Source organism: Polyodon spathula, chromosome 2 (genome assembly GCF_017654505.1).
Source record: "Polyodon spathula isolate WHYD16114869_AA chromosome 2, ASM1765450v1, whole genome shotgun sequence".
Taxonomy (NCBI): domain Eukaryota; kingdom Metazoa; phylum Chordata; class Actinopteri; order Acipenseriformes; family Polyodontidae; genus Polyodon; species Polyodon spathula.
The window spans coordinates 94,946,849-95,002,907 of NC_054535.1; the positions used below are offsets into that span (position 1 = coordinate 94,946,849).

At 38.1% G+C, this 56,059-nt stretch overlaps 4 protein-coding genes and 1 long non-coding RNA gene across 8 annotated transcripts; 3 read left to right on the forward strand and 2 right to left on the reverse strand.

Annotated features, from left to right (window-relative positions):
* The first annotated feature begins 234 nt into the window (after window positions 1-234).
* Window positions 235-17,384, forward strand: LOC121328584 (rod cGMP-specific 3',5'-cyclic phosphodiesterase subunit beta-like). 3 transcript variants are annotated; one of them, XM_041273388.1, is made up of 22 exons: window positions 235-718; window positions 5,438-5,590; window positions 6,087-6,176; window positions 6,571-6,711; window positions 7,315-7,389; window positions 8,247-8,311; window positions 8,446-8,512; window positions 8,965-9,012; window positions 9,196-9,345; window positions 9,542-9,685; window positions 10,699-10,764; window positions 10,856-11,002; window positions 11,783-11,890; window positions 12,351-12,460; window positions 12,862-12,949; window positions 13,051-13,151; window positions 13,540-13,647; window positions 13,840-13,903; window positions 14,505-14,579; window positions 14,772-14,855; window positions 15,351-15,521; window positions 16,721-17,384. In XM_041273388.1, the coding sequence occupies exons 1-22, from the start codon at window positions 248-250 to the stop codon at window positions 16,742-16,744; spliced, it is 2,550 nt and encodes an 849-aa protein (XP_041129322.1). In that variant the 5' UTR covers window positions 235-247; the 3' UTR covers window positions 16,745-17,384. The 3 variants fall into 3 exon arrangements, with proteins under 3 accessions (XP_041129322.1, XP_041129304.1, XP_041129312.1); XM_041273370.1 differs by having other exon boundaries at window positions 15,351-15,510; window positions 16,689-17,384; XM_041273378.1 differs by having other exon boundaries at window positions 15,351-15,510; window positions 16,701-17,384.
* Window positions 17,385-20,784: 3,400 nt separating this feature from the next.
* On the reverse strand, window positions 20,785-23,192 carry LOC121304232. The gene is made up of 3 exons (XR_005947928.1): window positions 22,994-23,192; window positions 22,196-22,250; window positions 20,785-20,883 (listed from the first exon to the last, which is right to left on the reverse strand). It is a non-coding gene; the product is annotated as an uncharacterized LOC121304232 (long non-coding RNA).
* An 857-nt stretch (window positions 23,193-24,049) lies between these two features.
* On the reverse strand, window positions 24,050-24,865 carry LOC121328595 (heat shock protein beta-11-like). Its single transcript, XM_041273403.1, has one exon. It carries the CDS (start codon window positions 24,764-24,766, stop codon window positions 24,116-24,118), a length of 651 nt encoding a protein of 216 aa, XP_041129337.1. The 5' UTR covers window positions 24,767-24,865; the 3' UTR covers window positions 24,050-24,115.
* Window positions 24,866-27,412: 2,547 nt separating this feature from the next.
* Window positions 27,413-28,151, forward strand: LOC121328600 (heat shock protein beta-11-like). The gene has a single exon (XM_041273416.1). It carries the CDS (start codon window positions 27,475-27,477, stop codon window positions 28,126-28,128), a length of 654 nt encoding a protein of 217 aa, XP_041129350.1. The 5' UTR covers window positions 27,413-27,474; the 3' UTR covers window positions 28,129-28,151.
* Window positions 28,152-35,837: 7,686 nt separating this feature from the next.
* On the forward strand, window positions 35,838-44,331 carry LOC121304235 (endothelial lipase-like). Of its 2 annotated transcripts, XM_041235257.1 has the most exons (10): window positions 35,838-36,085; window positions 37,919-38,115; window positions 38,474-38,653; window positions 38,980-39,091; window positions 39,271-39,495; window positions 40,047-40,289; window positions 41,362-41,482; window positions 41,736-41,957; window positions 42,094-42,198; window positions 42,733-44,331. In XM_041235257.1, the coding sequence occupies exons 1-10, from the start codon at window positions 35,992-35,994 to the stop codon at window positions 42,743-42,745; spliced, it is 1,512 nt and encodes a 503-aa protein (XP_041091191.1). In that variant the 5' UTR covers window positions 35,838-35,991; the 3' UTR covers window positions 42,746-44,331. The 2 variants fall into 2 exon arrangements, with proteins under 2 accessions (XP_041091191.1, XP_041091199.1); XM_041235265.1 differs by lacking the exons at window positions 42,094-42,198; window positions 42,733-44,331 and having other exon boundaries at window positions 41,649-41,740.
* Window positions 44,332-56,059: the final 11,728 nt, after the last annotated feature.

The window sequence follows — 56,059 nt, forward strand, 5'->3', positions numbered from 1 at the left end:
AATATCTTGCTGATGACAGTAAGATCGGTCTGTGCTTGCCCCAGCACATTTACCTGCAGGTATCAGGATTTAGAGCTGTGTCTTGTTTGGGATCTTTTTTCAAATTGTTTGGCTTCCATGGAATATACCCTTTAATTTTTTTTTCAGGGTCTTATTTGAATAAAAAAATAAAAAAATAAAAAAAAATAATCTGGAATCAACTTTGATAAAATAGTGGAGGACTGGGCTAAAAAAGCCAAAGTCAACAATGAGCATCAGCAAGGAAGATGTGGAGAAGTTCCTTGATGAAAACCTGTCTTTTGCCCAGCAGTACTTTGACAAAAAGCTCAGACCTGAGGCTATTTCCAATGTCCTAGGCAGGGCTGAGCCCCTGGTGGATTTTGCATCTTTCAGGGAACTCAGTCAGGTGGAGGAGAGCGAGATTCTGTTTGAACTCATTCGAGACATGCAGGAAAGCATCAATATGGAGAAAGTTGTCTTCAAGACGCTGAAGAGAATCAGCTTCCTCATCCATGCAGACAGATGCAGTCTCTTTATGTACCGCCAAAGGAATGGCATAGCTGAGCTGGCCACCAGGCTCTTTAATGTCAATAATGATGCAAATTTGGACGATTGTCTGGTCCAGCCAGATTCAGAAATTGTCTTCCCTCTGGATATGGGCGTAGTAGGAAACGTTGCCCAAACCAAGAAAACCGTAAACATCAAAGATGTCAAAGAGGTAGGTTTTGGTTTAAAACAAAAAAGATAGTCCAACAAGCTGCCCCTTTGTTTCTCCTGCATATTCCCCATGTTAACTGTAATCCCTTCTCTTCAGTAGGACTATCGAAATAGCTAAGTATTTTGCCACTGGAATATAGTGGTATGTTTCAGAGAGTGAAAGAACAGGTCCAAAACAAACAGTGCTGGTTGTAATCTCAGCACAAAAAAAAAAAAAGTTTCAAAGCAGACATGTAAAATATAACATGGAAATATCTATTTGTATAAATACTTTATCTTGCTTCTTGTTACTTTAAACAACAGTGGCAACTAGGTGGTTAGAGTTAAAATTATAATTTTGAAGCAATATTATAGATTACCGAATGTAAGACATTTGTGATTGTTTAGGTTTTGGTTACACAGGGGTCCTTGCTACAGGTCATCTTTTGGTAAATGTTAACTGTCATAATGTTCCACAAATCATCTTGATGACCATTTTTCAATACCTATTGTATAACCTAAACATTTTTTAAAACAGAACAAACGTTGTAATGAAAATTGTAACATGAATAACATTTGACAAGATTTCCCAGATAACTCAGCAACAATCCATGAGCTTTCTCTTGGAACTAATCTCATAAGAAGTTTATTCAAACATCCATATTCTTTATTAATACAGTAAACAAAAGTATTGAAGACAATTAAATAACAGAAAGCATGAAAAGTGGTACACTGAAGGATATATACAGAACAGCTTAAACATTCTGTTCAATACTTTTAATTAGGGAAAATATAGCAAATAAATTTGTTATAATGTCCCCCAAAACACTAACTTCTAGCCAGCATTATTGAAAATATGATCATTAAACCTTTTTGCTATATTAGCAGGACGATACTGATAACTATTAGTTTTGTTTTGTTTTAAATAATGTAGAAGCAGTGGTAACTTTTTGTTCCATAAATTCTTCATATGAGATATGCTGATATTTCTGGCAGAATTATATTGTGTAAACATCATTGACTACTGCAGCAGAATATAGAGTATTTAAATATATATTGAGATCATTACAATCCTATTGGTGTAATCTCATGTATTTCTGATATCCCCTGCCGCCGAGTTATAATATCTGGGATTATTTTTATTCAAGCTACACCTGAGCAACTGGGTCAACAAAGGCTGACTAAATACACAAGACAGGCTGCCAATAGACAAAGGAAATACAGTGTATAGCATCTGATTTAATAGCTGCTGTTGTTTCTGCTTAGATGATGCTGTGACCATTTTCCATTTACAAACTCATAGTTGCAGAGGGGCATACAGTTGAAGACCCCTACTGGTCATTTCTAGAATCTTGCTTCTATTTTCAGAAGCAGCCCCTGCAGTATAAAAAGAATAGTAGTCTGTAAGCCTGGAAATCTAACCAGAAACTGCAATAGAGAATTAAACAGAACTGAAATAGTAGGACTGATAAGAAATTAAATACTCCAAAATTGTATATGGTATACAGTGTCCTTTTAACATCACTCTTTTCCATCTGCTGTGTATAATAATGTGAATTTTGTTACCAATATAAAGTTAGTGTACTAACAGTGTAGTACTGTTTTAAGGGCAACTTGGTATTGATATGGAATTAGTTAACTAATGTATTCTTCCTGTGGTTTATACTGATTATTGAGTGAAGCTCATTTTCCGCTCATCCAGGGCGCTAATGTTTTTACTGCTGTACAGCTGTGCCAAGCCCATAAACTCACAATGAATGTTTTTGGTACGGCAGTAACAATGTTAGCATGCCAGTCTAAGCAACATATCATTGTTGTATATTAGCACACTATACTGGGCTTCTTAAAGTAATTGCGCAAGTTTCATTTTGGGGTGCATTGCCCTTCTAAAATTCCATAAGGAATAATTATCTGTAAGTTTTGTTGCTTTATAAAAAAAGAAAACAGACAAAATATTGAACTGAATTATAAGCCTGTATATTTTTCAGTGGACTTTTGTGTTTATGTTGTGTTGGAGTAGGATATGAGAAATATAAACTAATTCCCACGGTATAATGTAACTATCACAAGTCAAACTCATGCATAAGTGGTGACCACGGCCTAGATTCTGATCCTGTGAGGATGAATTTCTAGTATATTGTGCATCTGAAGGCTGTGGAAGTAGACTGGTGTTGACCTGTTGGTCAGGAAATGACACCAGTCAGGCTGAACTCTTGCCCCTGCTTAGATCTGGCAGGTGAAACAAGATGATTTACTAGACAGGCCCTACTTTCCACTGTTTTGTAATGACAAGGCGGCTTATCCCCAGCTATCGATGAAATCCCTCACTACGGGGATAATAGGTGCTTGAACGCACTATATGTACCTGTATATGTTTGTCACACTTTATCTGGAGAGCCGTTTATCCAGTTGTCTTGGTATTAACATTATTTACAGTAGTTTGTTATTGCGAATATCAGATTCTGGAGATTTAGGTGTCTGTCTATCTGTACATCTGTCCATCTATATTTTGCACCTACATTTTTGCTCATCCTATTGAAATTTTGAATTTTTGTATTTCCAGTCATGGCAAGGGTTGTATGTTACTGACTTACTTGTTTAATAAGTAAGGTCAAAATATGTTTTTATATAATTACACTTCCTGTATTATACCTGTATCACTGTAATCAGGTATTCAAATAATAAATACATATTTTAAATCATGTGCTGTTACTTTATCAGTAAACACAATTTATCATCCAGATTTAGAAATATACATACAAAAAGCCTTGTCATCAAACCATGATTCAGGAAACTTTTACAAAAATGGTTCTGTTATTTCAGAATTCAGTCAATTTGTTGATAGGAAAAACATTGGAAAGACAAGAGTGAGTAATGTTATTTTTACATGACTATTAAAGTCACTGTAGCAGTATTTGAAATCCACTGCGTAGAAGATTTTGGTAAGCCCTGCCAAAATAGAATCACAACGTGGATCAAGTGAAAGTGACACAGAAATGGCCCCAGACTGCAGTCCATTCCACCAAAGATATCAAGGATTTATCTAGCATTCACTTTGTATTGCTCATAACTCTTACTGAATACCCATAGCCTTTGATTTTTAGATACTAGCAATCTCAGATTGTATTTGTAAAGTGAATGCCCCTTTTACAGTAGGCATCATATTAACATTATTAAATGTATTACTGAACACGTTTTGTGACGTATGTATTTATCATGAAACTTTTGTTGACCATTTAGTTTAATGTGGAAGACAGTCACAGACAAAAGCATTGGCACCCTACACTTGATACAAGATCATTCAAGAAAACATGCTATATACAAACATTTAGTGAACACTAGCCACTAATTAATACGACAAAGGCCAAAATACACAAATTTGGGTAGTTTAACAAACAATATTTATAATAAAATAAAATAAAATAAAAGCACTTAAGTAATTACAAATATTTATTCTTGACTAAAGTATTGGCACATTTACATCACAAGCCTGTAAACATTTAATAAAACAAATTAAAAAAAATATATTCATTGATTGAAAACCATTACACAGTAACTAAGCTGCTTTAGAAAATCATGTTGCAGAATAATGCTTCGGCAAAACAGCAGATGAAGGTCAAGACAAAAGAGTTGGATTTACATTTGAGAAAAGCACTCGTTGCAGTAACAGAGAAATGCGCAATACCAAAATCCACAATCAGAGCAATAATCAAGAGGTCCCATAGAACAAATTCAACTGAAACGCTTGAAAGATGTGGACATCCAAAGAAGATTATGCATACAGCAGATAGCAGAATCGTCCAAGTAGCTAAATAAAATCCAAGATAAAAAGCCAAGGACTTAAAGAAAGATTTAGGAGCATCAGGCACAATAGTGTACAATAACTCAGAACAAAGAGAAGTTGTATAACTCACTCCACTTTTAAAAACAATTCATAAAACAAACTGTCTTAAATATGCCAAAACATGTACAGGAATTGGAAGCATTCTACAACAAAATTCTCTGGTCCAATGAGAAAAAAAAATAGAACTTTTTCCCCAAAATGGACCATAGTATGCAAACCTTGTTGATTCCATTAAATGTTAGATCATGATATGGTGGTGTATTAGCAGCTCAGGGACTGGAGACGTTCACGTGATTGAAGACTGAATGAATGCAGCATGTATCAAAACATGACAATGGTGCTATCGTAGGCTGATTGGCAGACATTTTATCTTTCAACCCGACAACGACCTAAAGCATATGACTAAGTCAACTCTGGAATTCTTGAAGAAAATGAAAATAAAGGTTCTGGAATGGTCTTCGCAATCACCAGATCTCAATCCAATAGAAATGCTTTGGACTGGTCTGAAAAAAAGCTGCAGCCAAGCATTGTGTATCCAAACTGTCTGAGCTGAAGGAAAATGCAAGGCAGAACGGACCCAGATTTCACCAAGATGTAACATACTGGTTATGTCTGAAAGCCATAATATAAGCAAAAGGAGGACACACAAAATACTAAAGCATAGTGTCATGAACACATATTTGAAATTGATTAAGTGCTTTCATTTTTTTTTATAAAGATTGTTTAGATTTGGACAAGTCTTGAGACCAACAAGCAACACTCAGGCCCAGACACCCCTTCCCTACCTGCATACCTCCAACCCAATGGCAGCAGGACAATAACTCATTTGAATGAAATCCATCCTGTACATAGTAGATTCATACAGAACTTAACTGATTTGCTTTTTTTTTAAACCAGTCCAGCCACTTCAGCTCTTTTGTGGATACCCTCACAAACTATGAAACAAAAAGCATACTGGCTACTCCCATCATGAACGGCAAAGACATTGTAGCAGTAATCATGGCTGTGAACAAGATAGAGGGTTCTGGCTTCTCTCAGGAGGATGAAGATGTAAGTACCGAGTCCATATCAGACTATGGGTTAGGTCAGTGCTTCCCAACCCTGGACCCTATAGACCACCAAGGTCACGTTCCCATCTGCCATTGCATCCAATGTCAAGGTGATTTGAAATTAGTTTTGTTAGTTTCCATCAGCAGCAGATAAAACCACTTTGAATTGAGGTTTCATCATCCCCAGTTAAGATTGTGGGCAGGCAGAAAGTAGTCTCCCCATCCTTTTCTGATGGAGGAAGTTACCTAGCAAGTATTCAATGTGAAGGAACCTAAATGTGACCGTTGAAAGGGCTGTCAGATGGTTTTACAACAGGGAAATATTGGAGGAAGGTGAAGAAATTATTGAATGACATCAGATGGAAACAGTGGATCCCAAGACAGTCTCTTGTTTTACAGACCCATGGTGCAGATCCATGTGTTTGATAGCTTTGTGGCACCCAATTCCATCATGGAGTTAAAATAAACTAGCCAATGTTTTCCTTTTTTTCTTGCAGCTTTTTCTGAAGTATTTAAATTTTGCCTCATTAAACCTCAAAATCTACCACCTGAGTTACCTGCACAACTGTGAGACACGTAAAGGACAGGTGAATATTGCTGGTACAAGGGAAGTGGAAGTCTCTCTACAGCCAGACGTTCACCTATGTTTTATGTAATGTATAAATATTTATACAGTAGGACTTTTTTGTGGAATCTAGGCTATATGGTCTGACAACTCCAATTACTAGTTTCAATCAGTTAATGGTTATGTACAGACGTAAAATGTTAGTGCCTCAACCCTTCCATAAGTACAAATTGCAAATGTGTTAGTTGACCCTTAAATAGCTGGGTGGGTCGTGGAAGCCAACATAGTTAAAAGTGCAATAATTTACTGGCCCAGGTACACAAATAAATTATTGACTTCCAGCAATGTCATCAATGCAAACATTGTACCAGTGTCAATCCATTTTTTTTTAAATTCTTGTTTTTATTTGTTCAAAGGTCCTGTTGTGGTCTGCTAACAAGGTATTTGAAGAGTTGACAGATATTGAGAGACAGTTTCACAAAGCCTTGTACACAGTGAGGGCATACCTAAACTGTGACAGATACTCAGTAGGGCTGCTGGACATGACAAAGGAAAAGGTATGTCAGCTTCTATTGATTTACTATAAAACATTTACACCTTGATAACTGCTGCAGAGGATCGCTTCATTTATTACAGCTGTGTGAATTCCCATGGTAGAGTGTAAATGTTACAATCTGTCAATATGGAACAATTTGGTTTTGTGCCAAAGCATCCAAAAGTCAATATACCAGGTGAGGTCAAAAAGTAATTAGAATAGGGACAGAGTTTTGCATGGAAAGGCAAAAGCCAAATTATCTTTAAGGAGTAAAACAATTTAAAGTAAAAAGTATAAAACTTGTAATAAACAACATAGAAAGGGCAGTACAATTATTACTTGAGTTGGTTTTTTTTCTAGTTTTATGCAATTAACTATTTTTCTCTATGGAATTTGCTTACGACTCTGCCCTTTCTTCAAAATGAGGGATCTATTCAGTTGTAGATATTATTTTTAAAGTTAAATTTACATAAATATGTTTCTAAGCTATTTAAATAATATGAACTTTGTATGGTGCAGGTGATTTTTGACAGTACAGCTGTGATTCTGTCGTGTCTATGTTGTAATAACATGAATATGAATGAATTTAGCATCACAATGTGGGTACCTGTTTTGTCTTGTATAGGAATTCTTTGACCTGTGGCCTATCCTAATGGGTGAAGTTCCACCATACTCCGGACCTCAGACACCAGATGGGAGGGTAAGTGTACAATTCATTTATTTAGCACTGTACAGTGTACAAGTCTGTAAAAACCACTCACGGATCTTAAAGGTTTTGCTGTCATGAAACAACTACTATGTTATACCATGATAAATGCAAGAACATTATTAGGTAAATAAAAAAGAAATACATTATTTCATTTAAAAAAAAACACAATAGCAACTTATTTAGCTTAATTTAGAAATTTTAAAGTTTGGTAGTGTCAACTTTGCACCCAGTGGACGTTACCCCACATCAAAAGGAAAGAAGCCCTGGACTGAATGAGATGTTTAGGTGGGCATCTAATTACCATTGACCTTCACCTTCATGAGCATTACACTTAAAAATAAACTTTTCAAAGTGTTAGTGATCTTTCTAAGAAGTTTCGGTAGAACTGTAGAATACAGGTCATGAATAGTAATTGCTATTGGTTCTGACTCTTACATGGTAAACAGTATTGCTGTGTAATGACATCATCTTGAAAACAACATTTTGTTATATGATGCAATTACATATTAATGCCAAGGCTCAGGAAATGTCCATTCTACTAAAATATATGTCATATAAACACATAGTAAACAATGGGAAAGGAAGGAACTACCAAATTATGATGAGGGCTGATAAGGCAGAGAAAAATTCTGAGTTATTTTGAGTCATCAGAACTTGTCAGATTTCTGAAAACTAGAAAATGTCTTCTCACTCTGTTTACTGATAAGGAAAGGTGGGACAATAAAACATTATATTATATCATACCATTTCATATTATTCTGTGTAATATATTGCAGTCCTCACACTGTATCTGTTATCAATCTTTTTAAGAATAAATCAGTACATAAGACCTGTTTCTTCTTTTTCAGGAAATCATCTTCTACAAAGTAATTGACTATATTCTCCATGGAAAAGAGGACATTAAAGTTATTCCGTAGGTGCCTTTTTAAAAATCTGAATAAACATGTATTTACAGTATTAACAAAGCTAACCTTCAGCTATTGTTTGTCAGTATCATTTTGAATCTTGGACAGCAGAACACGTTCCTCATTGTTATGTTGTTTTCAGGAATCCTACACCAGATCACTGGGCACTTGCTAGCGGACTACCTACATATGTTGCAGAAAGTGGTTTTGTAAGTTGATGTACATTCTGTAATAAACATGTGTATGTATTGGACCAATGTAACTTTTTGAATGTGTTGGGAATCAGTTCGGTTTGCATGTGGAACCTTTGTATTTGCCCAAAATACATCCAAAAGTACTCTATGGTCTTCAGAAGGACTTCTGTTGAGCTCAATTGAAAATACAAATGTGCTGCATTATTATACAAAGGATAGAAATCTATGAAAGAGACTATAGCTGTACTTAAAAATATATGTAATGTCACAAACATATGTGGCCAACATGGTTATTCATATTTCTTAAATTCATATTACAGAGATTTTTTTTTTTTTTTATTCGATGAAGATGCAGCTACTAAAATGAAATTATAAATTATCATAATTCTTTGAAATATTGGAGGGAAACACAATTTTTAACGTTTGTTTTATTGGTGAATGTCAATAATATAGGTTTTGTCTTTCAGATCTGTAACCTTATGAACGCACCTTCAGAAGATATGTTTAAATTTCAGGTACAAAGATCTCCTTGAACCTATGACAGAAATGTGAATGCATTCTATGAGAAAAGAAGCATGAGTATGTTTTTGTTGGAGCTTCGTAGTAAATAGGTCAATAGTTTGTTTAACTCAGAGTCTGCTTTCTTACCCATAGTAACCATGTAAACCCATAGTAACCATGTGCACCTCTCCCTTCAGAGTGAACCGCTAGATGACAGTGGTTGGACAATCAAGAATGTCCTGTCTTTGCCCATCGTGAACAAGAAAGAAGAAATTGTTGGTGTGGCCACTTTCTACAACAGGAAAGATGGCAAGCCATTTGATGAACAGGATGAAACACTCATGGAGGTAGAGTAGACTGATGTTGCTATCCTTCATTACATCCAAGTAGATGTTGAGGAGGATCATTGAAGAGATCACTAACACTTCCCTCTATTAGCCTTTTAAAGCAACTGAAAAAAATGAAGTTTCAGAAATGTTACCATAGACTCAAGTGAACACTTTCATTGACATTGCGGTGACTCATTTTTTTCCTTTGGTTCAGTCTCTTACTCAGTTCCTCGGCTGGTCAGTACTCAACACAGACACTTACGACAAGATGAACAGGCTGGAGAATCGTAAAGACATTGCTCAAGACATGGTGCTCTACCATGTGAAATGCCGCAATGATGAAATCCAAAATATTTTGGTAGGTAATGGCAGAGAAAATACGACTATAATTAATAAATGAAACATAGAGGCTGTGTGGTCCAGTGATAAAAGAAAAGGGCTTGTAACCAAGAGATTACCTGTTCAAATCCTGGCTCAGCCACTGACTCATTGTGCGACCCTGAGCAAATCACTTAACCTCCCTTGTGCTCCATCTTTTGGGTGAGGTGTTGTTGTACGTGACTCTGCAGCTGATGCATAGTTCACACACCCTAGTCTTTGTAAGTCGTCTTGGATAAAGGCATCTGCTCAATAAACAAATAATAATAACACCGTGTAACAATTTTTTTTTTTTTTTGTTCCTGGGTAGTAAGTGTTATTTCCTAATTGCTTATGCCTCAAAAGTATAGAAAATGGCTATATTCCCCACAAACTTTGCTTTTGTGACCAGGACAGTGATATTTCAAAATATCACTATTTCCAATGGGAAAACGGGCAAATGTGTGTCTTTTCGTTCACATAAAGTCAGAAAAAAACAACATATGAATCCAAATTAACATGTATTTATACTAAAGTAATACAAAAATGACTACGAAAGAATTAGAAGTGAGTAGTTTTTCGAGATTTATGATTATACTGTATTTATTGTATTTTTTTCTGACTTTATGTGAATGAAAAGACACAAATTTGCCCGTTTTCCCATTGGAAATAGTGATATTTTGAAATATCACTGTCCTGGTCACAAAAGCAAAGTTTGTGGGGAATAATAGCCATTTTCTATACTTTTGAGGCATAAGCAATTAGGAAATAACGCTTACAACCCAGGAACAAAAATTGTGTTACATAGTGTAATTAGTGTTCTCAATTTTGTACAATGGACGTGCATCCAATAACAAGTTTATTTTTTAACAAAGCTCCCAGACTAGCATACTGTTAATCTCTGCAGTTATGGGAGGTACACTTGGTATACTATTGTCTTGGAGAAAAAAAGCTTTTCTATTTTTTTTCTGTTCTTGGAATTCAATGGTAATTTCAATCTTTACACTCATACAGAAAACAAGAGAGGTCTATGGAAAAGAGCCTTCAGAATGTGAGGAGGATGAACTTGCCAGCATCCTGGTAGGGAGAATCTATGAAAATATTGTACCTTCTAGCAGTAATAATCATAATCAGAATCATAATCAACAATTCTGGGGTTGACTGTTTACAGAAAAAGGAACTTCCCGGACCTACCAAATTTGAGATTTACGAGTTTCACTTCTCAGACTTTGACTGCACAGAACTGGACTTGGTCAAGTGTGGTATCCAGATGTACTACGAGGTCGGGGTGGTGAAAAAGTTTCAAATTCCTCAAGAGGTATGCAGTGGATTACAACAATACTATGCATTGTAATTTGTTTTGGAAATGCTAACTGACTCAGTTATTTTGGGAACTGATGGTTTACCTCTAAGTGAATATGCATTTATATATAAATACTATTCTTAACAAATGCTCTATACCAGGGACTGTTTAATCTAAGTATTTAGCCCTCAATACACCTACAGTAGAACCTCAGAGTTACAAACACCAAACTTACAAACTGACCGGTCAACCGAACCCCCCAATTTCAACCGGAAGCATGCAATCATTCAACCATGCATGCAATGCAACCAGATAACGTAACTGCACCAATAAATGTATCCAGACAAAAGTGAAGCAGATTTCAAAGCAAGCAGAGGCAACTTTACTAGTATATTTTAGTTCTAAACAAAGCAGTTTTTTGTTTTGTTTTTTCAAGACAAAGGCGGCTGAATGAGCAAGAAGCATGAATGCGTTTTGTTTAAAATAAAATAAAAACAAGCACTACATTGACCACATGTTTTCATGGACATTTAAATCTGTGTTTTTGCTGCAACGGTAACCTAAATGGAAGCTTTTCCAGTTATAGTACAATTTTAAAGACTTTAGAACCATAACAATATAGGTATTGCTGTATCCTTGTATTATTCACCAGATTGAGGGTGTAGCTAGCAGTGTGCACATTTATTAAAACCATTGAAAACTACGGCCATTTCAGACTTAGGAGCAACCTTCATTCCCAAGAGGTTTGTAACTCTGTGGTTCTTCTGTATTTAATGTCCTTGACTTCTGTTCTAGGTGTTGGTGAGGTTTATGTACTCAGTGAGTAAAGGTTACAGGAAGATCACCTACCACAACTGGCGCCATGGTTTCAATGTTGGACAAACCATGTTCACTTTACTAACAGTAAGCCTGAAATAAACTTGCATTGTTTTCATGTTACTTAGTTTTCTCAAACTAGTCATGTCAAATGCCAATATTTATTTTTTAAAAATGGTAATCCTGTAGTAACAACCATAACTTTGCTGGTAACAACATACCTCTATTTGTTCCTGTTCTTCTGCAGTAACTACAGGTGCATTTTTAATGGTTTCGCTGGTAAGGTGAGGTAACATCCAAGCAAAGACAATAAGAGGGATATGCAGTCAGCACGGCATTTCCATCCTAGTTACAGAATATTAAATATTTAGATTAATGGAAACAGTAGTAAAACCATGATAAATAAACCGCTAGTTTTCATGTAAGAAATGTTATTAAATGGTACTTCAATTTCATTATGTTGTTATTTCTAACCTGTAAACTAAATTATATTGAGATTTTTTGTTTCTGCTGCTGCTGTTGAAAATGTTATGTTTGCTTCTAACAGACTGGGAAGCTGAAGCGGTATTACACAGATTTGGAGGTTATGGCTATGATTACAGCTGGTTTCTTGCATGATATCGATCACAGAGGAACTAACAACCTGTACCAGATGAAGTGAGTATGTTTCACAACTGAAATGGAAAACTAGAGCCGATGTATTCTCAGGCAAGTTCTTTCAGAGTTGTTTGTTCCTGTGCTTTCAGAAACAATTAGACTCCTACCAAAAGTGTCCTTGAGTGTCTGCTTGAATTATGGAATTAATTATAATTAAGACTTTGTGGATTTACTATAAACCTACTCATAACTACAGTACCCATACTTTATAACCAGCGCATGTGATAACTCAAACAATTATTGAAAACCTGTGCTTTAACATTGAGGCAGTTGAGTGAAATCATATGCAAATCAGTGCATTTAATGCAGCTGGAAGGTCTCTAGTGAAATCCAGTGACACAGTGTATTTTGCATTTCCAATAAAGTATTATGAGAATAAATATAATTACATTTTCTTTCAGATCTCAAAACCCACTGGCAAAACTTCACGGGTCATCAATACTAGAGCGGCACCATTTGGAATTTGGCAAATTTTTGCTTTCAGAAGAGGTGTGTACTGTATATTTATAATACATTTCAATTTTTCCTGTTACACATTTAGTGCAGTTATCTGAAATGCAGTGGAATACTATCCTTTCAATTTTCCACAGAGTTTAAACATTTACCAAAACCTGAATAGGAGGCAGATGGACCATGTGATTCATCTCATGGATATTGCCATTATTGCAACTGACTTGGCACTTTACTTCAAGTAAGTGTGAATGGCTTTCTTCAATAAACAAACAAACAAGAGCATGCAGTTGGATATAGTTTGTTAAACTGTTATAAGGATCCTTCATTGATGTCTGCTCTGGTTTTCAAAAGTCTAAACATGTGCCCAGTGTCAATTATTCCAGACTGGGAGGTGGTTTTGTTATGCTGACTACCAAACAAACTTCACTTGTGACATGTACAACTCAAGTGAAAGACTAGTGTAGCTCACTGCACCAATAAGCCCCAAGTCAATATCAAGAGGCTTTTATGTAGTTTATGTAATACAATTCTGTTTTAAGCCTAGCATGTTCATTTATAGGAAGATCAATTTGAGACTGGTTGTATGAAATATAAATGTAATGCCATATGTTACTTTTACATTGCAGAAAACGAACAATGTTCCAGAAGATTGTAGATTTGTCCAAAACATATGAAGATGACAACAAATGGGTCGAGTTCCTGTCATTGGAGACCACCAGGAAAGAGATTGTAATGTAAGTTAATGAAAGGAGCAAGAATGACACTATGGTTGGAATTTACTTCTTTAAACAAGGGGCTCTGTTGGAGTCACGCTAAGAAATGGAGGTCTTGAGATCCAACCAGTACGTTCCTGGTATGATTTGAACATATAACTTCTAATTCATCTTAATATCTACAACATACTCTGTATTTGCATATTTATATAGGGCCATGATGATGACAGCATGCGACTTATCTGCTATTACAAAACCTTGGGAGGTCCAGAGTAAGGTGAGTCAAGCAATATTATTGTATGGGAAGGTCTGGCTATCTTGGAAGGCACTGTGATAACACTGTGTAACAATTTTTTTTTTGTTGTTCCTGGGTAGTAAGTGTTATTTCCTAATTGCTTATGCCTCAAAAGTATAGAAAATGGCTATTATTCCCCACAAACTTTGCTTTTGTGACCAGGACAGTGATATTACAGTGATAAGTAATACAAAAATGACTACAAAAGATTTAGAAGTGAGTAGTTTTTCGAGATTTATGATTATACTGTAAATACAGTATAATCGTAAATCTTGAAAAACTACTCACTTCTAAATCTTTTGTAGTCATTTTTGTATTACTTATCACTGTAATATCACTGTCCTGGTCACAAAAGCAAAGTTTGTGGGGAATAATAGCCATTTTCTATACTTTTGAGGCATAAGCAATTAGGAAATAACACTTACTACCCAGGAACAAAAATTGTGTTACATAGTGTAATCTGGTGTTTTTGGACTTTGACATTCATCTCTGATTAATTGTAACCCTTTATAACTCTCTGCTACATTCTGTTCAGTAGTTAGTGTAAATTGTAAATCAAGCTAATGGTACCTTTATTTTATAGGTCGCGCTTTCAGTAGCAGCAGAATTCTGGGAACAGGGTGACTTGGAAAGAACTGTTTTAGATCAGCAGCCCATTGTGAGTGCCTGTATGGTTTTATACTATGGGAAGTTTAATATATCACTTTATTATATATGTCTACCCGTAATTACCACGATTTATATACTTTCTGTACTAGCCTTTCTATTATTATTATTATTTTCATTGGCTAACCATAAGTGAAAATGTACAGTAAATTGATGGCAAATCTATTTGTTTTGCCTACTCTAGCCTATGATGGATAGAAACAAGGCAGCAGAACTCCCAAAGCTACAGTGTGGTTTCATCGACTTTGTCTGCACGTTTGTGTATAAGGTATAATATGCACATTTTTGGTTCTCTTCAGTTTTTGCTTTCATACGGAAATTCGCCAAATGGGATGAAACACATGGTAACAGGTTGAAACCAGCACTGATCCAACACTTACAGTACTAATACATTGATTGGACTGCCAATTGTTCAGTGCTGTTGTACTGTATAACTATATACATATCCTATACCTACTGTATAACTATATGGGTCTTAATATATCCCCATTTTGTGCTTTGCATCACCATTTTTGAAAAAGAGATTATTTTGGACCTATTGGACTTATATCTATGAAATAGCCCACTATTAAGAAAAACAAATTCAAGCTGTCATTTGATCACTCTGATTCTTACAACAAAAGCTTACCTATACTAATATATACTTGTCATGGCCCCTTACCCAGTTTTGAACAAAATCCACAGTATGGAGCCAGGTGTGTTGATTAGGGTAGATGTATTCATTTACTTTAATGCCCCACTGCTTCATTGCTGTCTGTTCCAGGAGTTCTCCCGTTTCCACGAGGCAATTCTGCCTATGTATGATGGCCTGCTGAACAACAGAAAAGAGTGGAAAGCACTGGCTGAGGTTTACGATGAGAAAATGAAGGCCATTGAAGAAGAGAAGAAAAAGAAAGAAGAGGCCGAGGCAGCAAAAGCACAAGGTCAGAACAATGTATCACTATATGTCCTTTTACAGCACTTGCACAGACTCTACATTGCAGTCGTTTAACACATGCTGTACGTGTGACTTCATTGTCCTCCTGTAAAATAAACGTCTAACATAGCAGGATAGTGTAAAACACGTCTGTTGCAATAATGCTGACCCCTCCAGTTGTGACAAGGTATCAATGATAATAAACTCCCCTACAAACAGTGCTTTTGCTCAGTGGTTGTCATGCTTGCCTGTGACGGTTTACCCTACATGGTCAACTCTTGCTGGAACTACAAAGATAATAATCTCTATGCCATTCTTTGGAGTAAATTTAGAGTAACTGGGATGAAAATGACATATGAATCTGTGGAAGATACAACCTAAGATAGTTAATATGCAACATACCCATGCCATAACCACTCTTTGAGAAATGAATCAATATTAGCACATGCAGTCATAAGTGTTTTTGAACACTTTGTAACAAGTTGTTAACTTACTGGTTATTACCTTTATTAGTTATACTGTAAGAAACATGAAAGCTAAAATGGGTGAATTGCTAGAAAAAGACAAGCAAGATGCTACTTGCATTCACACAGCTGAAAGATAGCACAGCAATGTCTTGAACAGACATTCCATGACATACAATAGATGGTAATCAGGAAAGGTGATTACAGGCTAATAATATGATTTTAATCCCAACTGTTCCACCTGAGCCACATACAACCCATTGAGGCTCATAGGTGCCTTGCCATCATGGATTCAAATTATATTGAACCTGTAACTGTCATGTATGCTTGCGTCTGCTGTTGCCCAATAAAGAAACTTGCCACATTTAAATAGAACCGCCCAGAAATTCAAGTTCTTGGGTTCAGATTTTTTTGCAAGTGATAATTTAGTATTAGACTAAGAATGAATACATCTGTAAGACCTTGTGGGACCTGGATAGCTTTGATATTTTTTACATTGCAAATAATAGTTTGGGAACTGGCAAATAAAATAATTACAGTTTAAAACTCTAATTTTATAGTTCTACTTAATTATTTGTTCTGAAATGCTCAGGTTGTGTTGTTTAGGTAAACAGATTTACTCATCATAAAATGGCCATGCTTTGAAAATACCCCTTTCAGTCTAAACATTATAATAGTAAAAATCAGGTGTAATAATAAGTGGTGATGTTTTTCTCCATAGCTGCGGCAGGAGGTGGTGGGGGAGGAACACAGTCAAAGACCTGCTCAATATGCTAAACCGGGCTGCTCTCTGGGGTATACAGGCCTTCCCCAGCACAATAAAGACCTAAACCCTCAAACTGAATGAATCAGGGAAACTTACTCACTGCAAGCTGCAGGACCTGCTCCAGAACCCTGTGGGGGATCCGTTAGAATTATGGCAGCCAAGATGGCACTTAAAGCATCACACCAGACACCCTCGGTTTACATTTTTATCAGTACTTTTTTCCATTTAAGATGAAGGAGGAAGGTGGGTGCCATGACAAGAGCTTTAGAAACTAAAGGATTTATTTATTTAATGTGTACTTTCCCTAGCTGTTCAATTTACTCAAATGTCACAACCTACCTGTCAAGGACGAGACCTCTCAGAATGAAACTTGTGGTTACTAATGAAGATTTGCCAGCTCACTGGCATTTGCAAGTTTGTAATTACAATAGAGTTAGAAATCCACGCTTTCAAGTAAAACCTGTACACTGAAATTATAACAATTCTCAGCAGCACCAAATTTGAAGTAGTTTACAGTCAAAGTGGTTAGTCTCTTGGCTAAATCAATAAGCAGGAATTACTGTGGTTTTACCTTTTCAGACTTTTTTCTATTTATCCCAAATTGCTCTTCTGCTGATGCAGGCTACACATCATAATCATGCAGAAACTTGATCATCTCAGCATTATTATCTCTTGCATATTTTTTGCAGTGTTTTTTTTCCTTACTTTTGGTCACTACATAAACTATAAATTAATTATATTTTTTTGTCACATTTCATTAAATCATTGGTCAAGGTAAAAAGATTTTAAAACAGTTTTAGAGCAAAACCCAGATTACCTTGTTATAAATAAAAATGTATGTGATGGTTTTTACTTTAGTGCAGTCATTATTTATTTATTTATTTTTCATACTTAGTTGACCCCATACCATAAACTCTACATGTTAACTTATAAAAATCATCCTTAGGTAAAACAATGGACTTATTGTTGGTCACTACCTAGTCTCTCTCTAAAGCTGTACATTGAAGCTATTTTAGGTTTGTTACACATCAAGATCAGAACAGGCTATTGCTAGAAGCTGCATCTGATACTTTGTATTATAATTGTCTTTTTGGCTTGCGATGAAAACTGTATGTGAACATAATCTGTAAACCAATGGCATTTTGGGATGTAAGTTGTGAAGAAATGCTGCAATTTTCTTATCTGAATAGGGGAAGAAAGGTACTTTATTGGGGCATTTGCCCTCCATATACGCCACCTCATGACAACCCTGATAACACCACATTTATTCACAAGGGCGCTAGGATTGTTAACTAGCTTAACTTTGGTATATCTGTGTCATGTAAAATTAACGTTACTGAAAAAATAAACATGTAAAACTTTCAAAGCATTTTTCTTGTCCTTTGCTGTGTTTGCGTCTTATCACTGTCTTTCTATTTTTTTTTCCCATGTAAAACAGCAGCATATTGTATTAATGGGTGAAATCAAAATTAAGTTTACCCCTGTGTGTATCTATACATTTCATACCTGCACAGGCTGTTTACCAAAAAACAAAAAGAATGTTACTTAGTTGACCAGTTTTACCAAAATTTTTTAAAGTATCCATACAAATGTATTGCAGAGGACTCATTTCCTACCATAGACAGTGATCCTTTAAACATGAACATGGCTTAATGTAGAATCTTTCTGAATTAATGTCCTAGGACTAATGTACCCTGCAATTGCAGGAAGGAGGACTGAGTGTCTCAAGCCATGAATCACCAGCTAATAATAAGTCTTCTTATCCATCAGAAACAATCAGCATTTTCCATGCATCTGCTGCTGAATGTGATCATATTTAAGCTGTCAAGGTCAATTTGAAATACATAGGGCTCAGTTTTACTATGTTAACCTGGGGGCTACCTAGATTTAACCATTTTATTACAGCTACTTGATCACAATGTACATTAAGCGCGTCTTTGTGTGATCACTGCTAAGATTGTTTGGAATTTAATTTTTTAATTTGTACGATTATTTAAAATTCAGTTTCTAAACTTTACAATGAAAATGTACCAACAAAAAAATGTGCCTAAATAAGGATTCTGGGAAAGCAATTGAAAACATGGCTTTCATTAATTAAATTTCTGATAGTTAAAGCCTGAAACTGACAAGAAGCCTTGGACTTCTACAACAGATGTATCTCCAAGACACCTTATCTGTACCAAATGGTTTCTTTTCAAGCACTGCCTTAAAAATTTATGCCGTTTTTTTGTGAGTTTGTATCGTCTTCTGGTAATTATTTATCGGTGTCTTCATTAGACCTTGTTGGCTAAGACAGCCTTCTTAAAACAAACAACTCAGCAGGTTCTTATACTGGCCAATGACCTAAATACTGGGATTTATAGCAATTAGTAAGGGATTAGGCCTCCTTCCTGATTAGTCTGTGCACCTTTCATAGTTGAAGAGCAGGGAAGATAATTACATATGTAGCACATAATGTCTAACATAAACCTACCAAATATAAGATAAAGTTGAACTGAAACAATTACTCATCATACTGATAAGTTTGTGCTGGGTTTATACTGCCGTATGCTAGCAATGATAGTATACCTTGCGAACAGGCTGGTGACAATATAACACTTGATATAAAATAAATGTTTTTACAAAACGCAATATATCAAGGAGGGACAGAAGAAATAAGCTATACAAAAATCAAACTGATAGCTACAGGAAAATATAAAAATATGCATCATTTCATCTATCTAAAGAGGTATGATAAACCCCTCATAATATAAACCAACAGATTAGTTGAGCGGTTCCCAAAGTGTGGGATGCAGTCCCCAGTGGGCCACGGGAGCAACAACATTCTATGTATTTTTACAGTTCACGTGTAGATTTAGCAGTTCACAGGTGAATTTATAAAGTAGCCACGGAGTTAATGCATACCGCAGCTATTGTTTGAGCTAATGGGCATAATCAAGACTTATCAGACCATTTAAATGTTGTGTTTGGTCCCCCCATGTGCCTAATTAGTGGGCTGCAATCTCAGCAGCAGTGATTAGGTGTGTGTGTTTTTTTTAGCTACATGCAATAACTAACATCTCCTTGGTTATTTTATACATTGACTTGTGAGCTGGTAAATCTGAACATTTACTGGTTAATTTACAGATTGACGGATTTTATAAATGAACCATTATAAAAAAAAAAAAATCTATCTATCTATACACACACTAATATTTTTTAAATATATATACAAACAATTTAGATTAAGTCTATTCAGAGTTAGTTTAAAATGTCATTTTTCTTAAAGTGCCAACAGTGGGCAGCAGTGCTTAATGAAGCTGAACAAGTGAGCCTCAAATAAATATGTTTGGGAACTACTTAAAAGCTGTTGTGGCATTTATCATACCCTTTTGGGGACACTACTTAATATAATTTGGGAGGGTGAAATAGTAAGGTACTATAATTTTAAAGAGTATGGACAGAATTGGAATGTGATTGTGGCTAAACCATTTTAGAAAGAGACTGTTTCTTGGTGCATATGTAATAGTAGTGAGGTGCCTTCTTCCATGTTCAGGTTAACCCTTTGTGAGCCATGCCTTTACAACAAGAGACAAATTGATCTTAGAATCTACCTGTTCAACAAACATTGAAACAAGAGTTCTAGTTTTGAAGTACATGCAAGTTTGTTTTGGAAAGGTTTATTGTTCCTAGTCTTTTACTTTATACATGCAGCAATGGGCAGTTATGAAATCAAAACATTACATCTTTGTTTTTGTTTTTTTAAATCAAAGTTTCTGGTTGAGAAGAAGGGAGAATATTTTTTTCATTCACAGCTCATTTCAGGATGGTGTCTTCATTTGCTGTAAAAAGAATGGAAATGTATCAAATTTGAATCAACATTTTTTCATATGCACAAATATTATAGTTTATACACACATTTTTAAAATCTGTTTGCAATTTGACCTGTTTATTAACCCCAGCATTATCTGCAGCCTGTCTGTCCATGTACCACGGTTATGTTCTAAATAACTTATGTTTTAAATAACATAACTTGAATCCCTGTACACTTTAAGAGTGCAAGAAAGGGTACCTTCTGCCAGCTGTTTTGCAATGCGCTCTGCTTCTTCACGCTGCTTCTTCTCTGCAGCTTCCACTATCCTCTCCTCCTCTGCAATGGGCTTCAGGTAATCTGCATTACATTGTGAGAAATATAATGCAGCTTTAAATAAGGGTATATGCTTCACACACCAAGGCTGCAGAAACTACATTAACAGAAAGGATTTTGCTTTAATGGGAAGACTTCAATTCTAGTGTTTTATATCTTGTGGTGAATGAAATGTTTGAGTAACAAATAACAACCATTACACTTATGTGGATTTATCAAGATGCCAACTCGGTGAAAGCCTAGTTGTTATTTTTCAATGCACCTGGGAGACAAAAATCCTTCGTTTTGTTCCACAAATGCAACTGTGAATATATCAGAAGGAAATACTTAATCTTGAAAGTAGACACTTTGATTAGAAGCTGCACTCAGATGCATACAGCAAACTGAAATGACAGGTAGGATAACAACTTGTGCCTAATATGAAAGTATGTCATATAGTTTTTATATATTTATTTATATAAACAAACTTTCAGGGAAAAAAAAAAAAAAAATCAGTTTTACAGGTACCAGTTTACACAATAGAGAGCTATGGAACTGCATGTGTGTTTATAACACAGCTCCTGGATGCAGGCACAGTCAGCTGGCAGATGTGTACACTCGTCCATACAGTACAATACAGCTGTCATACCGGAAGCAGTGTTGTATGTTCTTTTTTTGTAGTATTAGAAGCAATGATACCTGTACATGGTTATATGTACATACCCATTTCTTTTGAAATGTGTACTTTGTGTATTTTTTCACTTTGTAGTAATGTGCTATATATGTGCTCATTTTATAAATAAAGCCTTTTTATGTTTTAATCTTCCATTTAAATAGTGCTTCTGCGATGCAAATGCTAGATGTGATGTTCATGAATGCAACGTTTCAGTTGTATCCGACAGTATGTCTTTCATTTTCATAACTAAGCAGTTTAAAAATGTATGGGTCAAAGTAACCCCATGTGGTTGTTCTAGTGTTAAAGGCATTCTGCAGAAAAGCATCTCAAAACAAACATCCCTGCAGTTTCATCAATATCAGGCGAGAGCTATCCAAAGAGAACCAATTCATACATCAGCAATTACAGTTATACTGGAATAACTTCTGTAACAAACGTGATCAAGCTTGGTCAAGTACTTCTGTACAGAAATCTTTGCACTATCAAATCAACCAAACTTGTGCTTATGAACAGCAGTATAAACAGGATAAAGGGTTTGCAAGCCTGTCATTTGTATAAATAAAGTGTTGCATTCTGTGCTTCACACCACTTGTTTGGTTCCATGGTGGCTACTTGCTATTCTCCAATGGTAAATACAATGTAAAATTTGATGCAAGCTCTTTGACATAAACTAAAACTCACCATATCTCTTCTTGCCATAGATCATTCCAACCAGTAAGGCTGACCACCTGGCCGTCTGAAATTAGTTAACAGAAAAGTTTTTTTGGTTTGTTGTTGGAATAGGGGTTAGAAATTGTTTTTGAAAAAATTACACTTGTTTATTTTACAGTAGGGGAATCATTAATTTATTGGTATTAATACATTTCTTAGGTTAGTACTACATCATGTTTTTCAGTTTTCTGCGTTTGGAGTTATAACCGTTTTCCACATTACGTACAACATCCGAAACAGAGCTCAACTGAATGTTGTGGATAGAAATGAAAAAATAAAAAAACACATGAAACACACATTTGAGTATTGGACGCAGTAAAGGCTTCAGAACTACTATCGATGTATGTCATTCACAACATTACAGTAGTTCTCTAGTTTGTTATGTATACTTGGAGCTTTAAATTTAATGAAGAGTGAGATTTGCCATATTTTCAGTATTCACTGCAGAATTTCCTCCGGTATAAACAACGTTTACTACATCTCGACAAAATGCCAGCAAGGGGACCTAACAGAAATGACCAGAAACAATTTGTCCTTCAAATATGCATACAATGGTACATCCAGTAAAGCAAACGATAGGAAAGTATTGTGTTTGACGGTCTTTTTTAACGGTAGAATATTATAGCACTGCTACATTGACACTCGCTTTCCGACTTTCCTTCGCAATCGACTCACGACCATTCTACAGTGAACTCATTTTGATGCAAAAACGGACACATTTATTTATCTCTGGACAGTGTGCAATCGTAAAATACCAGACAAATATACCTGCTCCATGACATTCCCAGAACGTATATACTTTATTTTCAGGCTGACCTTGGTATCACTTTGCTGACTCGTGGCCTAGCCTGATCTCTGAGCCTAACCACAAACAGACTGAGGTTTGAATGGAACGAAACAGCATGTAGCCGATCCAAGCAGAATCACGAATAGGTAACCCTTCTGCAACTAACAAGCCTATATTCAAATGCACACCTTGATAAGCGGCGAGACCTGCAGTGGAGGAACCATCTTGATGTACAATCTGTGACACAGCCCAGGAACGACGGGAAGAAAACCTGCGCGCTGGCGTCATACAGCGCACTGATGCAAAGAGGTGTGGTTTATATTGCAGGATCACGTGAGGAAGGAAGGCAGGCCCAGACACTCAGTTGTTGCTGACTGGTCTTGTTAAAACGTGCATGTCAATCTTTGTCAACACATGAGGTGCATGTTTTTTTTTTTTTTTTTTTTTGTTTGTTTGTTTTTTTTGTTACAGTAATTGCCACAGAAATGGTAAGTCACGCCCAACAGGTTGGGTAAAAAAATAGAAGCATCTAAAGTTAACTGACAAGTATGGTACACTACTATGATTTAGCATCATTTGTATACGTATAAAATTAAGAGGCATTTCTTTTTTGTTTGTAAAAATAATATTTATTTTATTAAAAACAAAAACACGATTTGTTATAATGTAAATTAAAGTATTTGCAGTCCATACACCCCAGTATTTACTGGTAAATTATAATAATTTCGCAAATTCCACATTAATTTTACTGAATTGGAAAAATTGCGCAATATCAATGGCAAAACAATACAGGCCTGCAAGCAAAGTGGCAGTAAGTTAGACAGAAATAGAACAAAATAAGAAGACAAAAAAAAAACTATATTAGAGAAGCATGTAACTGTTCAGAATGATAACAAATATTATACATTTTAATAAAATGTAAAAAAAACAAACAAAACATTTATTTAAAAAATGGTTTTTTTTAAAACATTTTGTCTGATAGTGATTTGATTTAAAATGCTCTATGTATATATATATATATATATATATATATATATATATATATATATATTTTATAAATAAAATACAGAAAAAAGCAGTAGCATTAGTAATCACCAGTCTGTTCAAACTCCTTGTTTTTCCACCTGGTGTTCTTTCTCTGTGCTACTGGTCATTTCCTGTTCCTCTGTGCTCCTCTCTGGATGGGTCTTCACAGCAGGGCTGCTGTTGATGGGAACAGTTCTCTCAGTCACAGCAGGCAGTGCCAGACATGGTGCTTCAATCTGTAGCTGCCCGTTGGACAAGGAGCAGGTCACCTCATCAGGGTTCACATCTTGTGGTAGCTCAAATTCCTGTCTGAACTCCTGGTATTTGAAGGCGTAGCCACCTTTTCCATCTTCTTCTTTCATTTCATGCTTTCCGGTCACTCGCAGTTTCTGCCCCACCTGTTTCACGGTCAGCTCTTCGGGTGAAAAGTCTTTGGTATCCAGCGTCAGATCAAAGCGGTTTCCTTCCTTCTCTGTCTTATAGGGGATCGGCTTGGCATCAAAGAGCTTAGTGCCCTGATCAATAGCCTCAATCTTTTTAAAGATCAGCTGATGAACTTGATCCATGAAGTCCATACTTCTCTGCATTTCCTCCATTTGTCTCAGGATGTCATTCTCCATCAGAATGAAGATGGAGCGGGTCTCTGGCCACAGTGTGCGCACTGGCACTAGCCAATGGAAAGCCATTGGTGTGCAGAAGGAAGGCTGGAACACATGAGAGCACTGCATCTTCAATGAGTATTTTGGAGTCTTGTCGTCTCTTGCTATAAGATCTCAGTCTTTGTAGCTTCAGATGTGCTAGTTTGAGTCTGTCTCAGCAGTCAGAGCTCATAGCTTTTATACCCTCACACTGGGAGTTCCTGAAACTTCCTGAACTTTCTGCATGTTGCTTCCTGGTATACTTACACTATGTGTCATGTAAGAGAGGAATGATTATATCACTGTCATGTTCTAAAACTGAATGCTCACTGCACTGCCAACTCAGTTCTAAATGCTTCAGGCATTCAGAGTTATTCTAATTATAGTGAACACCGGGTCTTTTGGTGTCTTCCCAGAGAAGCTGGATAATTCTACACAGTGTATTTTGTCATGAAAAATATTACTATTCAAAATTGTAATTTTGTTGTGTGATTTGGTACAGGTAATTGGTAATATATTTATAATGTAAAGGCGACATAATGATAAGTTTACGTAGTACCTTTAGTGTGACGTGTATTGGGAGCCCGGCGCTGAGCTGATCAGGAAGTCCGGATTGGCTAGGGAGCATGCCCACATACGTAGCACTTCCTCCTGTTACAATACCAAATAAACCTTGAGATAAATAGAATCTGACCTAATTAGAAATGGCAGATTTACATGTTAAATTTCAGAGAAATGGTGCCTTGGTCAAGTGGAACAAAGTATGAGGAATGGAACTGACCCAGCCAAAGTGAAAGGCTGAAGAATCAGTATGCAGTGTGGACTCGGAGTCAGACCAAAACGTTAAGGGTCAGACACATTGTTACTGCCCAGATATGTGACCTGAAGAGCAAGTCTCTTAGGGTTTAATGTAAGGATATGTGCTGCAAACTGTGTTTAGTGGCCGTGTAACAGTAGAGGAGGCAGTGGTTATTGTAGGGTAAACAAAGTGGATCAGGAACAAAGTCTGCCTGCTGTGAAGCACCTGAGAAAAAACTAGTAAAGGTTGGCAAGTTACAGGTTAAATAGAAATGTGCTCAGGCTAATTGGTAATTGGTTAATTGGCTAACTGGATAATTGTAAATTCTGGAAATTGCATGCTTTCAGTACGAAAGGTGGGGAATTTAATTAATCAATGATCAGGTGGGAGAATATAAAAAAGTGCTCAGACAGATTTGGAAGTCGTTTTGTGGAAAGGAGTGAGTGACTGGTAACGGTGAGAAAATTAAGACTGAACATTTTGTTCATGTTGTAGTTAAAAAAAATGCTATAAAGGTACTTAGGGAAAGCTTAGTGAAGATAAAACAAGTATAGTGAAGGAAATAGCTATACCGTGTTTAAGCCAAGCCACATTCATCTTTGTTTTTATAGTGTTTTTCACAGGTATTGTGTTCTGTTCTTTTAATTTGTTAAAGAGAAAAAGCATTCCTTTGTTGTAAAACAAAAGTGGGGAAAAGAGAAAACAGAGAATCACCCAGTTGAGCTGGAATATTTCTAATAGTGTCCAGTCTATGGTCAATAAAATTGTGACAAACCAACATTTAATGTGGTAGGTCCCTCTATACCTTCATTAGACACGAGGGTCCTTGAGGCTGTGTGCTCGCACCGCTAACTGGTTTTGCGGTTTCGAGATATCTCTTGTCTGCTCTCTCTGCTCATGCTTCCTCTTGATGGCTTTGGTATACTTCCCACAAGTATTGTTGGTGGTCGTCTTTGAATTGAAAGGGAACGTTAGGTTACAGATGTAACCCTGGTTCCCTGAAAGAAGACGACCAACAACCTGCAGGGTCGCATCAGTCGCCTTCATGGGTTTGATACAAAAGAGGAAGTGAGCTCCACGGGGGAGTGTTTGTTCCCTCGGAAGGCGGGACCGAGGATGTCACTCCCCAGCAGGGCCTATCGGCAGCTCTAATATAAAATGCTCAGCGAATACCTACCAGTGGCAGGCATGTCCCAAAAGTATTGTTGGTGGTCGTATTCTCTTTCAGAGAACCAGGGTTACATCCATAAACTAATGTTCTCATTAGTCTTCTGACAAAGGGTTTCCTTGATTAATTTATTTAGGAACTAAACGAAAACAACAAGAATATATAGATCATATTGCCATCATTAACATACAAAGTAACCACCTTAAAACTACAAATTTAGAGACACTCTGACTAGTCGTCTGACAATAGGCTTCTTAATCATGGTACTGTAATTTTTTCAGGGGCTAAACAAAAACAACAACATTATAAGCAGTATAAACCCTAACACCAGATTAAATGAAGATCTCTTGGCAAACTTGATAACGACTCCCTGGCCCCTCAGAGGTCCAGGAAAGGCTAATACCATAGTAAATGGTAGAGGTATTTAGGAAAGTTAAAAGATTTCAAATAAGTAGGTAATAAGGAAAGTCAATAGAAATGAGAAACACTGAAATAAATAATGATATCCCAAATCAAACAAATCAGTAACAAATATGGCAACATTAAGAATAACTAGAATTAACCAAATTAAAGACCTGATCTGTCTGAACTGAACCATAACATGTACAAAAATAACTCATTATGTTCACTATAATTAGAACGCATCTGAATGCCTGCAGCATTTGGAACTGAGTTGGCAGTGCAGTGAGTATTCAGTTTTAGAACATGACACAAGTTTCAGTGTAAGGGTATAAAAGCTGTGAGCTCTGACTGCTGAGACAGACTCAGACTAACACATCTGAAGCTACAAAGACTGAGATCTTATAGACAAGACTCCAGGAATACTCATTGATGATGCAGTGCTCTTGTGTGTTCCAGCCTTCCTTCTGCACACCAATGGCTTTCCATTGGCCAGTGCCAGTGCGCACACTGTGGCCAGAGACCCGCTCCATCTTCATTCTGATGGAGAATGACATCCTGAGACAAATGGAGGAAATGCAGAGAAGTATGGACTTCATGGATCAAGTTCAACAGCTGATCTTTAAAAAGATTGAGGCTATTGATCAGGGCACTAAGCTCTTTGATGCCAAGCCAATCCCCTATAAGACAGAGAAGGAAGGAAACCGCTTTGCTCTGACGTTGGATACCAAAGACTTTTCATCCGAAGAGCTGACCGTGAAACAGGTGGGGCAGAAATTGCGAGTGACTGGAAAGCATGAAAAGAAAGAAGAAGATGGAAAAGGTGGCTACGCCTTCAAATACCAGGAGTTCAGACAGGAATTCGAGCTACCACAAGATGTGAACCCTGATGAGGTGACCTGCTCCTTGTCCAACGGGCAGCTACAGATTGAAGCACCATGTCTGGCACTGCCTGCCTTGACTGAGAGAACTGTTCCCATCAACAGCAGCCCTGCTGTGAAGACCCATCCAGAGAGGAGCACAGAGGAACAGGAAATGACCAGTAGCACAGAGAAAGAACACCAGGTGAAAACACAAGGAGTTTGAACAAACTGCTGATGGCTAATGCTACTGCTTTTTTGCTTTTTTTCTGTATTTATTTATAAATGTATTTATATATTTATATATATATATATATATATATATATATATGTGTGTGTCACATTGGTGTGTTTGATATATTATATATATAATATCTATATATTATATATATATATATATATATATATACACACACACATAGAGCCTTTTTTATAATAAATCATTATCAGAGAAAATGTTTAAAATGTTTTTTTTTTAAATAAATATGTTTTGTTTTGGGTTTTTTTACATTTTATTAAAGCACACAGTGAAGATGGGTGAATAGTGAATTAATATTTCCAGATCTTAGTTGTTAAAAGTATATTCTTTCTTAAAGGGCATGTATCCCTAATAGGCAGATACACCATGTGGTCAAATTGTAGTGTCTGCTTCAAGTATTTTATTCGCAAATGTTGTGAATAAAATGTAACACATTTTGATACCTCTGATGTTGTATACGTATGTAAGGAAATGGCTGGAAAACCTGCCTGAGACCTCATCACTAGAAATGTGATGAAAGACTGGCTTGAAATATTCTGTGAGTTTTAGTTACAATGTGCCAGTAGATGGCAGAATTGCTTTAGAAATTAATTCACTTTGACCGTTAAGGATTTTTTCATTGACTTTTCCATTGTTATGGCCACCCTTTGTTGGTTTAAAGACTTAAGCACACAAAAATACTTTTTGTTACTGTTTATCATTTTGTTATTTTTGCACCTGAACACTTTGCATTCACATAATTCACCCTGCTGGCGTTCACTGGTGTGGGTGGCTGTCAACGACATGACGTAACAGCGGTGACAGAAAGGTTCCAATATGGCAGCTCCCTGCATTTCCAGCTGACCCAGAAAGCTGATAAAAAAAATTGAAATACTGGCCAAATGCTCTACTTTTTGACGCAGCAAGACGCATTTCTTATGTGTACAGAGCATTTAGAGAACCTTGTTATTTTGAGTACAGTTCCTATTTAAGTCTGAAATTGTATGTAGAACACACATTGCCTATACATAGCACAGAGAATAGGATGAGCGTTATAAATTAACAAAATCATTACATTTTCTGAAGCATATAAAAAACAAACTGCGTTTTGGAATAAGGGGTCCTATATTCCAGTGTCCTGTAATAGTAATGCATTAATTATTTTATTTCGTAAAGACAACAACATGTAGCTTATCACACATTCTTAAATTTAACCTATTTTATATTTTCCTTTTACATATAAATAACATTTATTTTCATACTCCATGTCCCTTATACTGGAATATTTGCGAAGTGTCTGTCTGATTAATGCATTCAATCTATGTTTTCTCTCAAAGTAAATGTTTATATAATTTGAAGTTTACTTCATTTATATTGCATAATTTATGTGCTGAATTCCCACATGTGGCAGGCTAGCAAGTGAAGAGAGGCCCAGAGATAGTCTGAAATTTAAAAAAAAAAAAAAAAAAAAAAAAAACTTTTATTATAAAACACAAAAATGAAAGGGCACAAGGGCCAAAACAAAGCAATTTAAACACGAATAAAGCAAAAACAAACTCACAAAAATAAAGGTTTCCAGGCTGGGCAATGCCTTCACTGGATTCAAAACATTCAAAAATCACAAACACCAAAACACCAACCTGCTTCCTCAGCTCCCTTTAAGTGAGAAGCAGAGGTCTCCTTTTATGTCAGGTGGCTGGGCGCTGATTGATCGTTAATTAACCTAATCAACCCCAGCCACCTGAACATAAACCCAAGCAGGTAGGGGAGATTAACCCCATCCCTGCCAATTTAAGAAGGGCAGAGCTTTGCTCTGCCAAACACCTCCCCCCCATGTACACTGGCCAACTTCCCCCTTCCCCCCTCGAGTCCAATTATGTCCCTTGGGTGGGCTGTTATGGTGGGCAGGGTTGATGTCAGAGCCCCCAAGCCTTCTTTAGTTGAGGGGGCCCCGGATCTCCAAGGTAGTACGGCGACCCGGCTCCCTCTGGTGGCGGAGGCAGACCCTCGACAACCCTAGAAAACAAAAAGGAGCCACTAGCAGTCCCAAGCGATGCGGAGCAGCTGGCAACCCCAGGCGATCCAAATGAGTCATCCCTGAGCGGAGTGGGTGTGGCATCCTTGGGTGGTGCAAGGCAGGCATCCTTGGGCCATAGCTCCTCCTTCTCTGGGAGCAGCAGCTCCTCCCTCTCTGGCTCCCGGGAAGGCATCTCCACTCTATTGGAGTGACTGGGGCATCTCCCATGTCTACCACCAGGTAATTAACCACCATGAGGGCAACCTCTGGGAAGGACGCTGGGTGGTGTTGTTCTTCCCACTGTTCCCACCTCTCCCCATCTTGACACCACAGCGTGTTGATAACTATGGGGAGATCGTGGACGATGGCTGCCTCGGTGCATCAACCAGTCCCAGATCTCCTGGGATGGTGGTGAAGGTGGTGGTGCTGGAGGTAGTGGGGTGGCCCCTGATGCCCGGGGTGAATACTGCACCTCTTCCTGGGTCTGGTTGTAGGGGCATCCTTCCTAGTTGTGGCTGTCCTCGATGGTCCTCCGTCCCGCACCAGAAACACCAGGGGAAGAGGCTGGCCGGGTCCTCCAGCAGTGGCTGCAGCAGCTTACATTTCTTCAGCTGCTGCTTTTCCTGCCTTTGCCGCTGTCTGCTCTTCTTTCCCATAATCAAAATAAAATAAAATAATAATTCTCCCAAAAATTCCAAAAAAAAAGAAGATACTGCTCTGAGCCTCTAGGTTCACTAGGAGCCACTATCCTGCTACTCACACCAAATGTGGCAGGCTGGCAAGTGGATAGAGGCACAGAGACAGTCTGAAATTCAAAAAAATAACTTATTATAAACACAAAAATGAAAGGGCACAAGGGCCAAAACAAACTCACAAAAATAAAGGTTTCCAGGCTGGGCAACACCAACACACCAACACACCAACACACCAACACACCAACACACCAACACACCAACACACCAACACACCAACACACCAACACACCAACACACCAACACACCAACACACCAACACACCAACACACCAACACACCAACACACCAACACACCAACACACCAACCTGCTTCCTCAGCTCCCTCCTCTTAAATGAGAAGCAGAGGCCTCCTTTTATGTCAGGTGGCTAGGCGCTGATTGATCGTTAATTAACCTAATCAACTAATCAACCCCAGCCACCTGAACATAATAAACCCAGGCAGGTAGGGGAAATTAACCCCATCCCTGCCAATTTAAAAAGGGCAGAGCTTTGCTCTGCCACACCACACTACAGATGTAAGATCAATAACAGATTTTTTAGTTTTTATTAATTTACAATCACGCTTTCAACATGTGATCCTGCATTATATATGTCGTGTGAACAGGGATTTAATGTGCATGTATTCAAGAAAGTCATTCCAATAATGGGGGACCACATAGTTAAATGCTTGTGTACCCTTGCCATGTCTCACCATAGGTCTGAGGTTATAGATACTTCATGTGAAGAAACCAGCCAGGTATTTATATACACAATATTACTTTTCATTTCATTTTGAATACCAGAATAGTTATAATCAATCAATTTACAGTTAACATGTATGGTCAATAAAACCCTCTTAGTGGCCTCCTCAGCTTTGCTTACTGTATTTAATTCAAAGCCAAAGTCTAGAAAATGTGGTTGCTATAACAATGTATATAAGTAGCTTAAAAAATAACAAAATCTGCCATACAGCAAAGAAGATTAACACAAACTCTTTGCCGCTTACCTTGCATGTGGAAGTTTAGAGAGGGAATTTCATCCTTGTGGGTATTTGCTATTTTTTAATGGAATATCATTTTTTAAAGCTCACAGCCAGAATTAACAATTGTCTGTTAAAAATGTTGATTTAGTGAGATTTAGAATTCTGAATGGCAATTCAAGGTCAATGAAGATTTTCAGTAATCCTGCCTTCTTAATGTTGTATTATAACAATATCCAGTCTGTACATTATCTCAGGGGTGCAAATCATTTTGAAAATTGGTGCTAAACTATTTTGAAAGTTTAGCACCAGAAGCCAGAGGAGCCTACTGGTGCTAAATGATCAAACCCTTTCCTAATCGAGCCCCCCACACAACACAAATGTGGAGGAGTGTGGGTGGGTCATGTGGGTCGTTTAGACCCAATGAGAAACTGTTATTATCTATGGTTGCTAAAGAATAAAAAAATAAATACAAAAAAAATGTTGCTGGCACTATATGAGGTACCCTGGACATAGAATCTAGTGCCATAGCACCAAATTTGCACCTCTGTAAATGCAATTTGTGAATAGGCAAAAATAATCCCTCTAGATATATGATTATGTACATACGGTACAGTACATTACATTGAGTGTTCTTTATTGCTTAAGAATGTATTTGTGATCAGATTGAAATAGGAAAGAACATGCTTTAGTTTAAATGTGTGCCTAAAGGCCATTGTACACCATATCTGTATGCAAAATAACATAAAAATGCAGCAATGGAACAGACACATATTACCTTGATGCATGCAACCTTAAAAATTGATATAAACAATGGCTAATAATCTACTCATATGCACTGTAAGATGTCATTAAAGAGTCAATTTTGAATGATTTCAATGGTGTCAGTTTTATGATCCGATGCTGGTAAGATCAATTTAATACAATCAACATGTACCATTTATGATCAACTGTTTAACTTGAATTTAAAGTGCTTGCAGCTAACAAAATACTCTCATAAATCATACCTTCCATTCACTACACGTGTCAGATGAGCAGGTTCCAAAGAAACATGATATCACAAACATGTATTTTATTTTATTTATTTTGAATGACATTTGGTGCTACACTAGGTAAAGAAAGTTTCTAGTTTGCTAGCCTTCTCTTCCAGGAAATTTGTTATACTTGCATTTTCTGGGTCATTTCACCCCAGCAGTGTCTTTTGGGTCATAATCTTAATGGCTGAAAAGCTTGTCAGTCATCAGGGAAGCAGCTGGTTGGTTACTGACAGAACAGAAGACCTTGAAGGGGTGAGAATAATTGTCCTGTACAGGTGAAATGACCATGATGGCTAAAACTATCAGAAAACAAGGCCTGCAGAGATTTCTGTAGTTTAGGCATACCAGATATTTTATGTTTTGTAATGAAAATACACGTCTGTTAAACATAAGTTTTTTTGTTTTTATTTCAACTGCATATTTGAGAGCTCTAGTGAATGGATGTGCACGGCATTGGAAATGTCTGGATTTATTTTATTAGCTATAATCAACCATTTCATGTATAACACATTGAAAATGGCTGCAAAAGTAATTTTGGACACAAAATAAATCAATATTTTCATGGAAAATGTGTTGCATTGTTTTCCATTACTTTGTTGTGTGTTTTAAACGTAAGTCCCTGATATTTATTTTCTGGAGGTAAATATTCTCCACAACACACAGGATGTGGGTTTAAGTATTTATATTGTAGCAATCTGACTGGTGTGCACCATATAAAGCAATGGAAAAAAACATCTTCCATAAGCCTCCACATAAAGACGAGAAGAGTTTTTGTTGTATCCGTCCTCTCATGAGTTTGCTATGCATGAAAGGGATAACACTCAAAGTACAAGAAATACAAGCCTGCTTGGACTTCTTTATTGATTAAAACTAAGCATGTAAAGTGTCTTTTTGGGGGAAATGTCTTGGTACTCAATTGAAAATCACACGAAATGCAAACTGTTGCAACCACAGACAAAAAACGCCTGCATCCGCCATACAGTATAATAAATCAAATAAAACCTCGGCATGTGGCATTTAATGTTTTTAAAATTCACTTTTATAAGTGCAATCTAACCACTGTACTAACATCAGCTATACAGGCTTCTAGACAACTTAACAGCCGTGAAGATCATTATAAATGCAGGATAGCATCAAGAATGAGACTCAGTCAGGAATAGCTGTAGTTAATAGACAAAAGCCAGTCACCAATAAACAGGCACAAGGGCCAAATAAAAGGTTAAACAATTCTGCTGTCAGGCTGGACTTTCACCTTCACTGACTATGTTCTACTGTTTACAGGAACAAACACCACCTCACAAACAAAGCATTTTCTCATCCTCAAAAGCCATGTGGCTGGAGCCTAATTAACCATTAATCATTTGATTAAGGCTCCAGCCACATTCTAACATGGTTTATGGCAGGGAGGATTTTAACCCCCTCCCTGCCTACCCTATACGCACAACTCACACACACTATTTACATGTAAGGCTTTCGCCCTCCCCTTAATCAAAAATGTAAGGATGATAAAAAAAAAAGTATGAAAAACAACCATGAAGTTCATAAAACCTCATTTTAGAAACGCAAACCCTTTGTTGAGACCGATTTCCCACACGCATGCCACATTCTCCTTGCTTTGTCAAAAGGCAGATTTTTTAAAAAGATTGTTTTTCGATTGGCATTGAAAATAACTTAAATGTCTAGTTTGTATGTTAGTCATGTTTTTTTTCCACCGTGTACACTGTTTTAAAAATAATTTTCCTGTGAGGTGCTCACTAAAAACACACCATTGGAAAGAAAATAGTTCATTCAATCAAAATATATGTTTATTACTTTCAAGCATTTAAAATCTTTAATTTTTAAGGACTACCAACATGAATGAGGAATGGGAATCTACAACTTTAATTAACATGAGCAGCTCGCAGAAATGTAAATAGGAATAAATGGAAAATGTAAATAAGAATTTTCTTTTGGGTTAAAGTGTGTTCTTATCATCGCTTTTTTCGGGAGTATGAGCATATTGTGATCTGACGTGGCTCAGTAAACGTGCAGGTACTCTTTTTCCCTACAATGAAATGGAATTCATGTGTATTCAATGCAGACAGCAGATGCATTGTTGAGTTTCTATAGCGCCAGCCCTCCTCCATTTATTTAAACGAGTTGTGGGCCGACCCTATAAAATGCTGGCAGGACGCCATGCAGGATTCGAAATCTGAGCCAACCCTTGCTTGTCAATGAAGGAGGTATAGCGGGGTAACTATCGGTCATTCGACAAGCATTCTCATTCATTCGCTTTTACTGTCATGGTACTGGCCTATATTACTGCATAGGATTGTGTTGTTAAAACCATACTGATGTTTTCACGCAAGTAATCCCATTTCAGTTATGTGACTGCATTAAACAATATATTCCTTTGATAACGAATAATACGCCTACCATATCACTTCCTCCCCCCATATTATCCAGGGTTTTTTTTTTTTTTTTTTTGTAATTTGGAATGGATAAACGCCATAATCTCATTTAGTGAAACCAGAACAAAACAAAAAGCCAGTCAGTTTCTTTGAATGTTAAACTACGTGTCCCACACACCGACACGGGTTTATCTTGGAAAGTTACCGCTGTTCGTTTTAAATAAAAGTAAACCAACCGGCGTAGCAATTGTATTCATATTTAAATGCGGTTTTGTTTAAGGGCTGAAGAAAAAATAAATCCTGATAAATGATAACCTTTCCAAACCATTATTCTATCAACAGAGCATTGTAACGTATTATCAACTCCCAAATTTACTAGCCTGTGAGTGAATGAAAATTCATTCATTTCAGTGCCCCGCCTTCTTTAGGTAAAATTGGGGGCTTGACCAATGAAATGACACGATCTCGAGAAAATGTGTCTGCCGATGATCAGATGATCAAGGAAAGGACTATTTAAAACTCCAGCGAGAAACCTGCCAGTAGTTTATGTACTGAGCAGGTCAAATAGTAGAACGTGTTATTAGGAGGGAAACAACATAATTTATTTTTAAAAAGTATTGGAAGTTTTTTTTTTTTTTTTAAATCATACGTATTTATTAAAGTTGAAGAACCGTGTATTTCCTCTGAGGAAAGACATGAAAGAACGTGCCTTCTCATTGTGGATTTTCTTTTTAACTTGCGTAGCCACTGTCTTATCTTCTGTCCTTGAGGAGGAGGGACTTTTTAGAGGTAAGACCGTAAGTAATGCAAAGGATTGTCAATCGCTGCTATTGAATGAGGATGTGCTTAGCTGTGATAAACTTTAGGACATTTTTTGACTCCAGATGAGCCAAACAGTATTGATTTCGGACCTGAAATTCAGTATGAGGACTGGTTATAGGATTTTTATTATTTATTTTTAAGGCAGTTTTGTTAAATGTGTAACCTTGGGTTTGGATTTAAAAAGAGAAATGCTGTTAAGTTTAACGAATGTTGTTTAAACGTTGCTGCACTGCACTGCTAGAGCAGACCGGTTAACAGTAGTTCTAAATGGATTTAATATGCAAATACTATCCATGTACTTTCCCTTTTGTATTTCAACTAAAATTCAAATCCTTGTTTATGCAATTACACCAAAAAAGTGAACAGCCTTTTTGGGTCCTAAAACACTCAACTTTGGTTTCAAATTCTGCTTGTGCAAAATGTGATGCTGCTTTTAGGCATTGCCAGTTCTTTTTGTGGTCACCCCCTGTAGCTTGAACCAGACGAATAAGGAGATGCAGTCCGGCTAGAACAAATACTGAGTGGAGATGTTGTTGAAGGTTATGCTTATTGGGTGTTTTAAGGTGAGATGGTGAATTTGAGATTCTGAATTTATTTGCAAAAACTTAGCATGTCGTGACATATTAAGTAATATATAAATTTAACATTTAAAATCCCAGCTGTTCGTATGAATGTTCCAACAGATGCAAAGTCCATTAAATTCTAAAACTAAAAAGGCTAAGTCAGTAACATGGATATTTAAAGACCTCCATCTATTGCTGCTAAATAAGGATGACTTATTCAGCAGCACCTTTTTAAATATTGGCTTTCCTAGCCTATGACTAAGGGTGCTTCCACACTCTTCAGAAAGTTATGTAGTCTGGGTGTTTATCACAAAGTATGCACTGTATTTCTGTGCTCGATTTAAGGTCACAAGCATAACATATTTAGCTATTTTAAGGAAGGACTGTGAATTCATCAGTTTTGGAGCTGCATGCAGAAACATTTTTTGCCTGGTGGACCTTAGCTTTATAATACTGCTAAATAACTAGTTACTATATGAATGGAATATTCCATATTTCTTCTATACTAGAAGAAAATAAAGCTGGGATAACCGATTAAATTGCTTCAATATTTTAGTGATAAATGGAACTGGGCTAATGGAACTCCCTTTCTGTTCAATCCATAACAAGGATAGTTATACAAATAAAACTATGCTTTTATGATGAATCCTGTATTTGTGTGTTTAGTGCTCAACACAGAAGTTGCAGTAGCCCAGCCTGTGTAGTTCTTTGGCTAAGCAGATAAGTCTCTCTTCAAGGGAACACAAGCCATGCTACAGCTGTACTGGCAGCTGGCTCCAAACATGCCTTCCCCTTGACCCGGCTGTGTACCCACCCATGAGGGAAATCGACCACAGTTCTTGTCTGACCCTTTAGCTCCAGCTCTTTCAAGCCTGAAGCAACCCTAAAGGGGCAAAGTGTTCTTTCTTATTTCAGCCTTTCTATAAGAGCCCCGGATGTGCCTGTTCTCCCATAGGGCACTGAATGAATGAAGTCACCTTACTACTATCAGTATAGTGAAAATAAGGTTGATCTCAGTTGGCTGTTCTAGCTATTGTAAAATAAGCTACAATACAGAATTTTCTAGCACCCAACCCCCTTCTAATGTTTCACAAGCGATAGACACTGAAATAATTCAGCTGGCGACACTATTGATTTCATCTATCATTGACTAGTTTTGCTGCTTAAACCATACCCATTGCTATTGTAGACTTTGGTTTGCTTGGGGAAATGTTATAACTGGTTGCTACCTTTACAGATGGCACCATTGCTGATCTGCTGAAGGATGGAAACCGCAGTGAAGATGTTGTTGGTCCCAATGTGAAGTATTGCCTTCGGAAGTCCCGTAACCCCGATGACGTTGGTTGTTATCTCAACCCTGGCCAGAACGACAGTCTACAGGAATGTGGCTTCAACGCAACAGCCAAGACTATCCTAGTGATCCATGGGTGGGCTGTGAGTACACATTTCTTGATGCGTCACAAGGTCCACTTGATAAAAGAAAATAGAATCTACTTTCTACAGAGAATTTAACCAAATATTGCACTTCTGGTGTGATGTGTTTTAATTAAAAAAAATAAATCTGTTATAGAGGACATTCTAGTCACTAAAAAAAATAAATAAATAAAAAATAAAAACCCCAACTACTGTATAATGCATCCTATCATGGATATGGCTGCAGGCTCACCCTTTGGTAATTGTTCAGCTGGTTGGTACACACACTAGGCTGTCCTAACATTCTACTGTCTTGTTGTCCAAGTTACTCTTCCTAAACCTGGGTACAACTGTACTAGAGATTTGTTTCATCTTGCAGATGAGTGGTATGTTTGAGAACTGGCTCCATAAGCTGGTTTCTGCTATTCAGGAACGTGAAAGGGAAGCCAATGTCATTGTGGTTGACTGGCTCAACCTTGCCCACCAAGTGTATCCAGATGCTGTTAACCACACACAAACTGTCGGGGATGACATTGCAAAGTTACTCGAATGGTTGAAGGTACGACCAGGTTTAATTGTATAGATATGTTTTAAATAACTACTGTCTTGCAGCTTTATTAAAGTTACTGTAAAAGGTATGTTCTTGGAGGCAACACTCCAAATACACTACCATTTTTTAAAACTGTGTGTGTGGTTTAGTTTGACTAAACAAGCAAAACTCTTGAATAAACTTCCGGTGTTTAAAAACAGGTGACGTTCATCTGCGTGCATGAGGTGCAAAGCTGTGTAGCTTAAGGTTGGTGCTGGCAGCTGCAATCTGTTTATGTGGGCAGCAAATATAAACCTGTGAAGATCACAATTTAAACTCTTGTCTCATGTTTGCAGGATGAATTGAACTTGCCTCTTCAAAATGTGCACATGATTGGGTACAGCCTGGGGGCTCACGTGGCTGGCTATGCTGGTACCTCTGTGAATGGGACAATCGGCAGAATAACAGGTAAAGTGAAGTCGCATCGCGCTGTGTGTATTTCCATGAGTATTAATTCATTTAGTGCAAATATAGATTCCCTTGACTTTTTACACAGTTCTACTGGCTGTGCAAAGGGGAAGGCATTAAGCAGCACAGGGCTACAGACGTTAAAGGATAGCTGACGGAGAGCTTTGTCCTGTTTTTAGGTCTGGACCCGGCAGGCCCCATGTTTGAAGGGGTCGATTCGCACAAACGCCTGTCTCCTGATGATGCTGACTTTGTGGATGTTCTGCACACCTACACAAGGGAGGCTTTGGGTGTCAGCATTGGCATCCAGCAACCTGTGGGTCACATTGACATTTATCCTAATGGAGGGGATATCCAACCTGGCTGTGGTTTAAGTGACATCCTGGGCACAATGGCTTATGGAGGTAAGCATATCTTGTAATTTTAAACTCTTAGCTTTACATGCCTTTTGAGTTTAACAAAGCTCCATGAATTTCCTACACTATGAAAATAACGCAGTTAAATTTAACTGCAAGAAAAGGCTCACGGCTGTCTTGTCAGAATAATTGTAGATTTGTTTAACAGTAAGGCACTTGCTTGGGTATGTTGTGAATGTGCCATTTAATTTGACAAGTGGGATTCTTAGACATGGAGTAAAAGGTACTGCAGGGGAAAATTACCAACAACGCTGGTCTGATATTAGAACTTGTGCATCAATTTTTGTACTTTTTTTTTTTTTTTTTTTTAAACACACATTCTAAATGGCTGTAACATTTAATAAATTGGAAGTGATTTATTTCCAAGAGTGCATCTGAGTAAACTGACCACCAGACTATCAATGAAAGAATGAGGTGCTACATGTTCATGCCTTGTTTGAATAGTTACTCTGAAGATGCACTCCATTATCTGATACTGAAATGTAATGCAAGTTCTTTTCTGAATTGCTGATTTCAGTTGTTCCCCTTGTGCGTTTCAGGTTTTGGGGAAGCTGTAAAGTGTGAGCATGAGCGCTCAGTGCATCTTTTTGTAGATTCACTTCTGAATAAAGATCACCAGAGCTTTGCATACCGGTGCACGGATCCCAGACGCTTTAAGAAAGGGATTTGCCTGAGCTGCAGGAAAAACCGATGCACCAGTCTGGGCTACAATACCAAGAAGATGCACAACAGGAGAAACAGCAAGATGTACCTCAAAACACGGGCAGATATGCCTTTTGGAGGTAAGCAAATCGGTGTTCTGTATTCCTTCAAATTAAGACAACCGTCCAATTTGAGGAAAGAGTAAAGCTGCATTTAGAAAGGTAAAACGTCCTTTACACAAGGAAATAACGTGTGGAGCCATTAGTTATGCACTGCTTCTCATTTCTAGCTTTGATTGCTTGCATCACTGTACTCTTAACTTGGAGTACTGTGGTCTTTTAAAATTGGTATGTGTGAAAATTGTGGCACTTGTAGAAATGTACTGAAAGTTTCCATTATGCTGTAAATAAGGCATGACAAGTTTAAGTAAAAGCGAACTGCCACATCTGTTTATTTGGTTTATTCGTGCAAGGAAAATATAAAATTCATACTGCTTCTTTTAAGCTGAAGTAAATTGAGAGACTTTTTCAACACTTGCATTTGATAACACAGTGTAACAACTCTGTTCCTGGGTAGTAAGTGTTTCCTAATTGCTTATGCCTCAAGTATACAAAATGGCTATTCCCCACAAACTTTGCTTTTGTGACCAGGACAGGTACATTTCAAAATATCACTATTTCCAATGGGGAAAACTGGCGGTTGTCTTCGTTCAGTCAGAAAAAACATATGAATCCAAAGTAACATGTATTTGTACTAAATTAATAAAAAAATGACTGATCGAAAGATTTAGAGTAGTTTTGAGATTTACGATTATACCGTATTTACTGTTTTTTTTTGACTGAACGAAGACAACCGCCAGTTTTCCCATTGGAAATAGTGATATTTTGAAATGTACCCGTCCTGGTCACAAAAGCAAAGTTTGTGGGGAATAGCCATTCTGTATACTTTTGAGGCATAAGCAATTGGGAAATAACACTTACTACCCAGAAACAAAAATTGTTAGTGTAATCAAGTGATACAACAAAAGACCTTCACAAAGACTTGTCCATGTTTATTTTGCAAGGCATTCAGTGCAGCAAAAAAGTAGATACTGTAGTAGTACACCATGCAGTTGCCAATCTATATAAATAGAACCTTTTTAATTAAGTACATTAATATGAAAATTAACATTGCATTGTATCAATTGATTCAGTTTTGTACATCACCTTTTAGGTTATCACTACCAGATGAAGATGCATGTTTTTAGCAAAGCCGATGGGGAGGACAAGGACCCAACATTTTTTGTTAAACTTTACGGTGCCCATAATGACACACAAGACCACAGTGTTGACCTGTAAGTATCTGTACTTTGAGGTCTCCTGTTTTACAAAATACAATTAAGTCCTTCTAGTGGTACTATAATTTTGGTGCATACCAATTTATGCACACAACGCACTTTGAGAATATTTCTACTAAAGTCATGACTGTAACCACAAACGTGTGTCTTTTAAACTGTTTAGATTCACATCAGCGCGCAGTGCCAAAACAAACTAGCTGCACTCTGCAACTTTTTGCAGCCTCTTAGTGAGGAATATATATATTTTCAGACCGGACAAGATTGGCCTGAATTTTACCAACTCCTTCTTGGTCTTCACTGAAGAAGACATTGGGGATCTGCTCAAGATCAAACTCTCCTGGGAAGGTGCTCCTAAGTCTTTGTCTTCGATGTGGAAAAAGATTAAGTCTTTATTTCTCTTTGGAGGAACCAAAGAGAACCAGGTACTGGAGGTGCGGCGCATTCGTGTCAAGTGTGGAGAAACCCAAAAGAAGTGAGTAGAAGCAGCGTGCCAGGAAAACCTTTACTGCCATGCTGTGGACACACTTAAACAAGTCGTGAGGGTCCATGCTCAAACATCACACCTGCTTTTATCTCTTTAAACCCTAAATGCTGTTCCTATATTGTAGGTTCACTTTCTGTGCTAAAGATCCAACTGCAACCAAGATAACCCCTGGAAATGAGATAACGTTTGTCAAGTGTCGGGATGGATGGGAAGTCAAACCTAGAAAAAGGTAAGACTAAATTTCCTATTGCTTTAAGTACATCTGTGCAATTGAAATGCCTCTGCTGTTGTCTTTGCACGGTATAGCTGCTGCTGTGATGTCTGTAGAAGGTCACCACTGCATATAATGGTATACAACGTTCAACATCATAGAAATGCATCTAAATTGGTTATACTTTACAGTGGGTGATGGGGATTAATTTTATTCCCCCCCCCCCCCCCCCCCCCCAAATAAGTTCACTAACTTGTTTACATGGGAACAACAACCTTTTTCTATTAACAGGAAAAATGTAAAGTTAAGTTTGAGGCTTATGCTTGGTTCCATTTGTGAAGCCATTATCTTAACTGTAAGTGTTATCCAGAAAGCACAAAATCATGTCACTCCATTGTAGATCACGGGTCAAAGTGGTGACAGCGGGACATTGCAAATTCTTACAAGCTGCCCCTGTAAATGCTTAAAGGAAGCATAATCTAGAAATTGTAAATGCACTTTACTGAAGTGACTTTTTTTTTTTTTCTCCCCCCCCCCCCCCCCCCATTTTAGATTGCACTATTAAATCAGGCTGAAACTTCAAAAAACTGACCCACATACCCAATGGGGACTGAAGCAGAAATGCCCAAAACATCATCCATGTTTCTCTATGCACTTGCAAAGCCCTTTGGTGCTTCTACTGTATGTTCGGTAAAGGAGCAGCCGTGTGGATCCAGAATGATACTAGCCAACTGGGAGGAAGGAAAGCCCTTCTAACTACACATGGACTTCTGACTGAGCTTCTGTTGTACTGCCTGCTTGAACACCAGCTGCCTACAAGCCACTGAGATCAACAAGCAAAGGCACGATGCATTCTGTTTGTTACTGTGATGTGTGTATGTATAAAGTACATGTTTTGTATGCTCCAATTAATATTTGTGTATTTTTGTAAGTAACTTATTTTGTCGGAGAAGTAAATTCTTTATGAATCCTCTTACACCCTTGTCATAATACTATGGTGTGTACGTAGAAGTTAGTCTGCATGCATCCATCTCCCTGGAGCTGGACCAAGATTTCTAAATATTTGCTAGAGAAAGGAAAGGCTACTAATATAGCACACAGGTTTGACTAGTTTCACACCTGTAGTCATTCTCCAATGCAATAGTTACTTTTACTAGAGAGGGATCTAGTGTCTTTTTTTTTTTTTTTCATTCACATTTAAAACTGATTCAACAAGGGAGGAAGGCATATAAAAAGTTACTGAGCACAGGTTCAAAGTAAATTTGTACAGCTTTACAAAAGGTCAATGATACCATTTTGTTACATAATTAAGAAATGGTATTAAAGATATGCAAAACAGTTTCAGAAAGGCTGTTCCCATGTACTTCTACCAGCCTAAGTATTTTTCAATAGTGTGACAGCAGCCAACTGGCACAGGAGTAGACATGTGGAAAGAGCAACAGAAACTGATGTCTAAATGCACATGTGTGCTTAATGACACGCTGCAGTAAGAAATGCCCTTCCTAATGAAACTAATAAGGTATGATGCGAAATGCAAAGACAGCAGTCAGTCTGACATTGGCGACCACTTGAATTGCACCAAGCGACTGAAGACGTTGATTGCAATTGGCTTGAGCCCTGCAATCACTGGCTTCTTAACAAGGAAGAAGCTTCAGCGTTACTTGTGGTCTGCCAAGAGGGCATGTGGGGTCTATAGTAGTGTGGATAATGGACAGAGCTTCGAGACTACAGACTCCACGTTAATCGAGGAAGGACTGAAGCCCGAAGCGAAAGAATCTGACCGAAGTTACATCTCAGTTGCAATTGATTCTTCTAACCATGTTCTCAGAAAACCCCTACGTTCTACCCTTACAATAAGCTTTGACATGCCTTTGCAGTAGACATTATTTTATGGTTATAAAGGAGGAACTATGCTAATATTTTGGACGTCATGCATCATAAGAACTGTGTTTAGCTTTAAAATGATATTACAATGATGTAGTGCTTCTTTTTGGACATTTTATCATATAATTTATAAGTTTAATAAATACTTCTGTGAAAACACTGTACAGATATAATAAAAACACTGGGTTTTCCACATTGTATATTATACTTGTTTGTGCGTTATATTGAAACACATTTCTATACTTTTCCCGCACTTTCTTGAATATGACTTGTTCAGGTGGGACTCTATGATCGTCTGATGTGAATAAACACCTCATCCACTTAGAATATGGAATGGGAAATTGCAAGAAAAATGCAGTGTGTACAATGAAAACATTGATTGTGTGCTAAAACGTGGATTCATCAAGCATTGAGTGGGAATAGGGTGTATGATACAATATTTTCTCAAAAATGATGACTGCAGTCAATTCCTTTATCTAAACAGTGATCGCAATAAAGTTGGTGTATGTTTCTCATATCATATCTGATTGTATCAAATCATATCTGATTGTGGTTGGTAGAGGATGAATCTGAGGGCTCTGGGTCCTATGAAGCATTTTCTCTGCCTCCATTTTACCACAGGTAGCAAGTCAGGTGACAGAAAGTTACTGCTTTTCTGAGTCTGAGTGCTGGCCAACACGTTTCAGGTGCAGTAATGTATATGTCAATTGTATGCTATATTTTTTTTAATTATTTAATATAGTACTGCACTGAAGTTGAAGCTTACTCTTCAGTTTATTGTTTCACCTCCAAACTTGATGTTGCTTTGTTATGAAAAGCAAAAGAGGGGACAAAAGGTACATGCCAAAAACGCTATCTTATCTTTCAGTAACACCCAGGCAGATTAAAGTAAAGGAGGGGACAGGAAACAAATGCACAAAAAAACAACAAAAATCTTAACTTTCAGTGACCCTTGGAGGGGACATCATAAGCTCATTTTAGTCGTTTATGAGAATACAATTTGTAATTTTGACTTGGCCTTGATTTTATTTTTTAGTTTGAGTAGGTAGGTGGTTAGTAGATGTTTACATTAAACTAATGTTATTTTTATTATTCATGTGATAAACTCTGACAGCAGTAACCCCTAGGAAATACAACAGCTCACTAATTCAGTGCTTGTAAAGTCCAGCTGTTTGAAATCTAAACCTGAGAATGAATGAATGAAGAGACACATACAGTGCCGAGAAAAAGTTTGTGACCCCCGTTAGGATTTTCACATATTTCGAACCTAAAACGTTATTAGATCTTAATCTAAGTCCTAATAACAGATAAAGATAACCTGATTAAACAAATGACACAAAAAGATTATACTTTTTCAACATTTATTTATCCACAAATGATTCAACATTCAATATCCATGTGTGAAAAAGTATGTGAACCTTTAGATTCAGTAACTGGTGGCACCCCCTTGAGCAGCAATGACTTCAACTAAGTGTTTCCTGTAACTGTTGGTCAGTCTCTCACATCAGTTTTGAGGAATTTTTGCCCATTCCTCCTTACAGAACTGCTTCAACTCGGTGACATTTGAGGGCTTCCTTGCATGGACAGCTTGCTTCAGGTCCTGCCACAACATTTCGATGGGGTTTAGATCCAGACTTTGACTAGGCCATTCTAAAACGTGGGATTTCTTCTCCTGCAATCATTCTTTTGTAGATCTACTTGTATGTTTAGGATCATTATCTTGCTGCATGACCCACTTTAGATTCAGCTTCAGCTCAAGGACGGATGGCCTGACATTCTTCTTTAGAATCTTCTGATACAATGCAGAATTCATGGTTGTATCAATGATGGCAAGCCGTCCAGGTCCTGAGGCAGCAAAGCAGCCTCAAACCATCACACTCCCACCACCATGCTTGACAGTTGGGAGGAGGTTCTTCTGTTCAAACGCAGTGTTTCGTTTTCACCAAAATAATGTTTCTCACTGAGGCGAAAAAGTTCTACCTTTGACTTGTCTGTCCAGAGAACATTGTTCCAGAAGTCTTGTGGATCACCTTTGTGCTCCTTGGCGAACTTTAGATGTGCAGCAATGTTCTTTTTAGAGAGCAGTGGTTTCCTCATGGCTATCCTTCTATGAACACCATTCTTGTTCAGTCATTTTCTGATAGTTAAGTTCTTTGTGACTTCCTTGATGATTTTCCGGTTTGTTCTTGGGGAGATTTTGGTAGGAAGATCGCTCCTGGGTAGAGTAATGGTGGTGTTGAACTTTGGCCATTTGTAGACTATCTGCCTGACAGTGGATTGGTGGAGCCCCAAATCCTTAGAAATGGTTTTGTAACCCTTTCTAGACTGATGAGCATCAATAATTGTTTTTCTGAGGTCCTCAGATATTTCTTTTGATCTTGACGTGATGTGTTTCCACACACCTGTATGGTGAAGACCAAACTCACAAAGTTTCTGATCTTTATATAGGGTGGGGCCTCCCAAACTCACCCCTGAAGATCTACCTAATTATTTAAATACCTGATTCTAATTATCCCCTTAATTGAGCTGATAAAACCTGGGGTTCATTTACTTTTTCACATGTCCTGGATTTTAAATACTCATTGTTTGTCTAATTCAAACATCATTTTGTTTAAAAAGACATGGAATTGGTTAATATAAACCTTATTGGATATTTAAGAAAAGACTGGTTTTGATTCAAGACGGCTATCATGGTAAAACTATGGAATTTCCATAATTATCATTGGGGTTCACAAACTTTTTCTCAGCACTGTATTGTAATTCTTACTTTTGTAGATTTTAATAATTGATTTTGTTTACACTTTTATTTTAAATATAGATTTTTTTTTATATATATGATTTTGCATAGTTGTTCATACATGCACAAATACAGTATTGGTGTGTACCAGTGCGGCAGGGCTGAGATCCTGCACATGTGACTATTATAAACATTGTATTTTGTTTGATAATCATTTAGTTTTGTGTTTTTAGTTACACCTGGTCACGTGCTATAAAAGAGGAGCTGGGCATCAGCTCCAAAGTGTTACTTATATGATAAAGGACTGATTCAGTTATGCAGTTCACTAAGTTACAGAAAGTAATCAATCAATGGCAATAATCAAAGGGTTAAATCAAGCAATCAATCAATTTAATGTCCTAGAGTACTCCAGTCTATAACAATGCTATGTGAACCTATTTATACTCATCAAACCAGTTCCTTAGAAGTTGGTTGAGGATTGAGTCATTGAATAGTGGAGCAAAGAAAGGTATCTGCTTTTTCCAACTGCAGTCACCACCCGGAGTCTGTAAGATTATTGTATCCAATGTCACAGGCTAGAAGCTTGAACACAAATCCACAGTTACAGTCCAGTTTCCCTGGTCCACTTGTCTCTGTAGATCAATCTTCTCTTAAAAGCACAGGCAGGTTCTGTTCAACAAGAAGCTCAACTTTGCAATCTTTTAACCTGATAATTCTTTACATATACTGTTCATTTCTTTCCCAGTATTTGTTAACAAGGTCCTTGTGGCAGGGCAAAAGCCCTGCCTGTGTAAATTATGTGCAGGGATAGGTTTAATTCCATCCCTGCGGAATAATTGTGCAGAATATGGCTGGCAGTGAAGCTTAATTCATTAACTGAGGATCAATTAAGCCCAGCCACATGCTATATAAAGGAAGTCAGATCCTTTGTTTGGGTTGGTTAGCTGCGGGAGAGTCTGAGTGCAGCAGGGTGATAGCTCAGTTTGGGTGCTGTTTTGTTTTGAAATGTTTTTGTTTTATTTGTGTTCCTGTATTGTTAATAAAAGTGTGCATCAGGGCTAAAACTACATCTTTCCAGGACTGGGTGTGCTTCCTCCCATTCACTAGCCTTGGCCGTGACATTATCCTTTCACAGTCATTCTCTCTTGGGTAAATTATTCCAATTAACACTTATCTTTCCTTTAATTAAAGTTTGACACCAATGCTTTCCAATGGAGGGGCCTTACTTTTATACTCCAAGGACTAGGTCTCAAACTTTATTGTCCAATAAAGTTACAGGTTTCCAAAGAATGATTTACACAGTCACTGCAGCACTTAATATTCATGATACTGAATCTTATGGTTGAAAAGAATGTTCTTACAAATCAATTGTTTGCTTTAGGGTACTCCTTGGATTGCAGTTCTTTGTGCGTTTGATTCTCAGCATTTCTGCTAACCCCACATTAGAGACCCTCATTTGTAACTGGTTTGGTATTTCTTTTTGAAGTGCCATGTGGAGCGATCTTAAAAGCTTTGTCATTAAGACAGCTCAAGAAATTAGATTTAACTGATTTGTCTAGTTTTGTTTTGACTCAGATAATGTTCTACAGATTTTGGGGAATTAATCAGATAATTCTCTCCATGTGTTTTCTCTTCTACATTTCAATGCTTTGTCTTGGTAATTACATAACTTTCTTCCCTCTTTTTTTTATTCATTATCGTGTGAAATACAGTGGCTTGCGAAAGTATTGACCCCCCTTCGCATTTTTCCTATTTTGTTGCCTTACAACCTGGAATTAAAATTGATTTTTTGAGGGTTTGTATCATTTGATTTACACGACATGCCTACCACTTTGAAGGTGCAAAATATTTTTTATTGTGAAACAAACAAGAAATAAGACAAAAAAACAGAAAATCTGAGCGTGCATAAGTATTCACCCCCCCAAAGTCAATACTTTGTGGAGCCACCTTTTGTAGCAATTACAGCTGCAAGTCTCTTGGGGTATGTATCTATAAGCTTGACACATCTAGCCACTGGGATTTTTGCCCATTCTTCAAGGCAAAACTGCTCCAGCTCCTTCAAGTTGGATGGGTTCCACTGGTGTACAGCAATCTTTAAGTCATACCACAGATTCTCAATTGGATTGAGGTCTGGGCTTTGACTAGACCATTCCAAGACATTTAAATGTTTCCCCTTAAACCACTCGACTGTTGCTTTAGCAGTATGCTTAGGGTAATTGTCCTGCTGGAAGGTGAACCTCCGTCCCAGTCTCAAATCTCTGGAAGACTGAAACAGGTTTCCCTCAAGAATTTCCCTGTATTTAGCGCCATCCATCATTCCTTCAATTCTGACCAGTTTCCCAGTCCCTGCCGATGAAAGACACCTCCACAGCATGATGCTGCCACCACCATGCTTCACTGTGGGGATGGTGTTCTCGGGGTGATGAGAGGTGTTGGGTTTGCGCCAGACATAACATTTTCCTTGATGGCCAAAAAGCCCAATTTTAGTCTCATCTGACCAGAGTCCCTTCTTCCATATGTTTGGGGAGTCTCCCACATGCCTTTTGGCGAACACCAAACGTGTTTGCTTATTTTTTTCTTTAAGCAATGGCTTTTTTCTGGCCACTCTTCTGTAAAGCCCAGCTCTGTGGAGTGTACGGCTTAAAGTAGTCCTATGGACAGATACTCCAATCTCCGCTATGGAGCTTTGCAGCTCCTTCAGGGTTATCTTTGGTCTTTTTGTTGCCTCTTTGATTAATGCCCTCCTTACCTGGTCCGTGAGTTCTGGTGGGCGGCCCTCTCTTGCCAGGTTTGTTGTGGTGCCATATTCTTTCCATTTTTTAATAATGGCTTTAATGGTGCTCCGTGGGATGTTCAAAGTTTCGGATATTTTTTTATAACCCAATCCTGATCTGTACTTCTCCACAACTTTGTCCCTGACCTGTTTGGAGAGCTCCTTGGTCTTCATGGTGCCCCTTGCTTAAGAACATAAGAACACAAGAAGATAAGAACATAAGAAAGTTTACAAACGAGAGGAGGCCATTTGGCCCATCTTGCTCGTTTGGTTGTTAGTAGCTTATTGATCCCAGAATCTCATCAAGCAGCTTCTTGAAGGATCCCAGGGTGTCAGCTTCAACAACATTACTGGGGAGTTGATTCCAGACCCTCACAATTCTCTGTGTAAAAAAGTGTCTCCTATTTTCTGTTCTGAATGCCCCTTTGTCCAATCTCCATTTGTGACCCCTGGTCCTTGTTTCTTTTTTCAGGCTGAAAAAGTCCCTTGGGTCGACACTGTCAATACCTTTTAGAATTTTGAATGCTTGAATTAGGTCGCCACGTAGTCTTCTTTGTTCAAGACTGAACAGATTCAATTCTTTTAGCCTGTCTGCATATGACATGCCTGGAATAATTCTGGTTGCTCTTCTTTGCACTCTTTCTAGAGCAGCAATATCTTTTTTATAGTGAGGTGACCAGAACTGCACACAATATTCAAGATGAGGTCTTACTAGTGCATTGTACAGTTTTAACATTACTTCCCTTGATTTAAATTCAACACTTTTCACAATGTATCCGAGCATCTTGTTAGCCTTTTTTATAGCTTCCCCACATTGTCTAGATGAAGACATTTCTGAGTCAACAAAAACTCCTAGGTCTTTTTCATAGATTCCTTCTCCAATTTCAGTATCTCCCATATGATATTTATAATGTACATTTTTATTTCCTGCGTGCAGTACCTTACACTTTTCTCTATTAAATGTCATTTGCCATGTGTCTGCCAAGTTCTGAATCTTGTCTAGATCATTTTGAATGACCTTTGCTGCTGCAACAGTGTTTGCCACTCCTCCTACTTTTGTGTCGTCTGCAAATTTAACAAGTTTGCTTACTATACCAGAATCTAAATCATTAATGTAGATTAGGAATAGCAGAAGACCTAATACTGATCCCTGTGGTACACCACTGGTTACCACACTCCATTCTGAGGTTTTTCCTCTAATCAGTACTTTCTATTTTCTACATGTTAACCAATCCCTAATCCATGTACATGTGTTTCCTTGAATCCCAACTGCGTTCAGTTTGAGAATGAATCTTTTGTGTGGGACTTTGTCAAAAGCTTTCTGGAAATCTCAATAAACCATGTCATATGCTTTGCAATTATCCATTATCGGTGTTGCAAACTCTGGGGCCTTTCAGAACAGGTGTATATATACTGAGATCATGTGACAGATCATATGACACTTAGATTGCACACAGGTGGACTTTATTTAACTAATTATGTGATTTCTGAAGGTAATTGGTTGCACCAGATCTTATTTAGAGGCTTAATAGCAAAGGAGGTGAATACATACGCACGCACCACTTTTCCGTTATTTATTTTTTAGAATTTTTTTAAACAAGTTATTTTTTTCATTTCGCTTCACCAATTTGGACTATTTTGTGTATGTTCATTACATGAAATCCAAATCAAAATCCATTTTAATTCCAGGTTGTAAGGCAACGAAATAGGAAAAATACCAAGGGGGGTCAATACTTTCGCAAGCCACTGTAGTGGGCATATTATGGTCCACACTAATTTTATTGTGACATACTATGAATTAATATGTTATTTGTAGGGTAATGTATGCTAATGTATTTAAGTGAGGCACGCTGCTCTGAATAACTAGATCAGCTTCATTCACACTCTATTTAAAGGGCGACAGTTGTATTGTGCACATTAAAGTTTATTTTGTTTGGACACCAGGCTTTAGCCACTGATACACGTTATTTAAAGCTATTTTTCTGGCATGAAAACTACTGATGTGCCTTTTATTTCTTTTTACTGACTAGATTTGTTTGATTCATTCAGTTTAGTGAATCAATTCAACCAATTTGTTTGTTTGATTTACTGATTCATTATGCAAAAGAAATACATCTTGCTGAATTACTTGGTTATGAATATTTGTTTGAAAGGAAAAATCTGGCAGCAAGGGCCATTTAGGTTTAAACTGTTCACTTGGTGGGCTGCACCGTAAAAAACACACACATATATATATATATATATATATATATATATATATATATATATATATATATATATATATATATATATATATATATATATATATATATATATATATATGTGGCAGGAAATGGCGTTGCGATGACATCATGCCAGAAGGCGGAAGTTAAAACACACAGACAGGTACTGTTGTTGATGAAGACTCGACGTGCACTGTTTTATTTAGAACAAAAATAAATAAAATCCCGCCACACTCTGTCCGACAGTGAAAATGATGTGGAGGGGAGAGGGACTCCAGACCTTTCTGAGGGGCTGGCCCTGGTGGTTCCTGTGGTCCTGCAGGACTAGCAGCGACCCCGGGCGAAGTAAGACTGGCAGCGACTCTGAGGGACGCAAGCCAGGCAGCAGCCCCAGGCGAAGCAGAGCCGGCAGCAGCCCCAGGTGAAGCAGAGCCAGAAGCAGCCCCAGGTGAAGCAGAGCCCTCAGCGACCCCAGGAGAAGCAGAGCCCTCAGCGACCCCAGGCGAAGCAGCCCTCAGTGACCCCAGGCCAAGCAGAGCCGGCAGTGACCCCAGGCCAAGCAGAGCCCTCAGCAACCCCAGGTGAAGCAGAGCCGGCAGCGACCCTGAGGGACACAAGCCAGGCAGCAGCCCCAGGTGAAGCAGAGCCGGCAGCAACCCCAGGCGAAGCAGTGCCAGCAGCGTCCCCAGGCGAAGCACAGCCAGCAGCGACCCCAGGCGAAGCACAGCCAGCAGCGACCCCAGGCAAAGCACAGCCAGCAGCAACCCCAGGCGAAACACAGCCAGCAGCGACCCCAAGCGAAACACAACCAGCAGCAACCCCAGACAAAGCAGAGCCAGCAATGACCCCAGGCAAAGCAGAGCCCTCAGCGACCCCAGGCAAAGAAGAGCCCTCAGCAACCCCAGGCGAAGCAAAGCCGGCAGTGACCCCAGGCGAAGCAGAGCCCTCAGCGACCCCAGGCGAAGCAGAGCCCTCAGCGACCCCAGACAAAGCAGAGCCTTCAGCAACCCCAGGCGAAGCAGAGGAGAGACAGGCAACCAAAGGCGATGAGGGACCTTCAGCATCACCAGGAGAAGCGGAGCACCAGGCAGCCCCAGGCGATGTGGAGCACCAGGCAACCCCAGGCGATGCAAACATGGTATCCTTGGGCGGTTCCTCAGGAGGCGACGGCATCAGCGGACCCTCGTGAGGTGATGGTGGCAGCAGCTCCTGCTGCTCTGCTGGTGGTGGTGGTGGAGACAGAGGCAGCTCCGGCTCCTCTTCTCCAGGGGGTGATAGTGGTGGAAACAGAGGCAGCTCCTGCTGCTCTGCTCCTGGAGAAAGCTCCTCTAATTCTGGTGGTGAAGGTAGCCGGGGCTCCTCCCCTTCTGGCGGTGAAGGAGGCAGGGGCTCCTCCCCACTAGCTGCAGTGGGGAAACCAGCAGGCATGCTCCCTCAGCTGGTGGAGGTGGGAGTGGCATGTAGTCCTCCCATGGAGGTGGAGGAGGAACCAGTAGGTATTATTCCTCGACTGGTGGAGGTGGGAGTGGCACACAGTCCTCCCATGGCAGTGGAGGTGGAACCAGCAGGTATTCTGCCTCTGCTGGCGGGTACCTGGGCTGTGGACGTTCGGCCTTCCCCCTCTTGGGTTGTGGATGCACCGACTTCCCCTTTTTGGGCTGCAGACGCACAGACTCCCCTCTCTTGGGCAGTGGACGCACCGACTCCCCCCCTCTTGGGCTGTTGACATTCGGGATCTTCCCATTCAGATGCAGGACATTCGGGCTCCTCCCACTCAGGTGCAGGACATTCGAGCTCCTCCCTCTTGGGCTGTGGGTGCACAACTTCTCTCACTCCAGGTCTGTGTCTTCTTCATGCCATATGGGGAACGTGCCAGGGGATATGTGCCAGGGCTCACCATAATTAAAGCACCACTCCTTCCCCCACTGGCAGGTGAGGCAGACTTGCTGCAGCTGTTCTTACTTCTCCTTCCCCTTTCCTCTTCTTCCTCCCATCTTCTTTCCTCACTCCACAAAGTTATAACAAAAAATAAATGAAAAAAAAACTGCAATACCCTTATCTGGCCTGAGTCCAGGAGGCACTGATGATCTCACGCTGGACACCACGTGTGGCAGGAAATGACGTTGCGGGGATGTCCGGCCAGAAGATGGAAGTGAAAACATACAGGCAGGTACTGAAGTTCAAAAAGACGTGGTGCGAGCCATTTTATTTAGAAAGAAAAATAAACAAAATATTTTAAATAAAAGACACTGCTCACAGAGAAGAAAAATAAAAGGTTTAAACAAAACACGAACACAAAATATGATCACTAAAACTACGGTCAGGCTGGACAACTGCCTTCACTGAAACTTAGTATTTTAAATTTCTCTCTTGCTCCTTGCCCTCACTCTTGCTTTCGCTCTCACTCTGAACTCCCACCCAGTGCAGGGAAAGCTGCAGGCTTAAATACTTGGCCGAGGGGTTTAACTAGTTCGTAGTTATTCTATTACCCCTCGGCCACAATCTGCACAAGTTTATTAATTGTGTGACTAGCCGACAACCATTACCACAAGGTTTTTAATCATTCCTGGCAGAGGACGAGTTACTCCCTCGCCTCTGCCAGAACACGTTTCAAAAATAAAAACAACAACAAAATAAAAATGCACAACTATGCCGTCATTTCAATAACAAATACAATAAATAAATCATAATACATAAATAATACCAGGGCAGAGGGGGAGACCCTGTTCTAAAAATAAACAAACAATACATTTAAGCAGGGCTTTCATTTGTCAGTGCATCACGTTTCATACAGAAAAGTTATCAGGATTCTTTGATCTGTATTTGTGTTCACATTTTCTGTAATTTTGTTTGATATCTATGTTTAAAATATTGATTTGTCCTTTAGACCTGAGTGTTGCGTTTCTTTTGTGCATCAGTATAGTTTATGAAAGCAAAAAGCAATTTCTAGTTCCCAGCTTTCTAAACATTTACTGTAACATGAAGAAGAAAAAAATACAGGAATGCAGACCCTTTTTTTAGATTCAGAGTTTCCCTCATCAACAACTTTTAATTTCTCAATGTCGCCCACCTGTGTATGGAAAAAGCATGGCAACCTGAAAAGTCATTGTCAAGGACGGAAGAAGAAATACAACTGAACATTTATGTCTTTGTTTATCATCATCAACAACTGAAAATAATAATCCTGCAGTAACTATCTCAAAAGAACTAAGTTATTACAGCTTTCTTCCTTCCTGTTGGGTGTGCTTTGGAGGGTTCCCAATCTATTGTATTGTACTTTAACCCTGAGCATTGGGGGTTGGCGATTACTGGAAACCACTCTATTCCTGTTTGATTAATGATAGTATATCCCTCTTCCTCCTTTTCAGTAAAAGGCCCCAAGTATTACCAGTTGGTGAATCATTTAGAAACTAAGTTTATTACACTAATACACTTAACTTAACAATCATGGTGAAGTACTGTGCCAAATACTTTTGTTGTTAGCCTTACCCCAGAGTAACAATTTTATGTTGGGATCATGACTACTCAAGGGGAGAAAGAAACCACTGCCCTCTGAAAGAAGAACTCCCAGGTCAGCTGGGTGCACCATGACGAAGTCACACACTTTCCCTCTATCAAGTGGACTGCCTGCAAAGTGGACTCTGGGGAGGTGGAGGATAGGGTTGCAAACTAGGACTGGATCAGCAACAGCCAGGCAAGTTTACTTGAGGTTTAAACTACATAGGTGGAGTGATCAAGGGAAAGAGCAAGCATTCACAATCCCTCCCCTGAATCTTAGCCTTGACTTCTAATTGGATATGGGGGATTTACTGCCCATCAAACCCATTATTCCCAATATTCGGTATCCCAAGAATATTGTAGGCAGCAAATGGTAAGAAAGGGTCTGTACATCATACAGTAAATACTATATCGAAATGAGATGTAATGAGTTGTAAGTTAGTTTTTATGAATACAATATACTGGTAGTTTGATATTCATAAAACTTATCTTGACTGTTAACCAGTAAAAGTTTTGAGAATAGCAACCTTCATGCAGTTTACCTTTAAAATAGACTATTTGACTCAACTTGTCATGTATAATTAGATTCAGTATGTGCTGAGGGCATCACCCCCATTTATGGCAGGCATTTAAATTCAAACTCTTTATTGATCTAAGTGTGATCACCAGTAAGTGATGCCCATTGTATTACTAGTTTGAAGCTGAAGTCTTTACTTGCTTCCTGCTGTTGTAAATGAATGCATTATAAATCATCATAAATCCCGT

What these genes read in the sequence shown, in the direction of transcription:
- LOC121328584 (XM_041273370.1), top strand. Translation starts at nt 248, where the DNA reads ATGAGCATCAGCAAGGAAGATGTGGAGAAGTTCCTTGATGAAAACCTG. An exon ending in TGGACATGACAAAGGAAAAG is followed by an intron (nt 6,712 to 7,314) that starts GTATGTCAGCTT and finishes TGTCTTGTATAG; the next exon opens with GAATTCTTTGACCTGTGGCC. An exon ending in AGGATGAAACACTCATGGAG is followed by an intron (nt 9,346 to 9,541) that starts GTAGAGTAGACT and finishes CCTTTGGTTCAG; the next exon opens with TCTCTTACTCAGTTCCTCGG.
- LOC121328595 (XM_041273403.1), bottom strand. Translation starts at nt 24,766, where the DNA reads ATGCAGTGCTCTCATGTGTTCCAGCCTTCCTTCTGCACACCAATGGCT.
- LOC121328600 (XM_041273416.1), top strand. Translation starts at nt 27,475, where the DNA reads ATGATGCAGTGCTCTTGTGTGTTCCAGCCTTCCTTCTGCACACCAATG.
- LOC121304235 (XM_041235257.1), top strand. Translation starts at nt 35,992, where the DNA reads ATGAAAGAACGTGCCTTCTCATTGTGGATTTTCTTTTTAACTTGCGTA. An exon ending in TAGTGATCCATGGGTGGGCT is followed by an intron (nt 38,116 to 38,473) that starts GTGAGTACACAT and finishes TTCATCTTGCAG; the next exon opens with ATGAGTGGTATGTTTGAGAA. An exon ending in TGTGGAGAAACCCAAAAGAA is followed by an intron (nt 41,958 to 42,093) that starts GTGAGTAGAAGC and finishes CCTATATTGTAG; the next exon opens with GTTCACTTTCTGTGCTAAAG.